This window comes from Mustela erminea, chromosome 11 (assembly GCF_009829155.1).
Source record: "Mustela erminea isolate mMusErm1 chromosome 11, mMusErm1.Pri, whole genome shotgun sequence".
Classification (NCBI taxonomy): domain Eukaryota; kingdom Metazoa; phylum Chordata; class Mammalia; order Carnivora; family Mustelidae; genus Mustela; species Mustela erminea.
The window spans coordinates 6,988,239-7,054,044 of record NC_045624.1 but is presented as its reverse complement, the minus strand read 5'-3'; the positions used below and the strand labels follow the sequence as shown (position 1 = coordinate 7,054,044).

General features: G+C 44.4%; 1 long non-coding RNA gene across 1 annotated transcript; it reads left to right on the top strand.

The window, feature by feature from the left end:
- The first annotated feature begins 38,006 nt into the window (after positions 1-38,006).
- Positions 38,007-63,434, top strand: LOC116569205. Its single transcript, XR_004276908.1, has 3 exons — positions 38,007-38,019; positions 43,571-43,580; positions 62,781-63,434. It is a non-coding gene; the product is annotated as an uncharacterized LOC116569205 (long non-coding RNA).
- Positions 63,435-65,806: the final 2,372 nt, after the last annotated feature.

Sequence of the window (65,806 nt, the reverse complement as noted above, 5' to 3'; positions counted from 1 at the left end):
GTCCTGTCAGTGGGAGATTACAAAGGGATCCAAGGTGAGGGCTAATCCCTCCACAAGAGAGCAAGAAGCCAACTGAAACCATTTTTCATCTTCCTTTCATTTTTCTTTCTTTCTTGGGCAGCCAGTAGCAAAACACTGGAAACCCGCACCGGCTCGCACCGACCATATATTTAAGATTGAAATCTTTCTATTCTTCAGCTGGGTTTAACACCCATCCGCAAAACTTGATATACTCATCTATAAGCACGTCAACCAACAAAAACATGCATTTTAAAGGCCCCGCAGTTAGATTTCTTTCCTGGGTAGCCCTCCCAGGTTTCCCCATGATCGGCCAATCTTCGTCTCTCAGAGGTGAGAGCAGTAGGACAGTTTGCACACACGGAGTCAGGCCTGATGTCCCGCTGTTGAACGGCAGGACGCCAAGGGTGGACCCCTCTGACCAAGACGGAAAAAGACGGAAACCAGACCACCCCCACGACTGAGTCTAAACCCCGACAAGAATATGACTGTCATCCAGACCCCCAAAACCACCAAGCACCCCCACCCTGGTCTGAGACAGGCAATGGCTTCTCTTCATCCATTACAGAATCAGCCTCCATTCACACCTCCGGCCTTACAGACGCTGTCCACTAAAACACCCGATCCCAACGTGGCCCCTGCTTCCTGGCGGCACCCAGATCAGATCAGAACCTCCCTTCCTTGCGCCAGCCCCTGGAGCGCCTCACACAAGCCCAAATTCTATAACAAATCCTTCCCAGCACCGCCGTGCTCAGCCTCTGGTTCCCTCTGGTGTATGCTTCCCCTCTTCGCAACAAATACTAAGCCCACGTGTCCAAGTGTGGGTGTGCTGCTGGAGTTCCTGCCCCTATCTGGGTCTAAAGGGGGTTCGGGATCCTTCCACATTGAATGCAGTTATGCAACTCGCGTGGAAGAGCCTCAGATCCAGGCTGACGTATTTCATGTAAATTACAGTCTTGATTTCTCCCCAGCTGCCGGTTCACTCATTCCTCGGACAAGTACTTGTTTATGCCTGTGGTCCGGGCCTTCTCTCTTTGGTTTCTCTGGCAATACGTTCTGGAGACCCCAAGACCACCCCCAGTTTCCGACGCTGCTGTCTGTGCAGATTTCGGGCTATAGAACTATGAGGGACCTTTCTTTTACAGATCTCTAAACTGCTAGCCAGACAGGTCCATTTACCAGCTTGCCTGGAGCCATTCATTTTCTCACGGAGCTGGAAGCCATCCATGACCCCCCACTCCACACCCAGCCCTCTGTTGTCCCCAAGCTGCATTATATTGTGTATACGTCTCAGCAAAGAATTATTTTTTTTTTTCATGAGTTTGCACCCTGGTTCCTCCAGTAATATTGTGAAGGTCTGCTTGGGGTTGGAGCCCTGCCTTCTACTACATGTGTGTGTCCTGTAGAGACTAAGGAGGAGTCAGGCTCTGGAGAACACCATGTGTTCCACCTCGACTAGTCGCATGAAACTAGTCATGTTATGGAGCCTATCTGTGCCTCAATTTTCTCAGCCGTTAAATGGGGAGAAAGCACCACTTAGTGCAGTTTAAATGAATGAATACATGTAAGCTGGTGGAACAATGGCACCGACTAAGACTTCAGTAAAAGTTAATAATCACTCACTCACCCATTCATTTCTGTTTGCAACAAATATGCGTCTGGGGTTGGTCCCCGGAAGCAGACCTTGAGAGGAGGATCTGCCTGCATTCAACTTACTAAGGACACACTCCCAGGAGAGACCTTTAAAGAGGAGGGGGTGGGGATGCCTGGGTGGCTCAGTCAGTCCGCCTTCAGCTCAGGTCATGATCCCAGGATCGAGCCCCGCATCAGGCTCCTGGCTCAGCCAGGACTCGCTTCTCCCTCTCCCTCTCCTGCTCCCCCCAGCTTGTGTTCTCTCTCTCGCCAACCAAAAAGACCAAAAAAAACAAATAAAAAAAATGGTGGGGGGGGGTAAGCAGGACAGGAAGGGGAATGAGCTAGTTTGGGGATGTGATTTTTAATATTTTTATTAAATATTTTTAATCCAGTGGTTCCCAGTGGGAGCAATTTTGCTCCCAGGGGACTCTTGGCAATGGCCAGAGACATTTTGTCATAATTGAGGCAGTGGGTGCTACTAACATCTGGTGGGTAGGGGCCGGGGGCTGCTGCTAACCACCCAAAAATGCACAGGACAGCCCTATAAGGAAGACTTACCCAGACTAATGTTAACGGTGCCACCTGTGTTGAGAAATTCTGGCCAACAAGGACGACAGAAGGGTTCAAAACTGGGGGACACAAGCCTGAGACCCAAGTCAACCAGACCACAGGGACACCACAGAACTTCCTGCAAGGAGGGACTGACAGACAGAGCCCCACATGGCACAGAATATTTGGAAGCAACAAGGCATTTGACTCCTTTGCAAATTCGGTCAACATTTTTGCTCCCTGAGAGATTGCATTCTTCTCAGGCAAATTCTTTCTAACTTCCAACTTTGATCTTTAAGTGAAGATAGCACGATGCGGTGGAAAGGCCCCAACCTTGGAGCGGACTTTGAACTCGCTTCATCATATCTGAACCATCCGTCTTCAAAAGGTTCCTTGAAGTTTCCATGTCTCGGTTTCCTCCGGGAGACGGAGATCATTGAACCTGCCTGTACAGGGTCGTTACGAGAGTCAAGAGGAAGCAGGAAGTGAGAAGAATCGGGAACACTCAGATTCCGGCAGACCCTGAATCAATGAGAGCTACTTCTAATGTTATTATTCTATTAGGGACTGGTCAAATAAAACTGTTGGTCTCCAGAGTTCTGCCAACCGTGTGGTCATGGGAGCAGCGTCCAGGCGAGGGGCCGTGAACTTGAGCTTACCAGAAATCTAGTATGGCACCCCACAGGTTTCTGGAAGAAAAGAAAACGGAGCACACAAGAGTGGAAACAGAGCACATGCGTGCACACACGCGTGCACACACACACAGACAGAGCCAGGCACACCCAGGCAGGTGAGTCACGTGACCCCGGAAGAGGGGCGCCCCCGGCCACAGTGGATGGAACAGCCCAGGACAGCTGTAGCAGAAAAGAGGATCTTGTTTTCACGAAAGCTGACTCAAACAGGACGGTTAAACTTGAAACGCTCCAGACAGGACAGCAAATTCAAAGTTTGGCCCCAAGAAGTTGGGAAACACTTTACACAAGAAGGCTCTGTTCCCAGCTCTCCTTGCAAAGCAGAACTGTGGGTTCGTGTGTAGAAAGCCAGACTGGTCTGGCTGACTCGGTTCCCAGAGCTGGTGCCTAAGGGAGGCAGAGCTGTGGGTCCCAGCTATGACCCCATGGACTTTCACCCATCCCCAGACGCCTATACTTACTCAACCTTGTCCCTACCGCTTCCCACCACCACCACCGCCACCAGCACCCGGCCTGCCAGGGGCTTCCTCCAATCTGCAGCCAACTGGGAGCCATCTGGAGAGGACAAGGACCTTCCCTTCTCTCTGCAGCTTTAAATTCTTTCAAAGGAAAACGGCCGCTGTCTACGAGCGCACAGCTTTGCAGACAGATCACATTTCTGGAGCTCACACACTCTGAAGGGATTTGGGATGACAGATGTGACCCACATGATCTATGACAGATAGAGCCCCGGAAAATGTCAGTGTTAATATTTAATATTATTTGAATAACTGCTCTGTTTGTCTCACTTAGCGTGGCAGGCACCGGGGGGACGGGCGGCTAGCTTCTGTCCCCCTGGGGTCCTTGGTGGGAACGGAACTTGTCAAAAATGCTCAGTCAGCAAGGTGTTCAATAATTCAGTCGGGAGCTTCAGATTTGCTTTGAGAAATTACATTAAACTTGTTCGACACGACTTCAGGAGACCCCACAGCCCTGGATACACAGAATGCACTTTGTCCAGAGGTAGTTGCAGATGCTCTAGAAACACACCCAGGGGATCTAGGGGCTCCGCAGATGACAGCCGTGAGAACGCATAGCATTTAGGGAAACAGTAAATACAGACCTTTATTGCAACACGACAGTCAGTTCTCAGTCCACACCTCAAGGGCAAAGAAACTCTTCATCTTTATCTTTCTCTGTCCCCCGCCTTTCCCGTCCCCCCGCCATCCCTAGGGCCTGTCCTACAGTCTCAACAACTATCCCAAATGCTGCTCAACACGCCTGATCCTTTTGAACGCCTTTTTGAGATTCCCGTTCCTGAAGGATGCAGTCACCTTCCAGGGGCCTCAAATTCAGAAAGTTCCTTAGAGACGTCGGCCCAGGGAATAGCTTCAAGAAAAGTGTTTGGTTCCAGGTGGACAGACCAAAGGGAAATTGAGCCAAATCCCCAGCATGGGGCACCTGTCCCGCTCACCCCCCAGAGACACAAGGCAGGGGGAGGTTAAGGGCAGAGCCTTGTCGAAAACCGTGGAAGTGATTCTCAGCCACAGGAAGGGCGTCGGCACTTGGCCATACTATGCCCTGTTTTCCCCACGCATGTCACTCTAGGCAGCCAGGGATGGGACAGGGTGAGGCCAGGGCAGGGCAGTGCCTGGGGGCCAGGGCGCCCTCCGGGTCTGCACCCTGGGGGCCTTGCTCACTTCTTCCCCATCGTGGCACATTTTCTTCAGCCCCTCCCCTTCGCTCTGACGCTGTCATTGCAGAGTCCGAGGAAAGGAAGCACGGATCTGGGGTCTACGTTTCCCCCAAGAGACCATTCATCAGCCGTCTGGCTGGATCTTGCCTGCACGAGATTGCAAAGGGAGCGCTGCTTCAACCCCAGCCCAAGAGTCATTTTCTCAAAGTGAAGTTGAAGGCATTGTTCTAGCCCGCTAGAGGATCCCAAAGTAAATGAGCAGGGCCTCCTCTCCTCCACCCAGCGTCCGCGTTTGGGAGTGAAGGCTGATGGAGGGAAGGCTTGGCTCGATGCAGGATGACGGCTGGGCTCCGAGCCAGCCCGGCCAGCCCCAGCAGCTCTCCGGCTTCTGCTTATGCCTCATGAGTCTTTGGCCACGCAGGCTGGGATCCCTTGAGGAAGGGACACCCCCTCGTCTGGGACAGAGTTATAAGGACACTCTGGTGGAAATGAGATTCCTGTCACTCCGTCTGAAATAATCCGTGTGCAATAAATAATAAATAAATGGTCAAATCATCTGTCTGATGGATACTTTCCTTAAATGATACGGAGGAGGTAGACAAGAAGACGGAAACCAGACTACAGTGGGCTTGTTTATGTTCTTTTCTGACCACTTGATCCATTTCTACTTGGGTTTATCATAGAAAGCACCTCGAGCTCGTTAGGAAGGGGCTTTTTAAAAATCTTTAAAAAACAAAACCATCAGCTGATCTTGAGTTTCCTTTCTCTGCGTGTGTTCTTACCAACGTTAGCTCTCCACGCTGCTCATTTCTTTCTTTTTTTTAAGATTTTATTTATTTATTTGACAAAGAGAAAGAGAGCACCCAAGCAGGGGGAGTGGCAGAGAGAGAAGCAGGCTTCCTGCCAATCTGGGAGCCTGACATGGGGACTCTGGGATCATGACCTGAGCCGAAGGCGGCTGCTTAACACCTGAGCCACCCAGGCGCCCCTCCGTGCTGCGCATTTCTGTTCGTGCAGGGACGTCGTTAGACGTTTGCACTGAAGCGAATCTGGGCATCCGTACCACGGAGCATGCATTTCTCCGGGCGAGGGAAGTGTCTGCGTGCACAGAAGTAAAATCGCAGTGCCACCTGCAGGAGCCTGGAAGTCTCTCACGAGGCACCGCACACATGGCTCCAAGGAACCCAGAGACGGACTCGGCTGGAAGAGAAATCTCTCCTCCACGTTATGAGAAGACCAGTTGAGGCGAAGGATGGACACGGGGCAGCTCTTTGCCGTGAAAAGGAATGAAATCCTGCAGATAACCACGGAGACTGTAAGGATTTCGTGCTCGTGGAAGCAGACAGGGCGTGACTCCCCTGGGTTTTAGCGGTCTGTCTTCTCACAGAGAGCTAGAGGAGAAGAAAAACTTAAAAGGAGGAACCAAAGTGGCTTGTGTTCCCAGGGAGATGTCTCCGTTTTCCTCAACCTCGTGCAGACTGGGCAGGCTAGCGAGATCCTGCCTGGTTCAGGATGCTGCCTCCCCGCCCGGCGGGAATTTATTCCAGGAAGCCTTGCCGCCGAGCACCAGGGAGACACGGCTGGTCTGGGTAGGAGCAGGGCAGAGACCACCGTTACAGACCAGGGAAGCTGCAGAAATTGAGGCCACAAAGGGTTACTATCCAGAGCACGATTTCAGAGAACGTGGAAGGTTAGAGCTAAAAGGAGTTTAGCGTATCGGTGAGGAAACTGAGGCCCAGAGCAGGGGACTCCACCGAACAGGCATGGAAACCGGCCCAGTCTTTCAGGACAGCTCCGGGAAAATGACCGTATGCTTAGTGCCAGAACTTGCTCTTGCACAGACCTCAGTGCAGGAGAAGGCGGGCCCCTCCCCGGAGTCCGCACTGTGAGGACTCTGTCCCCTCCCTCTGCTGGGTGCTCTCCATTACTAGGCCCAGAGTCCAGCGAGTTTAGAGAATGGGCCCCAGGCCCGCCCCCACCTTCAGATCACGCTCCAGGTCCCTGGGACTCGGGAATTCTCTATCCTCCCGGCCCAGAGCCAGCTTTCTGGGCCTGAGCAGGCCTCCCAGGGCCAGGCGGGCAGGGCGTGAGCACTTGCTGGGAAGGAAGGTGGCACCTGAGCTTCCCTGTGCCTTCCGGGGTGCCCGCACACAAGCCCCCCTCACAGTGGAGGGAACGCTGGGTGCGGGAAAAGCAGAGAGTCAGGTCATGGGTGGACACCTGGGGGCCCCTCCTCTCATGGGAGAATGGTCCTTCACGGAGCCCCAAGGGATCTAAAAGTTCTCCAACCTGTCATTCCAGGTCAGAGTGAAGGTAGGTCTGTCTGATCCTGAGCCCTGAGGGGGTCCTACGTTTGGAGATCTGGTAGAGACGGGGGAAGTGTGGGGCGCCTGGGTGGCTCAGTCAGTCAAACGTTTGCCTTCAGCTCAGGTCATGATCCCAGGGTCCTGGAATCGAGCCCCGCACTGGGCTCCCTGCTCAGCGGGGGGCCTGCTTCTCCCTCTGCCTGCTGCTCCCCCTGCTTGTGCTCTCGCTCTGTCTGTCAAATAAATAAGTAAAATCTTTTAGGAAAGGAAGGAAGGGGGAGAGGAAGGGAGGGAGAGACAAGGCGAGGAGATGGAACAATGAATGAGTGAGTGTTTTGGACTGTCTCCAGACTTTTACCCAGAGGCCTGTGAGATCGTGCAAATACGCACACTGTTCTCTGCCCACAGTTCCTGACACAGAGGCCAGGCTTGGAATTTCCCGGGTGACAGGAGTGCCTTTTGTTCTGATGCGGTGACTCTGGGTGGGCTCCTGGGTGGGGGCTGGTCACCAGAAGACCAAACATGGCGAGAAGCTTGGAACCTTCAGCACCGCCCCCCAACCCACCACCTGGCACCTTCCGGAAGGGGAGAGGGGCTGGAGACTGAGTCAACAATCAGTCATGCTTCTCACATCATGAAGACCCCAAAGTGCGGGGTTCGTGGAGCTGCTGGCTCATGAATGCCTCCACGTGCTGCGACAGTGCACCCCAACTACACTGCGATAGAAGGTTCCTGCATTTCTACCCTCCCAGATCTCACCCTCTTTATTGTCTTTTTTTTTTTTTTAAAGATTTTATTTACTTGACAGACCGAGATCACACGTAGGCAGAGAGGCAGGCAGAGAGCGGAAGGAAGCAGGCTTCCTGCTGAGCAGAGAGCCCGATGCGGGGCTCGATCCCAGGACCCTGGGATCATGACCTGAGCTGAAGGCAGAGCCACCCAGGCGCCCCTTGTTTTTTGTTGTTGTTGTTGTTGTTTAAGATTTATTTATTTTAGAGAGAGGGAGAGCGGGAAAGAGAGCACCAGCAGGAGGGGCAGGAGGAGAGGGAGACCAGATCTGAAACAGACGGCACGCTCAGCGTTAAGCCCAATGCTGGGCTCGATCTCACGATCCTGAGACCACAACCTGAGCAGAAACCAAGAGTCAGGGGCTTAACTGACTGCACCACCCAGGTGCCCTGTTGTCTTTTTTTTTTTTTTTAAAGTTATCGTGGACATTTTATTATTTTTATTAAAGCATAGTTGACATACAATATCGTATTAGTTTCAGGTGTACAACATGGTGCACCAACAATTCTCTACATTAGTCAGTGCTCACCATAATAAGTAGAGTTAGCATCTGTTACCATATAACATTTTTACATTATTAACTACATTCCCCAGTCTGTGTTCTCCATCTCTGTGACTTATTTTGTAACTGGAATTTTATACCTCTTCATCTCCGCCCATTTCACCCACGCCCACACCCCTCTTCCCCTGTGGCAACCACCAGTTTGTTCTCTGTATTTGCGGGTCTGTTTCTGCTCTCCTTTGTTTGGGTTGGGTTTGGTTTTTTAGATTCCGCATATAAGTAAAATGATATGGTATTTGTTTTTTCTAACTTATTTCTTGTACTGTATTACCCTTCTGAGCCATCCATGTTGTAACGAGCGGCAAGATTTCGTTCTTTTTTACAGCCGAATAATACTCCATTTTATATGTAGGCCACATTTTCTTTATCCCTTCCTCTATCAACGGGCACTTAGATTGCTTCCGTATCTTGGCAATTGTAGATAATGCTGCTATAAACATAAGGGTGTGTGTATCTTTTCAACTTAAGCGTTTTCATTTTCTTTGGCTAAATGCCTGGCAGTGGAATTATTGGATCATACGGTATTTCTATTTTTAGTTTTTGGAGGACCCTCCATACTGTTTTCCACAGTGGCTGCACCAATTTTCGTCATGTTATTCATGTTATTTCTTGTCTTTTTGATGCTAGCCATTCTGACAGGTGTGAGGTCAGACCTCGTTGTGGTTTTGATCAGCATTCCCCTGATCATGAGTGATGTTGAGCATCTTTTCATGTGTCTGCTGGCCACCTGGATGTCTTCTATGAAAAAATGTGTCTTAAAAATGTAGCCATTTTTAATCAGATTATTTATGGTTTGGGTGTTAAGTTCTTTCTATATTTCATTAACTCCTTATCAATTACATCATTTGTAAATATCTTTTTCCATTCAGTGGGTTGCCTTTTCATGTTGTTGATGGTTTCCCTTGCTGTGAAAAAGCTTTTTAGTTTGATGTCATCCCAGTAGTCTATTTTGGCTTTTGTTTCCCTAACCTGAAGGGATGTATCTGGAAAAATGTCGCTGAGGCCAATGTCCAAGGGATTAATACTTCTCTTGTTTTAGGAGTTTTATGGTTTTTGGGTCTTACATTTGGGTCTTTAATCCATTTCGGATTTACTTTTGTGTATACTATAGGAAAGTGTCCCAGTTTCCTTCTTTTGCATGTGGCTGTCCAGTTTCCCCAGCACCATTTATGGAAGAATCTGTCTTTTTTCCATTGGATATTCTCACCTCCTTGGCCATAGATTAAATGACCATATAAGCACGGGTTTATTTCTGGACTCTCTGTCCTGTCCCACTGACAGACCTCACCCTGTTATCTCTTCATCTGGCCCCTTATCTGTATCTTTTATCAGATCCTTTATCATATAATAAATGAGAGAACGTAAGCTTCCCTGAGTTCTGTGAGCTGTTCTAGCAGATGATTCCAAAGAGGAGGTCGTGCGAACCTCAGATGTATGGCCCAGTCTGACAGAAGATATGGGCAATCTGAGGGCCACTTAGAACTGGCCACTGAGGTGGGGCCATCGTGTGAGACTGAGCCCTTGGCCTGCGGAGTCTCCCCAACTCCGGGCAGCTGGTGTCTGATTACACCATGAGGAAAACCCCACACAATCTGCTCTCAAAGTGTTGTGAGAGGAAGGAAGACACAGGGCCCTTACCCACAGAGGCCTCGGTTTCCCTCAGCATGTCCTGGTTCCGGAGGTCTGAAAGCAACAGAGGGAAGACCATTTATTTACCTCTGGTGTCAACGGTAGAGAGGAATTGAGGGAAAGTGGAGGGCTCTCCCTTAGAAAAAATTTTGATTTATTCTCTAGCATTAAATCAAGATTTGAAGCATATTATTAATAGCCCCCCCTCTTCTACCTTACCCTTGAATTAGTATGTTCTGACAGTCCTGATGAAGAAGAAACCTTTTCTTTGGAAAAAGAAAAAATTACTTTTCCCTGATGAAAGCATCCAAAATTATTTCCTCAATTCAGGTGAAATAAGAGGCTAGAAATAAGTAGATCAACCCGATTGACTAAAGAAACAATAGAAAACAACTGCCGCTAAAACAAATCTATCCTTTTTTAATCTGATCCTTGAAGAATCAGGACAGACTGGGAAGAAAAAAGACGTATTTCAGATTGTAGAGCCCTCATTGTTCCTGGAAACATTTTTCTTCACATCCCCTCGTCTTTCATCTGGGTTCTGACGGCCTTTGCCGCATGTCCCATTTGTCTAGAAAGTGGCCACGGCACACAGGCACGCAGAAGGCGCCAGTGACACTTCTCGTCCAGAAGCAGTCACACTGCCTGGACTCACAGTGTTCCCGGCAAAAGCTCCCCCTCTCCAGGTGACATCCCCAAGGGGTTGGACTCAATGGCACATGTCCGACACCACCCCTTCCAAAGCACCAAAGCCAGGGCATGGCAAACGCAGACCACCCCCCAGCCTGATGAGTTGGTGATTCGGCAGGAGCCGCACCAGCAGAGCACCTGTCCGCTTCAGCATTTCTCTGGGGCTCAGAGGGGATGGCGGCCTGGGAGGGGAGAGCGTGGGGAGAAGCCACCAGACCTCTCCTTCTGAGCACCTGCTTCCTTCTGACCACATCCCGCCTGTGTCCATTAAGGCACCTTAGGCTCCCTCACTTTTCCCGTAGACCATAGACCATAGAGGACTGTTTTCTGCCTATTGATCCATTACAGCCCTCCATGTGAGCTTTGGAAAAGAGCCAGGAATAGATTAACCCTTTCTGCAGCAGAGCCCACGGCGCTCCCTTGAGGGAGCTCCACGCAAAGAGGAAATGGACCCTTTCCCCAGGCATCTCGCTGAGCTTCAGAAAGCCTCTTGGCGCTCCCACTCTGTAGTTTAAACCCTTTTATTTTTCCTCAGAGGAAGAATAAGTGCCAGTTTTCTCATGGACTCAGGATAACATGGGACGCAGGCCCCCAGTGCCCCCCTCTGCAGAATGTAAGTGCTCAGCAACACCAGTCAAGGGCAAATGTAAACATACACATCAGACCAAATCCTTCACGGTTCCGCTTCAAGAGGGAGTTCTAAAAGATAAACATGGAGTCCTGGAGTTTGTCTTCTGCTTGTTTGTTCCTTGAAAGATACTCGTCACTGTTCAGTAATGAACCGTGAGCCGATTTTTCCCTTCTCTCCTTTTTATAAAGAAAAAATCATGCGGAATTAGGATATTTCATTTTATTCTTTTTCATACATATGATTTGTAATTTCAATGTAATCAACAAATTTTGCATCCTTAAACATCATGAAAAGCAGAAAATCAAAGAACTGGGACAAAGTTCATCCTACATTCAAAGGTGGGAGTGCACACACAGTTGACTTCATTGTGTAAATGTGAGCCAGCGACCGGGGAGTCAAAGGGTTACAACCAGAAAGGCAGAAGATGAAGTGATAACATAAATCGAAAGATTGCCTGGCTGGAAAATGTGGACACCACTCGTAAAATAAGACAGTCAGTCTATAGATGCCATGATGCCTCTGTGTGTGTGTGTGTGTGTGTGTGTCCACCCATCCAGCCACCCACCCACCCCTCCAGTACCTTCCAATCCACTGGCTATTGGGAGTCAGAAGAGCCGCTTTAGGTAAACTATAGTCTGGTCAACTCTCCGCTTACAACATTCCCAGTTTGTACCTTCCAGAACGCTATTCCTTTGCACCAAGCCATCTTCCCCTCTGCCTTGGGCAGCCCAGTGTCTGTGACCAGTCCCCTGTTTCTAAAATCTCCTGCTCCATTGCCCACATTCCCACTGCCTGCACTACTCACCCTGCCTCGCCACCGCCAGTCTTGTTCCTGCCAATAGTTACCTCCGAAATTTCAAATGTCCCAGCAAACCCGCCATGGCTTCATCCGTGCAACCTCGCACATCAGTTTCCTCCTCTTTAAAATGGAATGAGTATTAGTACCTACTTCGGAGGTGTGTTGTTAATGAATTTGCTGTGAAGAAGGTACCACACGGAAAACACTCAGAACTTTGAGGTCACGGTAACTATTCAGCAACCGGTAGCTCCCATTTTGACTGAAGACAGTAATTCCTCATTTTATAACCTGCAGCCCTAGAACTTCCACCTTGCCCTGACCTCCCCCCTGTATCCTCTAAGCTCCCGATCTCTGTAAGCTGAACTTTTATTTTTATATTATCAATACTTACAGTCTTCATAGGAAACATTGAAGGACTTTCATGATTTCATGTCTATAAATTGATCCTAAAATTAAAAACCATGAAACATCATTTCTATCACAGCTATGTGAATATTACTACTGCAAAATCAAGTATGATCACACCTCCTTCTTTACATGGCCCCACGCTACACAAAGGAGAATGTGTATTCTAGCATCAGTTCCAAACCTTCCTTTGGCATATTTTGGAAGAAACATCTTCTGAGCAAAGGATACCACAGATTTGTTCAAAGATGTTTGTGTACCAGAAAGTCTTAGACTCTAAAAAATAGTGTCTGCTTTCAGGACAGGGGGTAGATATGTTTATAAAGACAGTGATTGGGCACCTGGGTGGCTCAGTCAACTGAATGTCTGCCTTCAACTCAGGTCATGATCCCAGGGTAGTGGGATCAAGCCCCACATCCTGTTCTTGGTGGGCAGGGAATCTGCTTCTCATCTCCCTCTGGGTGTTCTCCCTCTCTCTCTCAAACAAATAAACAAATAAATCTTTATAAATTAAAAAAAAGACAGTGATTTCCTTCCCTTGATATAGAAATACCTCTCGCCAAGGACATTTTAAAGTAATAGCACTGGACACTTCTCCCTCCGACCCCTGAGATATCCCGGGGTAACAAAGTGGATATCTCTCCCTGGAGAAGGGGCAGGTTTAGGGGCAATCATTATGGAAGATCAAAGTCTCCCGGTCTCCATGTTGCTCAGCTGGGTGCAAACCCATGGAGTACACGAGTCCACCTGAGCCCACGCCACATTGTCCCTGTGAGACTTGGGGCTGGGGGACAAAGGGAACCAATGCAGCCATGAAACCACGTGGCCTGCTGTGCAGTGGGTCATGAACTGTCTCAATCACTTTGGTCTTCTCATTGCCTTCCTGCTGAGTCTCTACAAACTTGGCACACCCGCATTGCACTGTGCCACTGAAAGATTGCTTGACTGCTCCCTAGTCCTCTCCAGTCACTCCGAATCATGCAAGGTTTGGTTTTCTTCATACCTGATTTGTGCTTCTCTTGTACAATTTATTGTTGTTTCCTGGAATTACTTTTCCTGCATTCTCTGGCTTGATCATCTTCTCAAGGCTTTTCCAAATGATGGTTCATACATTTATTCTATCAAACTCCCCCTCTATTTCTCAGGAAGACCACCCTTTGGTGGTCTCTGCATTCCTCCTCTAACATGGGCTTGTTGTTCTCTAGATCTTCAGGGATGTGGTCTTGGAGCTTTTCTTCACTGCTCTTCTAGATGCAAGATACCCTTTCCTGAGACCCACGCTATGCTTTCTGGCTCTACTCCCTAGTTTCGCTGGACCCCACGCACAAGTACATTGAAAGTCGATATTCTGAGGGTTTGATTTTATGGAAGGATTTTTATTCTTCTCTTGCCTTTGATGATTTAGACTGGGATAGAACTGAAATTATTTCCTGTCAGAAATTTGCTGGCATTGTCCTGTTGTCCCACAGCGTCAGTGGCTGTTAATGCGATATCAAATGCTGGTGCAATTCCTACTCCTTTAAAGGCAACTTTTTCATTCTTTCCCCAAGAACTGTGGCGTCTTTACTTGATACTTAATGCCCTGAATAGCTAGATGAACCATGTACTTTGTTGAGTCTTTCACTTTGAAGATACATGTTTTCCTTTAATTCTGTAAAACGACCTTGGAACAGCAGTAATTTCTGGTACACTATTTGCTCTCCTTTCTTGCCTGGCCCTCCTACCAGAGCTGATTCTAGACAAGCTTTTTCTTTCTCTCATTTAAAAAAAAAAAAAAATCTCATTCTTTTTTGTTCTATATATGAGAGAATCCCTTGAGTGTATTTTTCTTCCCAACTGGGTCTTCAGGATCCTGGCAGGAAACAAATGCCGTACTCAGAAGGGCACCTAAGAAAATTTAATGGAGGAACTAAATATTTACAGAGGTGTGGTCGGTGCAAAAGAACCAATGAAGGATGGTAAAACCCCCAGGGACCAGCAACAGGGCAAAGCCACTGCCGTCTCCAAGCTTGGGAGGGTGGGAGGGGGGAGTGTGGTTGCTGAACTCCGGTGAGCTGTGGCCCTGAAGGAGGGACCGCGTGACAAGAGCTGTGGCCGGGGGAGTGGGGTGGGGAGCACTGATGAAACTTCATCTCAGCGGAGAAGGGATGAAGAGGGGTGTGGACAGTTGATTCTCATTGTTTGCCTTCTTCGTGTTCTGTGAAATTGCCGTAAATGCTGAATTAATGAACACTGAACCATTGTTCCTGGGAGAAATACAGAGTTAGGTTACTGTGAGCCTCCGGTCCCATTTTATATCACATATTACATAATGTTATATAACATACTATTACGTATCCTTGCTTTCTGTGTGTTTCTGTTCAAAGACATCTTACCTAGTGCATGTTGGTGACTCGGTAGCGCTCATACCCGCATGGGCTGTCCCCATTTTCCCCAGAACAGTTCATTCAGTTTCTTTACAGAAGAATCCTTTACATTTTTTGTTCGTGTCCTTGCTTGGTGGGAGACGGGTCGTCAACCTCGGTATATACACCGATGTTTCTGAATCTTTTTTTTTTTTTTTAATCCCCTAAGGAGCATTTCTAGATGTTATTTTTACTAACATCTCCCCAACCCCATGAAATTTTGATGGTACAGATGTGTTGTTTATGTGGGGGGGGGGATGGTGTGTGCATCTGTGCTTTACATGCTAAAGAGGAGTAAGGTTTTCTCATCCTGAGAACGCAGTGCGTGCACTGGACTTCTTATGGTCAGCCTGACTTCTTCCTCCTACCCTTTCCATCAGTCTTCAAGTCAGGAGCCTCCAGTAACCCCCCCCCACCCCAGGCAGACTGACCCGTCTGTGGCTCCCCTATGTGAGGCCCCCCTCCTCCATCTCACCCATCAATATCCTGTTGTCCTACAGCGTCAGTGGCTGTTGATGCAATGTCAAATGCTGATATAATTCCTACTCCTTAAAAGGCAACCTTTTCATTCTTTCTCCAATAACTTTGGCGTCTTTACTTGGTACTTAATGCCCTGAATAGCTAGATGAACCATGTACTTTGTTGAGTCTTTCACTTTGAAGATATATGTTTTCCTTTAATTCTATAAAACGACCTTGGAACAGCGGTAATTTCTGGTACACTATTTGCTCTCCTTTCTCTGTCTGGCCCTCCTACCAGAGCTGATTCTAGACAAGCTTTTTCTTTCTCTCATTTAAAGAAAAAAAATCTCATTCTTTTTTGTTCTATATATGAGAGAATCCCAGGCGCCCCTGTTTTACCATTCTTAACCCTTGAGTGTCACTTATTAAGTCATAAGCAGGCAAAACAGCATCATGATGAAGAGCTCGGCTCCTGGGATCAGACTGCCTGGGTTTCCATTCTGGGTCTGCCCCTTCCTCCTGTGTGAGAGCATGGGCGAGTCACTGCACATTCCTCTGCCTCAGTTTACTCATCTGTAAAATTGGGATAATGGCAGTTACCCCACAATGTAATTGGGAAGATTAGTGAGCTCATACATGAAAAAGAGCTGTTAAATACGAAGACTAAAACACATGTGTCTACCTCTACTCTCTGCCCCCACCCATCTGAATGGGGTTTTTAAAAGAGAAACAGAAAAACATCAAATGAATTGGGATAGGGGGCGCCTGGCTGGCTCAGTTGAGGGAGCATATGATTCTTGATCTCCGTGTTGTGAGTTCTAGCCCCACATTGGGTCTAGAGACTACTTAAAATCTTTAAAAAGAAAAGAAAAAAGAATTGGGATAGAGATCACTCTGGGCGGGGTGGGGGGGCTCGCTGGGGAAGATCGGAGAAATGACCCACACTGAGCTGCAGAATCTACAGATTCAGGAACAGGAGCCCATGCAGCCTGTTTGGGGCAGGAGGGCAGATTCTGATCTCTGACGGAACCTGTCCTTCGGAGGGACGTTCCCAGACTGGTAAAAATAGCGCACAGCCTCGAATTAAACTTCCTAACTTGGTCAAGGGGTTGGGAGGAGAAGAAAAGAGCGTGTGATCTCTCTGGTTCATTGCCTTTTTCTGTAAAATACGGACAATTACATCTGCTTTTCCAGGGCTCTTTGAAAATCAGAGATAAGTTACGTTAAGGGTTTAGGAGACTAGTTTGCTTACGTTGGAGAAAATTATAATTATTTTATTTTATTATCTAATTTTGTCAGTTTGTCAGTGCCCTTCTTAAAACACAGCAGCCGGGTGTGACCTGAGGCACCAAATTTGGGGTCTGAGCCCCCACACGATTAATGCTAAGTCTCTCTGTTGAATCTCACTTTCTTGGTTTCAGTTCGGCATTTTAGCGTATGGAAGTCATTTTGATTCTTCACACAGTTCGCTCTAGTATTAGCTCTTTCTCCCCATGTTTGTCTCACGGGCCCACATTTGTCATTTCTTCTACATCTTTACCCAAATCCTTAATCAGAATGTTATGACCCAAGGCAAGAGTTTTCTGCCTCCCACTAGACACGTCACTTACTGGCAGAAGACAGTTCCCTTTTGAGTTACAAATTTGCTTTATATCATCAGATTCAAAAAGAAAAAGAAAATCCATGGTGATCATGTAGAAAAAGTTAACCAAAAAGAGATCGTCTAATTTTTTTTTCCAGTCTTGATAAATAACTGTTTTCCAGTTTGGGAAACTTACAGAGCAACACCCCAAGCATCAAAATATTATGATGTCCCCACGTGAATTCAAGCTGAAAATAATTCTAAGCCATAAAAAATTTTGTTTTGTGAAATGGCATAAAGAATACAGAATGATGAAATGAAAAAGAGCTTTTCCCTAGATTGTTCCCATTTCTGTCATTAATGGATTTTTGGAGGGATAGTGGTTTTCTTGTTGTTGGGGCTGGTTGTTACCCTCTTAGTGCCCCGAGCGTGGGACTAGTGTGTGCATTGTTACTGAACAGGCCAGTGGAAATGGCTGTTTTTTGAAAAACCGTCAAGCTACAGAGTTGGAAGAACTATCAAATTTATCTAATCCAAATTCCCATCATTTAAAAAAAAAAAAAAACACTTACACTTTAAAATTCACTGGAAAAAAAAAATTGCCATCATCTCATCTGCTTCTCAGCCCCACACTGTCAGGCAACCCGCAGCTTGTCCATTTGATCTCTTGCCCCTGATTTTTGTCTGACGACACCGCTCATCAGTTGAGTGGGCACAGACCCCCATCCCCTCGTCCGGATGTGGAGCCTGGCTGGCCAGCTCATTCTCCTCACCGAGGAAGGGCTGCTAATCGCATGCGAGGCGATGCCTCTCTTACAGAAGATGCGATATTTCCTTGCTCACCAGGCTGAGTCCATCTTCTGTTTCCTGTAACCAGAATGATCCTAACCAGTGCAGGGTGGGCACTGGGGTTGGGTTAAACAGAGGAAGAGCCCAGGCTCAAAGATGCTAAGTTACTTCCCAAAATAGCACAGGAACAGAGCCAGCGCTTAACCTCCCTGCCTCGTACAAGTGTTCCCGTTCATTCAACTACACCCCAGGGTTGACACGTCCACACCTGGACAGGGTCTACTCCTTGTGTTCGGCTCGTATTTTATTTACTAAAACCTAAGAGATGCCTGGTGCAGGGAGAGGCATTGTGGGGGGCACGTAAAAAGGTACCATGCTTATTCACAGCAGAATGTTCGTCGGTGCGCTTACCTGGGCTGCCAGTTGGAGCCATCTCAAGATGGCAGTCCAGCGGCCATCTGTTAAATACTCAGTTAGTTCGCAAGTTGGTTGCCAGCCATTGTCTGGAGTCTGGACTCAGAGTGGAGGTGAAGGGCAGCTGAGATTGCCGTCGGCCTCAGCTTTGCATTCCTTGCCTGAAAGGCCTTCTTGTTCTTCAGTGGGAGCAAGAAGGTCTCAGAACGGGGAAAAGGCCTCGGAGTGCCAGTCCAGTGACATCATTTCGAAGGGGACAGGAGTAAGCCCCAATGGACTGAAGTCAAGCAAGAAGTCAGCCATGAAGCAACTCAGCTCCCCGACTCCGTCCCAGGCATTTTTTGGAGCAATCCGCTAGACACAACTCGGACTTCTTAATGATGTATTTTTTAACCATATGCATTGTGTTTACACCACTGAGATACTGGTTTGGGTCTGGACTATACTCACCTCTGGATTTCAGGCAGGTCTAGAGGACCGTAAGGCAAGATCTCTGTGACCTGATTGCTGATGGAAGCCAGGAGCCTTCTGGGGTTGAGCCAGATCCTGTGCATCAGGAGATCAGCCACCCTGGGAGCTCACACTATCATGTGAAGGTCTGGCAGCGAACACTGAGCTGTCACTAAGTGTGCAGAGAACAGTTATAAGGACCATTACATAGTGACTTCTTGAACCTGGGAACCTCTAGCATGAGTTCCTTGTAGCTGCTGTAACAAATCACCACGAATTTGGCTGCTTAAGGAAAACAGAAATGGTTTCTGTCACATTTCTGGAGGCCGGAAGTCTGAAATCAGGGTGTCAGCAGGGCCACACTCCTCGGTCCAAAGGCACTGGGGAGGGGCCTTCCTTCGCTTCTTCCAGCTTCCGGTGGCCCCGGCTGTTTCTGGACTTCGGCAGCATTACTTCCAGGAGGGTTTCATTGTGAGATTCTTAACAAATCCCATTTTAAGGACTCAGTTTCCAAACTAAGGCATATTCTGAGGTTCCAGGTGGACATGAATTTGGGGGCGACACTGTTCAGCCCACTGTACCTCGCTAAAAGGGGAATACTTCCTTTTTATCCCCATTTTACAGACAAGAGAACCGAGTAAGTTGCCTGCAGTCAGTTACAGGAAGGCAAATAGCAAGGTCGGAGCCCATGCAGTCTGCCTCCAAAGAAATAACCACCATCGTGAGGGCTCTTCGCCCTCTAAATGCTTTCGTGTAGAGCAGTTGTCAGTTACTCATGACTCTTAGGGGCAGGAAACTATAAGGTCATGAGGATGGTACTAAGACAGTAGGAACATGATAAGGCAGCACCGTTTAGGGTCCAGTGGGACAGAATGGGATACAAAAGTCTTTTCAGAGGGGCACCTGGGTGGCTCAGTTGGTTAAGTGTCTGACTTTTGGTTTTGGCTCAGGTCATGGTCTTGGGTTGTGAGATCGAGTCCCAGGTCAGGCTCTGTGCTCAGTAAGGAAACTGCTTCTCTCTCTCTTTCTCTCTCTCTCTAATAAATCAATCTTGAAAAAAAAAAAAAGTTTTATCATAGAAAAGTGCAACCACCCACCTAGGAAGCTCCAGCCATGAAAGGTATCAACACTTCCAGCTTCTCTGACCTCGGGAGGGTCTCCAGGGCCGCCGTGCACCAACGGCAGAATGGCCGTAGGTCTTGGAGGATCCAGCAGGTGGCACCCTGCGACGGTCGATCTCCTCGGGGCCTCCCAGCAGCCGAGGCCTCAGAGCCAACCAGCCCAACAGCACCACAGAGGCTGGCCCTAGAATCAGAGCCAGACACAAGAATGTGATGGGCACCACTGGGGACAGAGTCCTGTTCACCAACCCGATGCACATGGCACTTAAGTGTGCTGGGCACCGTGCTAAACACTTTGCACAATCAAGTCTGACAAATAAGGAAAATGAGTCATGGAGAATGTATTGACTCACCAAGGTCAAAACCAGCTGATGTGGCTCTGAAACCTACAGGACCATAGAAAGGGCTGTGTCAGAAGCACAGAGAAGACGACCTCCTGAGAACTCTGAGTCACAGGTGGGGAAGGGGTTAAGCAGGGATGGAAAGTCCCATAATAATGATGAGGAGATCAGCAGACACCATTTTTTTTTTTTTTTTTTTTTTTACTATTAATGAGACCCTGTTTTACCCCCGGACCTACATGACCCAAGAGCTAGTGTGTATACATTAACCAGAAGGAATTTAAAACTGAGAATTATGGATCTTTCCATGGTGGAAACCCACGAGACCCTCAGTCCCTCTCAATCGCGCAGTTATTTCAATGCTTTTAGAAAACCATGGGCAACTTAACCGTGAGAGCTCCAATAACAGCAGGAATCTTTTCTTTAACTGTTCTTCCTCCTACAAGCTAGTTTTCTGTGCAGATAGAACTCCTGTTCGAAATCGCATTTTTAACAAGAAATAATTTAATAAGAAACTTTTATAAGAAAATTCTTCTGATTTGTACAATTCTGATTGATCATTTTCTCCATTTCTAAATGAAGAGAGAAAAACATCTTGAAAATTCTCTACCGAACATTGAATGACGAGGGAAAGGTAATTTCATCATCAAGCCACTAGATGGCAAACTCCCACAGTGTGAGGCACAAACATGGAACCAAAAAATTCCCATCAACAAGATTTTTTAAAATATATTCAAAATTAAATACTTCCCATGTAATCAAGAAAGTGTTTGTGACAGTGACAGATTGCTTAGGGAAGAAAATGGTAAGATAAAAAATTTAACCCATACCTCCCCCACCCCACCCAGCAAATGATCAATAAAATTAGTGGGACCCAAGGGATTTATAGAGAAAAGGAAATAGATTGTCTATATTGCTTCCAGCTGAGCCTTAACTCTCAGTGTCTTTGGATGGGAGAGAGGGAGATTTATGATACTTCTACAGCTCCAGCTGACACCCTTTCTCTCTCCAAAACTGACAGCCTGGGTACCTTTGGTACTCAGGGACCCATTCTCGTGTCAGACTTATGCAACGAGGTGGCTGCCAGCCTGCGTTCATTTCCGGCAGTAGGAAGAGCACGTTCCTGAAGACCTCAACTTGGATGTCACTCTGCCGCTAATCACTGCTTGGGGGTCAGTTTTGCCTAAGACACAAAGTCCCCATCTATATTAAAAACCTATTTTATAAAATATGTATCAACACAATATAAAATATGTATAATATTAGTATACTACTTATTGGACAAAGTTATTGTAATGATGATAAATAATGACTTTAAAGCGGCTTCCTTGGATCCACACAGTGGTCCCATTATTACGAAGAATTGTGCAGTGGTGGGAGGGTCACTTCGCCTCCCTAAGCCTTGAAATCTTCTCATGCAAAATTGGGATAAGCCTGGATGCCTTCCCCAGAGAACCCAGCGCAGGCTTCTCCTTCTCAATGAGACTTTTCCTGACCAAACTACATAAAACTCTAACTCCCTGTGCTACCCACATCAACGCAGCACTGCCTCTCTCCTTTCTCGGATTTCTTTTTCTCCGCAGCTCTTCACCCCACGGGATAGACTCTTGGACCTCTTATGTGTTCACTGTCTGTCTCAGCACCCTGGAAGGCAAGCTCTAGGAGGGAGGGTCACCGATCACCTTGTTCTCAACCGTACCTCCAGCATCCAGGACTGTGCCTGGCATATAACAGGCATGCTATAAAAATGTCTTGCAAGAATGTCCACAATAGCCAAACTAGGGAAAGAGCTTAGATGTCCATCAACTGATGAATGGATAAAGAAGATGTGGTATATATATACAATGGAATATTACTCAGCCATCAAAAATGAAATCTTGCCATTTACAACAGTGTAGCTGGAACTAGAGGGTAATTATGCTCAATGAAAAAATTCAATCAAAGAAAGACAATTATCAAATGATCTCTCTGATATGAGGAATTTGAGAAACAAGACAGGATCATAGGGGAAGGGAGGGAAAAATGAAACAAGACGAAACCGGAGAGGAAGACAAACCATAAGAGACTCTTGATCTCAGGAAACAAAGTGAGGGTTGCTGGAAGGGAGGGGAAGGAGGAGGGAGGGGGTGGCTGGGGAGGGACACTGGGGAGGGCATGTGCTCTGGTGAGTGCTGTGACGTGTGTAAGACTGATGAATCACAGACCTGTACCCCTGAAACAAATAATACATTATATGTTAATAAAATAAAATGTGTTGGGGTGCCTGGGTGGCTCAGTTGGTTGGGCGACTGCCTTCAGCTCAGGTCATGATCCCAGTGTCCCGGGATCGAGTCCCTCATTGGGCTCCCAGCTCCACGGGGAGCCTGTTTCTCCCTCTGACCTTCTCACTCATGCTCTCTCTCACTCTCAAATAAATAAATAAATTAAATTAAATTAAATGTGTTGCAGGAATGAACAGTGATATCGACCACCACTGCTGGAGATTTAAGTGAGTTTTTGTTCGCAAGTTCAGTTCAATGTCTGGCTCAATGAATGGAAGTTAGTATTATTACTTGTGTGTCCTTGGCAAGCGACTTTACCTCTCAGACCACAGTAACCATATTTCTAAATGGACCTAATAACCAGAGGCCAGGTTTGCTGCAAGGATTGAATTAGAAGACACACATAGCTCAATGCCTGGCTCATATCCGTCTCCCGAGGCAGTCACCACAGAGTCAGGGCTATGGGAAGTGGCTGTCCTAGGTCTCACCATGAAAGGAGGAAGACGAGTAAACTGGCTGAGTAGATCATGAAGTACATCGCGTTCATCTTCTGGTCTGCCAAAGCAAATTACTCCTGACATGACGACTTAAGGCAATGGCAGCTCATTCTCCCCCAAGCTGGAAACCGGAAGTTCACAACTAAGTCAGCAGGGCCACATTGCCTTTAAAAGGTCTAGGGGAGACTCCTCCTTGCCTCTTCCAGTTTCTGATGGCTCCTGGCATATTCGGACTCATGGCTGCATCTCTCAATCTCTTGCCTTCAACTTCCTGCAGCTTTCACCTCTCCTCTCTGTGTGTCTCTACTCTTTGTGTCCCTTTTGACATTTGTTGCTGGATTTCAAGCCCACCCAGGTAATCCAGGATGATCTCATCTTGAGATCCATAACTGAGTTACATTTGCAAAGACCCTATTTCCAAGCAAGAGCTAGGAATCAGGCATATATTTGGGGGTCAGAGGGGTACTCTTAAACCTGCCATGTGTATCCTTTGATACCCATTACTCGAAGAAATTTCAGAAACAAAGCAACAAAGCATTGGCGAGCTTCCTACTCATAAGATCCAAGAGACAGAGTCACAGACGGTGGCATTGGTGAATTCGAGAAGCACAGAACCTCGACAGAACCTTGCCTCCACCAAGATCTCCAGCCTACCAGTGGGCTGCATTCCAAAGCACCGTTTGAAATTCACAATGTTTTCTCCCACAGAACCAATGCCACAAATGGAGATGAAGTTCTGAGGCAAATCTATCTACAAAAAGCTTGGAAGACTTGTAATCATCCAAGTTGAAAGTACATCCATGTGGATTTCACATCCTACTGAATATCATCACAATTCTAATAATTAAAGAATGAAAACAACAAAAGTAAATAGAGAATAATTTTGAAACTTAAACAGTAATCCATATTTACTAGAGGAGGACAGGACGGTGGCTGGAATTTTGATGGAGACCCTAAAGGACATTGAAGGATGAGGTCATGAACCTTTGTCTAATTTAATTTCCTGTTTTATGAGTTTCCTCCTCCTGATGTTACTATATAATGAGTGGCACCTTTGCACCTGCAAGCCGATTATGAATCAAGTTGGCAGAAGGAAGACACAAGGAGAAATTTTCCTGAAATAACTCATTAACTCCCTCATGCAAAACATTTCTCTGTAAATATTCTTAAATTTTATGCATACACAATAATATCACTTGATCATAATGACAGCTTTGTTTCTTCCTTTATGATTCTTAAAAGTTTTACCCCTTTCTCCTGTTTTACTGGTCTTGGGAGGTGCTTTAGTACAATGCTGAATGGAAATAGTGGTGGATATCCTTAGGTTGACTTTGATTTTAGAGGAGATACATTTAATATTATGAGTGGAACTATTACATTTACTGTAGAATTGTTTGTTTGTTTGTTTGCTTTGTCAATGCTCTTTGTCAGAATAAAGAAGTTTGTTTAAAAACCAAGAGGGCTCATGCACCAAGTCTACTGATCATAGATTGAAAAGAAAAAAAAAAAAGCCAAGAAGGCTAAGAATTTTACTATGTTTTGGTTTTTAATCATAAAACACTGAACATTTTTAAACTTTTTGAGCTCTTCATAAATTCATGCATAATTTCAAGTTACAACAGAAGTTCTATATATCCTTCATTGGTTTTCTCTCAATGGTGTATTCTTGCATAACTATAATATAACAACAAGGAAACTGACAATGGTACAATCTAATCTTATTCAACTCACCTGTTTGTTTGTTTGTTTAATGAAGGCAGTGTAACTCTGATACCAAAACTTGAGAGATTACAAGAAAAAAAAATTACGGACCAAAGAGAAATACAGACCAACATCTCTTATTAATATAGATGCAAAAATCCTCAACAAAATAATAGCAAACCAAATCCAACAATGCATTTAAAAAAACAATCAAATGGGACTTATTCCTGGGTTGCAAGGGCAGTTCATGGTTCACAAAACAATCAATATGATATGTCACATCAATAAGAGAAAGGATAAAAACCATACGATCACTTCAAGATGCAGAAAAAGCATTTGATGAAGTACAACATCCACTCATGATAAAAAAAAAAAAAAAAGAAAAGAAAAAAAACCCTCGGCAAAGTAGGTCTACAAGGAATACTCCTCAACACAATAAAGGCTTTCTATGAAAAACCCACAGCCAACATCATACTCAATGAGGAAAAACTGAAAGCTTTTCCCCAAGATCAGGAACAAGACAAGGATGTCCACCTCTCACCAGTCTTACCCAACATAGTCCTAGAAGTACTAGCCACAGAAGTCAGACCACACAAAGAAATAAAAGGCATCCAGATTGTGAAGAAGAAGTAAAACTCTGTTTGCAGATGGCATGATATTTTCTACAGAAAGCCCTGACGACTCCACCAAAAACCTATGAGAACTGAAAAGTGAATTTAGTAAAGTCATAGGCTATGAAATCAATCTACAGAAATCCATTGCATGTCTATAGACTAATAAGCAAGCAGCAGGAAGTGAAATTAAGAAAGCAATGCCATTACAAGTACCCCCCAAACAATAAGATACCTAGGAATACACTTAACCAAAGAGGTGAAAGACCTGTACTCTGTAAACTATCACTGATGAAAGAAAGTCAAGATGAGGCAAAGAAATGGCAAGACATTCCATGTTCATGGATTGGAAGACCAAGGATTGTTAAAATGTCTATAGCACCCAAAGCAATCTACAGATTTAATGCGATCCCATTAAAATGCTAACAGCATTTTTCACAGAACTAGAACAATCCTAAACTTTGTATGGAACCACAAAAGACTTCAAATAGCCAACGCAATCTTAAAAAAGAAAGAAAGAAAGAAAGAAAGAAAGGAAGAAAGAAAGAAAGAAAGAAATGAAGGAAGAAAGCAAAAGAAAACAGGAGGCATCACAATTCCAGACTTCACATTATGTAACAAAGTGGTAGTAATTTTAAAAGTGTGGTACTGGCATAAAAATAGACACATAGATCAATGGAATAGAACAGAAAACCCAGAAATAAACCCACAATTATACGGTCAATTAATCTTTGGCCAAGGAGGCAAGAATATGCACTGGGAAAAAGTCTCTTCAACAAATGGTGTTGGGAAAACTGGACAGCCACATGCAGAGGAGGAAACTGAGCCACTTTCTTTCTTTCTACACCACGCACATAAAGACACTCAAACTGGGCTAAGAAGCTAAATGTGTGACCTGAAACCATGAAAATCCCCAAAGAGAGCCCAGACAGTAATTTCTCTGACATCGGCCATAACAACACCTTTCTACATAGGTCTCCTGAGGCAAGGGAAACGAAAGCAAAAATACACTCTTGGGACTACACTAAAATTAAAACTTTCTGCACAGCAAAGGAAACATGCAACAAAACTAAAGCGCAGCCTACCGAATGGGAGAAGGTATTTGCTAATGACATACCCAATAAAGGGTTAGTATCCAAAATATATAAAGAACTGATACAATACAACACCAGAAAACCAAATAATCCAATTTAAAAATGAGCAGAAGACACAAACGACATTTCTCCAAAGAAGACATCCAGATGGTCAACAGACACAGAAAAAGATGCTCAACATCACTCATCATCAGGGAAATGAAAATCAAAACCACAATGAGCTATCACCTCACACCTGTCAGAATGGCTAAAATCAACAGCATAAAAAATAACAAGTGTTGGTGAGGAGGTGGAGAAAAAGGAACACCCATGCACTGTTGTTGGGAATGCAAGCTGGTGCGGCCACAGTGGAGAACAGTATGGAGGTTCCTCAAAAAAATTAGAACTACACCAGGGCACCTGCCTGGCTCAGTTGGTAGAGTATGGGACTCTTGGTCCCAGAGTCCTTAGTTTGAGCCCCAAGTTGGGTGGAGAGATTACTTAAAAAAAAAAAAAAAGAAGAAGAAGAAGCACCCTATGATCCAGTAATTGCACTATTTACCCCAAAAATACAAAAACACTAATTCAGAGTGATACATGTACCCCTATGTTTATTGCAGCATTATTTGCAACAGCCAAACTATGAAAGCAGCCCAAGTGTCCATCCACAAATGAATGGATACATAGATAACATTTTGTTACATAGACACACATAATGTGTTGCAGAACAAAATGTTATCTATGTACAATGGAATATTATTCAGCCACAAAAAAAGAATGAAATCTTGCCATTTGGGACAACATGGATGGAGCTACAGAGTATAATGCTAAGTGAAATAAGTCGGAGAACGTTAAATGCCATATGATCTCATTTGGATAAGGAATTTAAGAAGCAAACAACCAAGCAAAGGGAAAAAAGAGACAAACCAAGAAACAAACTATTAACTATAGAGAACAAACTGATGGTTATCAGAGGGGAGGTAGGAGAGGGGATGGGTGTAATAGGTGATGGGAATTAAAGATTACACTTACCATGATGAAAAAGAAAATCATAGGCCAGTATCCTTCACAGACACAGGTGAAACATTCTGATACCATTGGATCCAGCAATAATTCTTGGGATTTATCTGAAGGAAGCCCTCTTAGAACTGCCTGAGGATTTAGATCCAGACTGTCCATCACAGCCTTATTCTTTTTCCTTATTAGTTTCATTTTTAATTAAGCTTTTTAAAATCTGAGATAATTATCAATTCAAATACAGTTTTAACCAATAATGAGAGGTCCCAGGAACATTGTACCAAGTTTCCCCCCAAAAGTCACAGCTTCCAGAATTCTTGACCATCACAACCAGGATACTGACACTAATACAGTCAAAGTGGTTTGGGATATGCAGATTTAAAAGGGGCCCAGAAATCAGAGAATTTTTTTCATTCAACACTACTTTCAGGGTGACTGGGTGGTTCTGTCGGTCAAGCATCTAGTTCAAGATCTCAGCTCAGGTCTTAATATCAGGGTCATGAGCTCAAGCCCTGTATTGGGCTTCACACTGGGTGTGGAGCCTACTCTGGGAAAAACAAAAACAAAACCAAACAAACAAAAAATAACTCCTTTCTGTGCTGCTTGAATGCTAAATTAAGGAGCAGCCTCTCACCCCCGAAAGCCGGGAGGGAGCAGGGAATACAGTTTCATCCACTCTTTCATCGTATCTACTCTGAAAAGTACTTCTTTTTGTTTATTCGGCATTTGGACATACTATTTAAAAACCTTTATCACACATCATGGGTTTCCTTTTCGGACAAAGATTTAACCTTAATCATGCCGTCCGTTATACCTCTCCTGACTTTTCGCTGTCCGGATGGTGTCTTCGCTCATCACAAAGAACAACATCTCAGTTCCAGTGTGGGGGATACAGGCTTTGCAATCTCCTGAATCCATTCAGGTTCACCCCTGGAGCTGACAGCTTGAAGCAAGAGATACAGAATGTAACTGGTTTGAGTGTATTGTGCCTGAAGGAGAGTTTTTGTCTTAGCTCTCATTTTTTTTTAATATTTTATTTATTTATCGGTGGGGGGGGGGGGAGAGCGAGCACAGCAGACAGAATGGCAGGCAGAGGCAGAGGGAGAAGCAGGCTCCCTGCTGAGCAAGGAGCCCGATGCGGGATTCGATCCCAGGACGCTGGGATCATGACCTGAGCCAAAGGCAGCTGCCCAACCAACTGAGCCACCCAGGCATCCCTTAGCTCTCATTTTTTAAAACCCACGTAAGTGCCTTTCCCCCTCTTCAGAGACCATGAACTTGAACACAGGAGAGAAGCTTTTTGTCACTGCCGTCCTTTCTTCTCCCAGCTTCCTTTGTACGACATCCACGATGACACCGATTGTGTGGCCATATTTTAAAAATTCCTTTTCTTCAGTGCCAGGGACCAGAGGTGTCTCACTGACTGCCAGCTGCTGCCTGTGGGTCGTCACCTTGGCATGGTCCCTTTTGGGTCATATGTATGCGGCCTCCATCAGCACTGCCGCGATCACATTGTCTAGTCTCTCTCATACACAAATAGCCAAGAAGACAGTTTTTAACACTTCCTCTGTGCCACGAGTTTTCAGTGATCAGCAGAATGTTATCAAATGCTTTTGTTCCGCATCTTTTTCCGGCACTGACTCATACTTTATGCACAGCAAAGTGTCCGACTGTAAAGCAAAACTACCGATGGGCTCTTTCATATTTTATGCCACCTCAGTTCTGTGAGTCATCCGACCCAGGACTTTAGCCAATAGTTCGTTCTGCTGGCTCCCTGAGCATCATACTTGGTGGGATTCGTTTTTGTAGCTGGTCCAACGAGCTCTTCCACTGCTGCGTGAGTAATAATACTCTAGCACTGAACAACATTCAATGAAGTCAGTGGATTTTGTTCCCATCTCCTCTTTTAGTGATGGAATTCGTTTATTTCACGCAGGAAAGCATAATTTTGTCTTGTGGGGAGGGAAAATAAACAGCTGGCTTATCAGGGGGTCCCCATGTTTAAGGAGGAAAATGCCATGACCACCTTAACCACTTCATGTAACAGAGCATTTTGATACTTTGTCATGAACGTCCCACCTCCCATTCTTCCTCAGCGGATTCTGAGAAGTATCCCACGCACACAATCATTTTTCCCGTGTCACACAGATCTGCATTCCCTACTTGCACGTTCACCACTCACCTTTGTATTGTCGCTCCCAATAATGACATTTCCATTTCCATTTTAATCCCTTTTGAATCATTGAGCCATTTTGTGAATGGAGAATATGACAGAATCTAATAGTGGTTTTGAAAAATGCAGATGTAACAAATAATTAGGCATCATGTGGAAATACATTGGAGATAAACTACCCAGTACCTAAAGTCACGTAAAGCTGACTGGCAGGAGCTGACCAGCAGAGGCCTTTTAGTGTGCGCTGTGCCCATACAGTCACTCCTCTGTAAACAGACAAGGTCATTGCTAGAATTACAAACACCTCTCCGAAAGCGCCTGCCAGGCACGTAGTGAATTATCAGTAAACACGGCAGTGATTATAGGGAAAGTGACACTCACTAACTGAAAAGCTGCGATGTCCCTTATGAACTTCTCCTAGCACAAGGAGAGGTAAGAGAGAAGCAGAAATGGACAAAAGCCTCAAGAGCCTGATGAAGCCACTGCGGGGGAGAAGACAATCGATCAAGCAGAGAGCAGTGCTGTTGAGTCTGGCGGATGCAGGCTGGGTTCCCAGAGGCCTCTGAGCAGAACTTCTTGTGCTTTCTTCAAGTCACCACCATAAAACCAGAAATACTCACAAATTCATCTTAAAGAGACAGATAGGACCTGTAGGGGAATTCACCTCTAGTGAAGCAAACTCATGTCATGCAAGTAAATAACTACTGAAAAAAATTTCCAAGAAGGAAACATCAGAAATCCCAGAGTCTGGACAAGGTACTCACCTTGTACCCCAAATGTAAAGGCGGTTGGGACAGGCCAAAGGTTCAATAAGAGAAATAAGTAATGTTTTAATACAAAAAGAGTCTACATTGAACAAAATGTCAAAATTTTAAATAAAGACAGGACTACATCTATAAGAAAAAGGACAAAAATCATACAATCACTTCAAGAGATGCAGAAAAAGCATTTGACAAGTGCAACATCCACTCATGAAAAAAAAAATCCCTCAACAAAGTAGGTCTTAGAGGGAACATACCTCAACATAATAAAGGCCTTCCATGAAAAACCCATGGCCAACATCATACTCGATGGGGGGAAACTGAGAGCTTTCCCCCTAAGGTCAGGAACAAGACAAGGATGTCCACTCTCACCAGTCTTACTCAACATAGTCCTGGAAGTCCTAGCCACAGCAGTCAGACCACACAAAGAAATAAAGGGCATCCAGATTGGTGAAGAAGAAGTAAAACTCTCTCTGTTTGCAGATGACATGATATTATCTATAGAAAACCCTAAAGACTCCACCAAAAAAACTATGAGAACTGATAAATGAATTCAGTAAAGTCATAGACTATGAAATTAATCTACAGAAATCCATTGCATGTCTATAGACTAATAAGAAAGCAGCAGAAAGTGAAATTAAGAAAGCAATCCCATTACAAGTACACCATTCGATCACTTCAAGAGTGATCAATAAGATACCTAGGAATACACTTAACCAAAGGGGTGAAAACTATCACTGATGAAAGAAAGTCAAGATGAGGCAAAGAAATGGCAAGACATTCCATGTTCATGGATTGGAAGACCAAGGATTGTTAAAATGTCTATAGCACCCAAAGCAATCTCCAGATTTAATGCGATCCCATCAAAATACTAACGGCATTTTTCACAGAACTAGAACAATCCTAAACTTTGTATGGAACCACAAAAGACTTCAAATAGCCAAAGCAATCTTAAAAGAAAGAAAGAAAGAAAGAAAACAGGAGGCATCACAATTCCAGACTTCACATTATGTAACAAAGTGGTAGTAATTTTAAAAGTGTGGTACTGGCATAAAAATAGACACACAGATCAATGGAATAGGTCCAACTGTAAAGCGAAACTACCGATGGGCTCTTTCATATTTTTCCATAGATCAATGGAAAACCCAGAAATAAACCCACAATTATATGGTCAATTAATCTTTGGCCAAGGAGGCAAGAATATGCACTGGGAAAAGGTCTCTTCAACAAATGGTGTTGGGAAAACTGGACAGCCACATGCAGAGGAGGAAACTGAGCCACTTTCTTACACCACGCACATAAAGACACTCAAACTGGGCTAAGAAGCTAAATGTGTGACCTGAAACCATGAAAATCCCCAAAGAGAGCCCAGACAGTAATTTCTCTGACATCGGCCATAACAACACCTTTCTACATAGGTCTCCTGAGGCAAGGGAAATGAAAGCAAAAATACACTATTGGGACTACACTAAAATTAAAACCTTCCAGGGGTGCCTGGGTGGCTCAGTGGGTTAAACATCTGCCTTCAGCTCAGGTCATGATCCCAGGGTCCTGGGATCGAGTCCCACATTGAACTCCCTGCTCAGCAGAGGAGAGTCTGCTCCTCTCTGTCCCTCTCCTGCCCTTTCCCCTTCCAGCTTGTGCTCTCTCTCTCTTGACCAAATAAATAAAATCTTTAAAAAAAAATTAAAACCTTCTGCACAGCAAAGGAAACATGCAACAAAACTAAAAGGCAGCCTACTGAATGGGAGAAGATATTTGCAAATGACATATCCAATGAATGGTTAGTATCCAAAATATATAAAGAACTGATAGAACACAACACCAAAAACCAAATAATCCAATTGAAATATGGGCAGAAGACCCGAACAGACATTTCTCCAAAGAGGACATCCAGATGGCCAACAGACACAGGAAAAGATGCTCAACATCCCTGATCATCACAGAAATGCAAATCATTCTGACACTTGTCAGAATGGCTAAAATCAACAACACAAAAAACAGTAAGTGTTAGCGAGGATGCAGAGAAAGAGGAACCCTCATGCACTGTTGTTGGGAATGCAATCTGGGGCAGCCAGAGTGGAAGCCAGTATGGAGGTGCCTCAAAAAATTACAAATAGTACTACCCTATGATCCAGAAATTGCATTACTGGGTACTTAGACCCAAAATTCAAAAACACGAATTCAAAGGGATTTATGCCTATGTTTATCGCAGCATCATTACAACAGCCAAACTATGGAAGCAGCCTCAGTGTCATTACACCAATGAATGGATAAAGAAGATGTGGTATATGTCAACAATGGAATATTACTCAGCCATCAAAAAGGAATGACATCTTGCCATTTGCAACAGCACGGATGGAGGTAGAGAGTAACCCCCTCACTTTGCCTCTTAAATTCCTCATATCAGGGAGATCATATGATAATTGTCTTTCTCCGATTGACTTATTTCACTCAGCATAACACCCTCTAGTTCCATCCACGTCATTGCAAATGGTAAGATTTCATTTCTTTTGATGGCCGCATAGTATTCCATTGTGTATGTGTGTGTGTGTGTGTGTGTGTGTGTGTGTATATGCCACATCTTCTTGATCCATTCATCTGTGGATGAACATCTAGCCACTGAGCTGGGAGCCCGGCTGGGGGTTCAATCCCAGGACCTGAGGTCATGACTTGACCAGAAGGCAGTTGCTTAACCATCTGAGCCTCCCAGGTGCCCCTCAAGTGCAGTTTAAACAACATGGACACTTTTTCGGGAGCACAACCAGAGGATGGGATGATGTGATGGTGATTCATGTGGGTGAAAGTAGAAGTGACAGAAGATGGATAGCAGCCTCCAAGGAACTCGATTTTTGATCCATTTGCCTGCCAGGGAATGTAAGATTAGCAAAGTCCAAAGTCATTTGTTTTGCATCAGCAAGGAGCTTGTGTTTCCTTTTAGTATATCTATTTATAATTGTAGAGGCAATATATGTTTATTGTAGGAAATTTGGAAATAGAAGTTTAATAATAATAATTTTTAAAAATTTTTAAATGATTTAAAAAATCATCCAGGTTGCCTGGCCCACATTGGGCTCAGCAGGGCATCTGCGTCTCCATCTCCCTCTGCCTCTCCTCCCTGCTTGTCCCTCTCTCAAATAAACAAATAAAATTTTTTTAAAAAATCATCCCGCCATTATCTATCACCCTAACACCTGGAGGTAATCATTAATATTTCCTTCAGTCTGTATTTCTACATGCATTTCTACACGCATACACACAAACGCACATATATGTATGCTTATTATATGTGTATGTATTGCAAAACTGGGATCCTATGGTACACCTAGACAGTTGCCCCGCTTTATTCACTTAAACCATATATACTAATATTTTTATATCTTTATTATAAAATAGTATTTTAAGTGGCTGCAAAGCATGAATGTGCCCCTATTCTACTATTATTTTTAATGTCTTGTTATTATAAATAATTCTAGGATGAGTGTCTTTTTCAAGCATCACTAACAACGTCCTTAAGACAAATTACTAGGAATAGATACTGGGCAAAGGATTAAACGTTTTTAAGATCTGGGACACCTGCTGCCTCATTGCCTTATGGTAAGTTTATCAGCAAGAGTTTATATGCCTGCCACAGTGGGGAAGGGCCCCATGCAACCTCATCCTCACCAGCCCTGGATATTGCCTTTTTTGTTAAAGATTTTATTTATTTATTTATTTAAGAGAAAAGGTGCGAGAGTGAGCAAGAGAGAGATTGAGAGAATGAGTGGGGGGAGGGGCAGAGGGAGAAGCTGACTCTGCAAGGAGCAGGGAGTCCGATGTGGGACTCGATCCCAGGACCCTAGGATCATGACGAGAGCCGCAGACAGACGCTTAACAGACTAACCACTCAGGCGTCCTGGATGTTACTTTAAAACATATACATATATAAAAAACATATATATATAACATATTACATATAAATATATATAAATATTATGTAATTATATAATAATATATTATATATATACGTTTTTAGGAAAGAATGGCACCTCATTGTTTTACTTTGCATTTCTTTAGATTACTAATGAGGTTGGAGATGTTTTCATTAGATTGTTGATTGCGGTATGTTTTGCAACCATTTGTAATTTATTCAAGGTTTTTATTCGTCCTCTAAACCGGGATATTCACTTGTTATCAGTTTGCATGAGTGTATTACGTAATCAGGACTTAATTCCTGTGTCATTTATATTGAAAATGTTTTCCCTAGTTCTTCGTTTACCTTTAATCTGGCTTATGGTGCTTCTCAGTATACAGAAGTGTTTCATTTTACTGTAGTCAAATCCACTGGTCTTTCTTTGTATGGGGAAAGCACAAATACTTACAACAGTCTTCCTTTCATCCAGATTTGGCAAGGCCTGCTGAATATTTGCACACATTTCCTTCTGGGTCTTCTAGTTTTATCATTTACATTTACCTCTTTAGTGAACATGGAATTGGTTTGGGTAGAGGATATAAAGTAGAGTGCCAACTCAGTTAATTTGCGAATATGTAACCCACCATCCACCACCTTGCTCATTTGCTTCATATAAGTCCTTCGTGTTTAGAAACTTATTTCCAGATACTTCGTATTTTGCTGCTTTGGCAAGTAAGATTTTTTATTTCTATTTACTAATTGACTTTATTTTTTAGAATATAAAAAGCTATTTTTTTTTTCAGACACTAATTTTGCAACAAGAAACCCTACTAAACTTTTCTAATTTTGAACCGTGTAGACGTTCTTTGTCTTGGATTTTCTAGATATAAAATAATGTCAGTTATAAATAATGGCAACTTTTGTTTCTTCTTGTCTAATAATCGTGAAGTTCCTTTTTAATTATTATATACATTCATTAAAACATTATTAAAGGATTAAGTAATAGTTATAACAGGTCATCTCATTTCTGATTTTAATAAAAAATATGAGACTGCTTTTTCACTTAACAAATATTTATTGACTGCCTGTTATCTGCCAAGAACTGCTCTAGGTACTGGGAATACAGTAGTAGACAACAATAAGAAAAAAAAATGAGCTTTCATATGTTTACAAATCTAATAGTACTTATACTTATTTTAAGATAGGTCATTCTTTATAGAATTTTTGAGGATTCCTGGGTGGCTCAGTCAGTTAACCATTTGCCTTTGGCTCAAGTCATGATGTCAGGGTCTTGGGATCGAAATGTCAGACTGCTCTGTGGGGAGTCTCTACTCACTCTCTGTCTGTGCTCTCTCTCTCTCTCTCTCTCTCAGATAAATAAATAAATAAATAAAATCTTTTTTAAAAAATTAAAAAGAATTTTTGAACATCCAGAATTACCCATAGGTTAATGGACTGTCTCATGTGCTGGGGCTTTCTAGAAGTACTCATCCATAGAAAAGACACATAGGCAACAACGTCCTAGAAACCATTCCAGCACTGAATGGATGGTTGGGACAGATTGTTTAATTTAACAAGCATTTATTAAGCATCTATCATCGGCTAGTTACAAGAGAGGTAAATAGAACCTTCTCTGCCCTTCATGGTTTCAGAATCTAGCGGGAGACAGTCATATGGACAAATTATAGTAGTGTGAATTGTGGTGTGAGAGTGTTTTAAATAGTGTTATATACAGATGTGAAAAGAGACTTGAGTAGTTCACTCTGCTCATATAAAGGAATAAGGATGGTATTCCTAGGCATAAGACACCGCATATGCAAAGTCAGGATCATAATAGAACAAGTTCATGGTTAACTACAATGTTTCAGTGTGACTAAAGCACACAACCTTGGAGTTCCCTTGAAATGATTATATTATCTGCTGCTAATACAAATATTATTAATGTTAATATATATTATTCACTGTTATACAAATTCATAGGGTATTGTGTTCCCAATTTCTTACTAAGCTGCTTTTCTGAGTCTTCCTCTGCTAACATACATTGTAAATCTCTAATTATGGCATATTTACTTATAATTTATAAGCTACCTATCTTTGAGAGGAGTTGCAGGGTTTGAGGTAGCTAACAAAGCAGTAAAAATATAAAAAAATAATTAAAGTTAAAATTGTAAATCAAAACCACATTTAAAAAAGCCAACAAATATAAAGATCATTTGGATGTGTATGTCCCCAAAGTATATTCTACGGAAGTAAAATGGTGGTTGCCAGTAGCTGAGGGTGAGGGAACCGGTAGTCAGTATTTCTGGAAAGTTTGGGAAAATGAACAAAATGTTCTGGGGTTGCATGGTGGAGGTAGTTGAACAATGTTAATGTACTTAATGCCATTGAAAGGTACACTTAAAATGGCTACAATGGTAAATCTTATGTATATATTTTATCACAATAAAAATATATGTATTTTATGAAACACTAATACCAAGAAGTGTTAATACATGTTATATGGAAAAAAAAGGGGGTCCTCTCCTCAAATAAACTGGGAGGAAATTGGATGAAAGTAACATAATTTCTTTTTCCACAGGCTTCTCTGCACCTTTGGTATATTACTATGTATTATGAAATAAGGTACCCTGTAATTCCCAGTTGTATTTAAGCATAGAGTGTCTTATGGGGCTCTCTTTCATGGAGCCCACTCAAGGCAATGATGGCATCGGAAATAGGATATTTACCATGATTGATTGTTAAATTCACTGTCATTTTTTTCTTGATGGCTAAAACAAAAAAGAAAATACAACCGGTCAGAGTCAGAAAAGGAAACAAGCCTTTTTCTTTTTCCTGTGCTAAGTACTTAAAACAAGTGATTGCTGATCCTTCCATGAAAAGAAAAAAAAAAAAACACAGTATCTCCAAGAGTTTTACAAAAGGCCCAGAAATGTTCTTCATGTAATTCTTTCTAATACTGACTCTCAATAAATGTTAAAGCCAAAATATGACCATATAACTTAGTAAAGGGGTCAGGCTGCAGTGGTAGAATTTGAATGTATACTAGAGAACTTCACAGAAGTAAATTCATGCATCACAGAATGGTGGTTATAAAAACGAACTAAAATTCCTGGCAATAAAAGCATACGGACATAGTGCTAATAAACTGACCTTTCTCATGATATTTCCAGAAAACCAGAGTTTACATATTTTGGTATTTTATGTCAAGCTTGTACCCATCTGCATAATTTTCAGTTATTACTTTTTTGCAATAGGGAACATAGAGACAATATTATGTTGGATTTTGTTACAATGTTTTCCAGAAATAGAAGGATAACTGTCCAGTATTTATGCTGCTTTTAAATATTCTCCCATCAGAGCAACATCCAGAGGCAACTTTTAATTGCTGCCTCTGATAAACTTTTACCCATTGTGACTTCCCAAAATTCTCTGACACATTAGCTTGGAAACTCCCATTCTAAACAATCGTTCTTGTTTCTGAGCCTTTCTGACAGACCAGACTGGCTAATTGTGTCATAATGTATTGCTATAATTAAGCATCTTGACAGGAAGGAGACGTGTTTATGTTCCTAACCAACGTGCCCTGCTAGGTTTCATACCCTGAAGACTGAAATGGAACAGAGAAGCATAAGAGAAGGGAAATCTGTGGGACATGTAAACTATACATCTTTGCCAGATCCCAGAGCCCGATGCTTTCATTTTCACCTTGCCTGTACTTGCTCTGTGACATCAACTATATGGACCCAGAAACCAATGAATTAATATTGTTTTAGAAGGCAGCCATCTTGGAAGTTTTACTGCGTTTCCAGTCTTGGGTCACAGTATAACCATCCATCTGGTCAACCCAGCCAGATAACTCAGGGCAACCTTTGTCTCTGCCTCTCCTTCCCCATCTGTATTCAATCCATCCCATGTGCTCTGAATCCCATCTCAAAAATCTGACTCTATCTCCACAGTCCCTGTCAATACTTTGGGCTCCCTTTTTTACTGGGCTATTGGAATATTTTTATGTTTTTGGTTAGACTGTTTTGCCTAGCTTAACTTTAACTGAACTAACTCTCTTTAACTCAACTTTTAATCTGCTGCCTGAGTTATTTTTCTGAAATACCTATGTGGTGATCCTACTTTTCCTAAAATGCCTCCACTGACCCTAATCACCTGCAACAATATTCCTCTCAGTGAGGCCTGGGGAGCACGAGCACTGTGAGAATTTTAAAAAGGTAGTATCTGGAGTAAGGACAGTATATGGCCAACTCACTTTGGGAATGCCAAGTTAAAAGTTGCGTTTGCTATTCTTTATCATAAAACTACCCAGAGCCATTGTGTATCACGAGGCTCTAAGATGTAGGCCTACAGCTATGGGGCTTCGCAAGCAAATCAGTTCTAGAACTCTTTTTGGAGAACATCTCATAGAAGTATCGTCCCAGGGAGCACGCAGCAGGAGACACTGACCTAGAGGGGAAATCCTCACTCCTTGCTGTGATGTAGCAATTATCAAGACATGACCCACCTCCCTTTCCAACTATGATGACCCGAATGAGGCTATAAATGACCGGTGGTTGGTTCCTATCCTTGGTCCAGCCCCTTTCTCATAAGTTCTCGCCTTCTGGACAAAACGTGATTATCAAGCAACGGTCCCCAGTGAAATGAAAATGGTGTCAGCCTTGGACAAGGAAGCAGCTCGGTACTTGTGTCTGGGAATACTTAGAAAATGGAAAAGGTGAGCGTACCAAACTGATCTCTGAAATGAGAAGCCTGCCATGGGGCTGGTTGCTCATGGTGGTCCATGGTGACTGCACAGACACTGGATGCCCTGACTCAAACAGGCTACCAGGAACCAATGAAGGTTTTTCTATTGTCCCCAGTCCAGAAAACCTGCCACTAATGTCATTTATCTGAAACTCTTTCAGCTGTTCCTGTGGGGTATCTGCTCCTAGTGTGTCAAGGAAGAGGCCCCCCCTTCCCCGAGCTGGACGGTCGCCTTCTCCCCGCCGCACTGGACCACCCCCAGATATGCAGGACTGATGCCAAACGATCTGAAAGTTGTCTTTGATGCCCTGCTTGTGAAAACCTGAGTGAAAGACAGCTCAACAGCTTACGCCTCAGTGGAAGAGAACAAGGCTGGGGAGAACAGGGTATGCAACTGCGCTGATTCTGTCAGACTCCACTGAGAACCTACCATGGCTCCCCATTGTCTAACCAAGATGACTCAGCCTGACAACAAGGGTCTCCATGAGGGCCACATTCCCCCACCCCGACCTATGCCTCTAATTATTGGGCAGTGCAGTGATTAAGAGTGAACACTGGAGGCTGACTCTGATTCCAACCCTACCTCCATCACTTGTTACTAGGCAACCTTAATCTCTGAAGATTTCCATGGTTTCCGAGTCTGTAAGTGGGAAAGAATGGTGGTGGTAGTGCCCTACTCCTGCGATCATTTTGAGAATTGCGGTCATTCATATAGAGTGCTGAGCACAGAGTTCATTTATCACATAGTAACTAGTCAATAAATCAGGGTGGGCAAACTCTGGCCTGTGGGCCAAACCCAGCCCGCTGCCTATTTCGGTAAATAAGATGTTATTGGAACGCAGCCACACCCTCATGGCCTCGGACCTCTCTCCTACACAGCAGCAAAGTTGAGACCGTGTTGTCCACAAAGCCTAACACATTTGCTATCTGGCCCTTTACAGAGAAATCTTCCAACCTCTGCAACAAATACTAACTTACTACTTTCTTCTACTCAGGCCGTACCACTCACCGTTCCTTGGATGAATGCTGTGATTTCTTCCTCTGGCCTTTGCTCAGACACTCTCTTCACCGGGAATGCCCTTTCCACCCACCCGGACATGTAAAACACCTAACACAACGCCTGACTCAGGTAAGGCTCAGGAAATACTTCTTCCCTCTCTTCCCGGCTCTGAAGTATTACGATTCTAAGGCTCTATTAAGAATCTATTAGCCATCAAAAGAAATGAAATCTTGCCATTTGCGACAACATGGATGGAACTAGAGCGTATCATGCTTAGCGAAATAAGTCAAGCAGAGAAAGACAACTATCATATGATCTCCCTGATATGAGGAAGTGGTGATGCAACATGGGGGCTTAAGTGGGTAGGAGAAGAATAAATGAAACAAGATGGGATTGGGAGGGAGACAAACCATAAGTGACTTTTAATCTCACAAAACAAACTGAGGGTTGCTGGGGGGAGGGGGTTTGGGAGAAGGAGGTGGGATTATGGACATTGGGGAGGGTATGTGCTTTGGTGAGTGCTGTGAAGTGTGTAAACCTGGTGATTCACAGACCTGTACCCCTGGGGATAGAGTATTATGCCTCCATCAGAAAGGATGAATACCCAACTTTTGTAGCAACATGGACGGGACTGGAAGAGATTATGCTGAGTGAAATAAGTCAAGCAGAGAGAGTCAATTATCATATGGTTTCACTTATTTGTGGAGCATAACAAATAGCATGGAGGACATGGGGACTTAGAGTGGAGAAGGGAGTTGGGGGAAATTGGAAGGGGAGGTGAACCATGAGAGACTATGGACTCTGAAAAACAATCTGAGGGTTTTGAAGGGACGGGGGGTGGGAGGTTGGGGTACCAGGTGGTGGGTATTATAGAGGGCACGGATTGCATGGAGCACAGGGTGTGGTGCAAAAATAATGAATACTGTTATGCTGGAAATAAAAAAAAAAAAAAAAAAAAAAGAATCTATTATGGCTGAAACCAGTAATTTCTTTGCAAGTGTTGGTAAAATACTTCGTTCATGTAAACTTACAAGCCCTTTCAGATGCAACTTCATATGTCCCTGCTCCTTTATTTTTTCATAGAACCTCTATAAATACTCGTTGAGTAAGTGACAACCACACTACATCATAACAGAAGTTTCTGTGCTCTACCCTCCAGGGTCCAGCTCAAGCCTCATCTTCTGCAGGAAGCCATGCCCACCATTGGAGGGGTGAGAAGTCTCAGTCCAGCACCGCAAAGACCCATGATCAGGGTATACACTTGGAGTCTAGAACAGACATTGCAGAAATGATGCAGACATTTCTTTATTACCTCCTAAAGGTAGCCATTCACACTGTGCTAAATGCACCTCGTCTTGAGGCCCAAAACACCACTTGGTGTCTCCCCTCCTCCCTCTCCTCCCCTTCTCTTCTTTTTTTAAATTGTGAAATAATAACATCATAAAGTAATTACATATACATATATGCAAATAAAAAATTTAAATAACATCTGGTTTAACACATCATTTAAATAATAAAGCAAATGAGCTTGACACACTCCACATGCCCGTCCCTATCCTGCCCCCGCCCCCCACAACCTCCACTACGGATGGCCACTCCCCTGATTTTCGTGTCTCTCCGTTTCGAACCTTTCTTTCAGTTCCACCGCATGTGTGCAAATCTCTGAACAACGGATATCATCGACTGTTGCCTGTCGTTCAGCTTTAGAGAAATGAGACCATACCAGATGCATTCCTCTGTGTCTTGCTGTTGTGTTTGGTTTTGCTCTGTTTGTAAAAATTCCTGATATCGGGGTGCCTGGGTGGCTCAGCGGGTTGAGTGTCTGCCTTCAACTCAGGTCATGGTCCCAGGGTCTTGGGATTGAGTCCCACATCGGGCTCCTTGATCAGCAGGGAGCCTGCTTCTCCCTCTCTCCCTCTGCCCCTCCCCCAGCTCATGTTCTCTCTTTCTCTCTCTCTCAAATCTTTTTTAAAAACTCCTAATTTTGATCCATGGAATTGTACTTTATTGTCATTGGTACATAGTATTCCTTTGTAGGAGTAAATTAAGCTTTATCCAGTCTTCTGTTGTGGATACATCAGTGGTTTTGAATTTTTATGACTATAGATAATGATGCTAAACATACTTCTGCACAGTCCATCCCTGGCAGGGTCTTTGCTGAGTTGCAGGAGTGCTTACCTTTACCAATGGCTGCTAACTTGTTTTCTGCTCTCACTGGCCACGTTGAGATGCCCTGCGGAGCTGTATGAAGAAGAGGTCTTGCTCCCCAGCTTCGCCAATGCTTGGTATTGTTTTCCTTTTTTTCTGCCAGTGGAGGGGGTGTACCAGTGTGGGGACCACACAGTGGCTTTACGTTTTACATTTCCCTACTTGCTACTGAACGTGCATTTTTCATGAGTTTACTGCTATCTTTGCTCTTCTGTGAAGTGTTCCTTCTTGACCTCTTGCCCATTTTTCCTGGGACTTTCTCTTAGTGATTGATTTTTTTCATTGACTTCCTATGATCTCCTTACTACTAATTTGTAGGAGGTTTTGTGGGGTTTTTTTTAACCTATTTTCTTTTTAAGTCATCTCTATCCCAACATGGGGCTCAAATTCACAAGATCGTGAGGCCTGTGCTCCCCGACCTGAGCCAGCCAGGTGCCCCCCGGAGTTTCCCATGTCCTCCAGGTCTGAACCTGTCGTCTGCTTCATGTGAGGCGAAGAATCTCTAGAACTCTTGGAGGGTCCCTGTCTGGGGAACCTGCCTGCACAGGTTCATGCCCTGTGCAGTGACTTGAACCAGTGACTTGGCTTAGAGTATCAGAGTCCCATAAACCAGGAACGCACACTGAGCCCCTGTCTCGCTTTTCCTACTGGCCACGATGGGTCACAGGCTTGTGGCAATTCTGTCCATGACACTCAACCGCTCATGACAACAAGTGTTGGGCTCCCGATAGTGTTTGAGGTACGTTAGCTTAACTACAGCATGTTCGGAATCAAGTGCCCATGTCCAGATGTCCCTTCTTCAGCATCTTGGGTGTGAGTTCCTACAACCATCTCCCCACAAGTTTTTCTAGAGCCAGTTGGTCCAGGGGAGCTGAGAAGCTTGGTGACTACTCCTGTGCTGTTAGCCTCCAAGAGCTCTGGGCTCAGTGATGGCCTTTGGCTGACCAGCACTGCCCTCCCCAGCAAGGTCTCAACTGGGCCCTCCCACAGCCGGCCAGCCTCTTTCAAGACTGAGCAGGTCTAAGAAGCCACCAGAATCCCTCTGCTTCACCTGGAAAAAACAAGCCAGTGCCCTGCTCTGTGGCTCAGCTCACCAGCTCCCTGTAGGTGTTCTCCTAGGGCCCAGCAAAGGCCCTGTGGTATGCAGGTAACAGAAATGCCTCCTTTGTCAAACATTTCTCTCCTCAAATGAGAAAAAACATGAAAATAAAAGCTGAAGTTGTACTCTTCAGAAGTGTGTAAAATGTGTGAAGTTTACTAGTTTACTTCGCCCTCCTCACCCTAACTTTCAATATGTTTTCCAGGTCTGAGCAAAGTTCCCCCAATTCAAATGCAAATATTGAATTCTGTGGGCGGGTTCGAAACCCCGCTTCTTCTCCAATTCAGCTATTTACAAATTCTGAAGGTAAAGAATTTGTGCTCTTCATCCTCCAAAGGGGAAACTCCCTTCCTGGAGATGCATTCCTCACCTCTCCACCAGGACTCCCGTCTAGTAGCTACACAAACTTCCCCGAAGCTGCCTGTGAGTAAGTACATTTCAGAGCATCACAAAAATAGTGTTCAGTTATTGATTTAAGCTTCGCGGCATGGGACAAGTAGAAAAAGAGCGTCAGAGTTGACTTGGTTTTTAAAGTCACCTAAGTTGAGGTCCTCTTAGCCAATCAAATATACCCCAAGGCAGAAGGAGAGACCGAGTCCAGAAGCTGAGGGGGAACCCACCTTCCTACAGAGTTGATGAGGCAAGATCTTCTTGAGGAGATCTGATACTCTCCTGATAGCAATAAAGACTATGGAGCTTGGGAGCAAATAAATACGGAGGTAAATGTTTGAGAATTTAGTCCACGGCCTGGCTTCCCGTATCTCTGTGTTGTAGACAGTGCCACCTGGTTTCTGGAAAAGCCGTGGGAACCTGACCTGCCCAAGCAGCAAGTGCGACGCTGTCAAGAAGGCTGCAGGACCAAGTCTCATCTTTCCGCCGAGACCACGGGAACATGGAGTGGGTACAAACCAGTTCCAAACTGGAGCCTGAAAGAACCCTTGCCTGGCAGGTGAGCTTGAACGTGCCGTTTCAGAGATCCGTACCTGGGCAGAGAAGGGGGGAGCGTGGGAAGCGAGAGAGACGGGGGTGGGCAGGGGAAGCCGGAGAGAGTTTCCCAGTTTGGAAGTGGGAACCAGGAGCGAGCTAGCGGGACAGGAGCCGGATGTGAGGACGACGGATCACTAGACCCTGCTGTCCTCATCTCTTAAACCTTCTCTGATGGCTGCTTCTCCCTGACACTCCCAGCCACAACCCGGCCCCATCACCTTTCTCTTGGCAAACACGACCCCCTCCTAAATAAATCCCTGCCGCCGCCTCTCCCGCCCCAGTCAACCCTCCACACAGCTCATTTCCAAAATGAAGGTCAAATCCAAACAGCTCCCCGGAGCCTACAGCACAGAATCAGAATTGCTCGGCGGGGCACACACGGTCCCTTCGGACCTGATCCTGCCCCCCCCCCATCTCCAGCATTTCCGGACTGTGATCTGCAGGTGACCGAAGCTGAGGAACACGCGTGGGCACACCCACACACAATGGCTTCTCGGTTAAATAAAGGGAGGAAATGCTGGATTAGACAGAGTTAGCCCCAGGATTTCTCAGAGCCTTTTAAATGCCACTAAACATTGTAGATTTCCAAGAGGGTCTAGTAAATACTGTGGTATTCTGGCCAAATCCCCTCTTCAGGGTGGATGGCCCATCCCCCCGCTTCCGGGACTCTGGGCCACTGACCACACACAGCCGAGACTCCCAGCTCTGCCCCTCACGGGATGACCCTCAGCCTCAGAGAGCCTTGTCCAAGGATCTGCCTCTTCTGAGGGGCTGCCCGCAGCCAGGGGTTGCCTCAAGGAGAGCCTACCCTCTTGGGACCACATTGGAACACTCAGAAAGGCCGTCCCAGCCCCAAAAGTCTCCATAGGGTAGGATGACCCTCCGTGCCAGCTACATGGGGATCAGCATGGCAGCCAAGACAATATGCCTCGCAGAACTCTAGCCACTGGGACTGGGACTGGCCAAGGGCCCAGGTGCAACGCTTTGAAATCCATCCCGTGTTCGCACCGAGGCCATCCTGCCATGGGCTGTTGCTGTCGATGACCGAGTGTTAGGGGCGCTAAGACAGAAGACTTTCCTAACAATCTAGATGCTTCTACCCAACTTCCCCAGCTCCAAGGACGTTTGATGTAAACGTTCCCCAACCACGTGACTTTATTATAAATTGTGCTGGTCTGCACGATGTGTCAACACACAATCTCCAAATAATAAAATATGCAGTACTGTCCATTGTAAGCTCACCATAGCCATTCCCACCAATTGCTCTCTTTGATTCTTGCTAAATCCTGCATCTGTCATCAGCCTGGGGTCATAAGGGATGATCAAGTGTACAGCTCCAACGTGAGTGTCGGTGGAAGCCTCATTTAGGTCGATGAATGAGGCGAACGTGAAACAAGAAAAATGAGTATCAGAGTATCAGAAGTTTGTTAATTCTAATGAGAGTTTTCAGGCACTGGAAGAGTATGTTCTCAGGCCTCGTGCTCCTCTCCGCGTAACAGCTACAGACTGGATACACTTTGAGGTTTCATTAAGGTTTTAGCATTTTCTCCATTGTGGCCTTAAGCCCGACAATCAACAAAACAATGAACCTTGATTTGCAGCATTTGTCCATTTGTCCATTTGTCCATCTGTGGTGCAGAGAGCCACCATGGCTCATCTGAAGCTGCCGGAAGATGGTCACAGAACGCAGCATGGGGAGAGACGTGTACGAGCCCCTTATCAGCATTTCCATCATGTAGTTGCAATAGACATAAATGACCTCAAGGACGGAGAATAGGAAGTAAAATAATTAGGAGATGGTGACCTTTTGCTCACAACTAACAATTTCACGAAGCCCTGGGATCCACAGATTCTCTTAAGCCGATATGACCATCTTCCACGTCCTCTGGTTTCTAGACCGACCCTGTGAGTCCTATCTCAGACCCAAGCTCATTGATGACCTGGAAAATCACCCAAAGCTCAGCCCGTGCAGACAACGACATGTTCCATGATGGTGGAAACAAAACTAATGGGCTTTTAGGTGTGTACCCAGCAAGATGCTTTTAGAAAACTACTTAAATTTCCAATATAATGATGACTATTTTTTCTCCAGTTCTTTCTTTTAAAATAATCAAAACCAGCTAAAAGTACAGATGTAAAATATTTCTCTGAGTGCCTTGCCATTTTGATGGAAGCTGACAGATTAAAATTCTTAACAAATACACCCACTGTGGAATGCTAACGTATATTTCCGGGCAATTTTTCAGAGCCATGGATTCCATTTATTCTTGTCACCATAGCAACAAGAGGAATCACTCTATTATTTTCATTGTAACATTTCCAATTATTTTTTCTCACAGTGTAGGCCACAGACAAAACTAGAAAGGATGGTGTTGGCTACAAAACAAGACATAAAGTCATAATTTTCTCTCGGGGCTAAAGGTTGCTCCTGGGCAGCTGTACCTTGAGTCCATTATGCATCTCCCACTAAAGTGCCAGATCTTTGGGGGAAAAAGAAAAGATTTGCTTAAAAACTTGTCACATGACCCCTACTAAGTTGGGAGAAGCAGAAGAGGAGATATTTTACCAATGAGATGAACTAAGAAAATTTAAAACTAATTTTCAGTGGGCTTTCTTTGGAGGGAGTGAAAGTAAGTTACATCCCAATGATTAAAGACTCTCAGTGAAAAAGTAACATCCTGCTCTCAAGGATGAGAACTTGTCAACTTGTCTAACTTGTCAACTGTGGTATATTGGGGGGTAAGCTAACAGGGCAACAATCTATCCCCGAGGTGAGAACATCAGACCCGGCCCTCCACACAAGACACAGGGGAAGAGGAACAACACCAAGCAGCCCTGGGCTTTGCCAAAACACAGTACCCTTTGACCCCATTAGAAGAATGCAGGGGCTGCGTGGTCAAAGGTAAACAGATTCCTTCTATAAAAAACGAATGTGTACATGTGATTTTCCTACACATGCAACCAGCATACTCAGGCCCTAGAGCATCGGGTATAAAATAATGCCACAATGTCATTGCTACCCACCAGATTTCAGGAACCAGCCCCGCTTCGGTGTCTCCTCCTGGAGCTGCTACCCCATCTCAGATTATGGCAAGGTTTGGCCCGGAGTCATCCCAAAAGTCAGATCTCACCTTCCCCCTCTTTAGCCTCCTCATCGAGTCGCTGATCTGTTTGCCCTCCTGACAGTTCTGCCTTTTCCAGAATGTCATATAAATAGAATCGCGTGGCCCTTTGGGTCTGGCTGCTTTTCTTCAGCTAAATGCATTTATTTGCAATTCTTGCCTGTTATTGCACGAGTCAGTGATTCTGTTTGTTTTTACTAATAGGATCAGAAGGAGAAAAAATTGTAAAACAGAAGAAAACATTCCAAGCAGTAATGAGTAGAGAAACCTAGTGGAACCACCTCAAACCAAGCGATCAAAATGATCACCAATTAAAAGACAAGCCAATATCGCCTGGATAGTCTGAGCTCTACCTAAAGATCAGGTATTTGAGTTATAGTTAAGCAACTGGGCACTTCCTGATTAACTGCCTGGGCTTGAATTCTGGATCACAGATTATTATCACTCTGGTTTCCCCTACAATTTTAAAGATAAGCCTTTCTCCCTCTCTACTTCTTAATTACTAATGCGTCATGGCTTAAAAACCTGAGCCTTGAAAATACTTCCCAGAAGGATTTCTTCAATTACAAATTTTTAGAAGATTTTTTTAATCGTAAATATATAATCATTGTATAAATCTGGAAAAGAGGGGAAAATAGAAGGACGGTTTAAGTCCTGCTTTGCTGTTGACTTTGACAATCAGACATCCCCACACGGTATGTATCCTTAGTCCTTAACTACTTCCTAGTCTGCTGCATTTTTCTGCAAGAGAAAGAAACTGGATTCGAGCTCCACAATTATGGTTTTCTTCTCTGCGCAGCTTGACGTCTGCAGGAAAAGTCACAGTGTACATCCGTAGGCCTCCGGACTGCCCTTTCTTACACAAAAGCGTCAAAGCTAATTTTCAAAAAGCTAAAAACTTGATCCAGGCACAAACAGGATGAATGCTTGCCAAAGATTTATTCTGCTCTTCATGAAAGAACCAGCAGGATGGTAAAAGTTGGTTCAAGGAGCTTTTCGAGACCTGAGGATTTACGGGCACTTGACCAAAAATAAATAAATAAATAAATAAGTTCAAGTTCTAGGTTATGCAACACCGGTTAATGTCACAGAAAGCAATACAGCAATAACCTTTCCATTATCTTTTCTACCACTTGGAAATTATTTGCATCTTTTCCAGACAAATATCTCAAGATAACATGTAATTTCATAGACGCTGGCCCTTTAATCATTAATAGATAGCAAGACAAACAAGTACATTGCCCTAAATATTTCAGTAATCCTGGGGTAGACTTGTTAAATAATGCTTTAAGATGACATTGAAAGGACCTGCTCTCCTCCTTTTGCCTTATTTCCAAGTTTTGAATACAAAATTCACTTTTTAAAAAAAACTCTCAAAATTTCTTTTCTGAATATATTTAAATATTCTAAAATAGCAGACAAATAGCCTTTTTGACAGTAACCTACACAGTGAGTGTTTCTGCACAATGAGATGTGCTGACCCGTGGGAAAAGTCTTTGGGGAGGGGGTGTCAGGTTTAGCAAGTAAAAATACCAAACGCTCAGTTACATGTGAATTTTTGATGAACAGATAAGCAACAGATACTTCTTACAATAATTTTTGGTGTGTAAGTAGATCCCAAATATGGCAAGGCTGCACATTATTTCTTGGGGCCCTACCAATCCTAATATTCTATGAAAATATCCCCTTAACAACAAATCATGAATATGAGACACACGTTTTTTTTTTTCCTAGCTGCATTTGCAATCCCTTCATAATTCATATTTCCAGCTAATCATATTCTACAAATGCGCATGCGTTTGGATACTGTATTCCATTTGGTTCGCTCTAAAATGAGCAATTCAAAATGTCAGAGAATCCCAGGGCTAGATCGTACTGGGAGACAGTGAGACAGCTTTGTAGCCTGATAACACCTGGGGTTTGGCTCCTCGTGAGACAAACGTGACCACAAATACTCACTTTGTTCCTGACCTTCGAGAGGCAAGGACTTGAATAACCCCCTATTGTTTATACTGACCTAATTCAAAGTTCTTTGAGGCTTACCTCCCTGTCCTTACTGACAACTGGTCTCCAGCTGCAGTTGGCTTTTGCTGGGGAGTTTTCCCAGTTCTTCCTAATGAAGTCATTTTTACTTTGATTCTTTTTTTTTCAGGCTTAGCTGGGAACCTGGTGCCTCTTACTATGTCTGTCTTTAGTGAGAGGGACAAAAACTACAATACACAGTTTTTTCTATGTCAGAAATAGAAACCGAACACATGTCCCAATCTGCAAAATGAAATATCTCAGAAACTAACATCATGAAGACCAGTGAATCGGCACGCTTTCATCTCATCTCTAGAAACTTCTTGAGTCGAGCCAGCAAGAAAACAAGCTCTATAGTCAGTGATGGCTCCATCTCAGAGGAACAGAAATGCATTATGTGTCGTTCTCCTGAATGAATGACTGTAGCTACAACAAGAAGCCAGTCTGAGCTACCATCCTATTCCTCAGCTATCCCAGGGCAGTGCTGTCGGAGATTCTGAAAAAATAAAAACTGTAAAGAACATTATTCCAACCTTGGATGGACTAAGAAGTAGCACATCTAGAACTCAGGGCCCTTCTTCAGTTCCATATCTGGGGGTGTATCCTCACTAAATCAGTTATCAGGATTTACCTTTCTGAAGACTCACGAAGTAGATTGCTGAGAGATGTACCTCAGGCAGGGGTAAAGGGATTCAAGATGGTTGGTCTGAAATACAAGAAGATGGGAAGAATGAAGAAAGAGACAAGTCTGTAGACTAATGTATGTGAATTTGGACTAAATAACTCTATGTAAATTAGTAATGACAATGTCTAGTGAAGTTTTAAAAAGAACTGTAGTACATGACAATATGTAAGTCAAGAAGATTAATGAGTTTAAACTGTTCTAAATTCTCATAGTGTCCAAAATTGGAGCAAAACTACCCATTAATTTAGAATCTGGTAAAATAAGTATGCAAGTGAAAATTTCTCAGGTAAGCAGTAAAAGAATAGGAGCAGAATAATTTCAAAGCTGGGATTAAGGAATAAACCAATATGGAAAGAACACAATTTCATTCCAAAATAAAGTGAGAAAAAAGTAAGGAAGGAAGAAAGAAGAGAAAAAACAGGACAAATGGAAAGCCCAAAATAAAATGATATATTACAACTTAAATACATCAGTAATTATATTAAATGGAAATGGATTAAATTCTACAGATAAAAGAAAAATATCGTCAGACTGGATTTTAAGAATCAAATCCAACCCCATGCTGTTTATCAAAGACACATCCAATACATAATAATAGAGAGAAGTTCAAAGTGGAAAGATGAAAAAAGATATACCAAGCAAATATTATAGAAAAGTTAGGTGGTGTTACTATAAAAACCAAGTAAGGCAAAAAGCAACAAGATAGAAAAAAGAGCCACATCATCAAGGCAGAAGATTCAACTTACCAAAGGACTTTTTAAAATTTACCTTATGTGTATTTAAGAGACAGCCTCAAAACCTGAAGCAAACATGGCAGAACTATGAGGAGTAACAGAATGAGCTCCAGTGATTATGAAAGTTTGCATTATACCTTCTTAGTTTTTAATAGAGCAAGCAGAAAAAAATTAATAAGAATTTAAAAGATTTGAACAACATGATTCAAAAACAACCTAATGGTACATACAGAACATCGTAACCAATTATGCAGAATACACGCTCTTCTCAGGGCACCTGACTGATTCGGTCAGAGTATTTGGCTCTTGATTTTGAGGTTGTGAGTTCAAGCCCCATGCTAGGTAGAGAGATTATTTTAAAAAATAAAAGTCTTTAAGGAGTGCCTGAGTGGTTCAGTGGATTAAGCAACAGACTCTTGATCTTAGCTCAGGTGTCAATCCCAGGGTGGTGAGTTAAAGCCCCGCAGTGTGTCCCATGCCTAAACGGGCCATATATTTGGTTGCTAAACAAGTCTTGGCAAATTTTAAAGAATATAAATAAAATTTAGCATGTTCAATGACCATAATTTAATCTTACTAAAGATCAAAATCCAAAAGATAACCAGGAAAATACTCATGTGTCTCCAAATTAAAAAACCCACGTCTAAATGATCAAAAATGAAGGAATCATATTGAGAAGTTGAAAGTCATACAAATTATGCAAAAACGAAAATATCACATTTGAAAACTTGCATGAGAAAGCTGAAGCAATACTTAGAAATTTATATAGGCTGAAGTGCAAATATTCAAAATAAGAACAGCGAAAAACACATTCACCTCAGTACACTAGAAAAACAGCAGCAAAATAAACTCAAAGAAATAGAAGGAGGAGGGGAGCAGAAATTCATGTCCCCCAAACATCTTTTTTTAACAATAGAGGGTATCAGTAAAGCCAGAAGCTTGTTCTTTGTAAAGACTAATAAAAATGACCAACCGGGGGGTGAGGGGAGAGAAAAGTTACCAATAAGGCTGAAGATACACAAAATGGGAGATTAAGACAAAACAGAGAGAAGACACTGCTCTAAAAAATTTTATGCCAATAAACTTTTCCAGAAATGAATATTTCTAAAAAATATACAACTTATCAAAACCGATTCACAAGGGTACTTTTGGGGGCTCAGTCAGTCGAACGTCCGGGTCTTGGTTTTGGCTTAGGTCATGATCTCAGTGTCATGGGGTCGAGCCCCATGTTGGGTTCTGTGCTCAGCATGGGGTCTGCTGGAGAGTCTTTCTTCCTGCCCCTCCCCCACCTAAATAAATGCCCCCCTAAATAAATAATCTTTTAAAAAATATGGAGAAGAATGTCTCCATGACTACTGGCTGAGGTTAAGCTAAAAGAAAAGCAAGCACAAAACCAAATGACCTGGGGATAGGTCTTTGCTGCATCCATGTCTGAACCAGGAAAACAAGTCATAGTTTGAAGAACAGTGACCAGTTTAACTAGCATCCCAGGAACTGCAAAAGGGCATAGGAACATTTCTGAAAATGAATTCAGAGTATGTTCATATTATTATTTTTTTTATTTTAGCAAGGTCTGCTAAATACATTTGGAAACTTGCCTGGGACTCCTCTCATGCAGACTGTTTTCTGTGTCTCTTGGTAGAAGATCACTTTTCCATACTTGGCTTCTGGTTCTTTTTCATTCTAACCCACTCTAATATTTCCTTTTTTACTACTTGCTATAAGGAGTATATAAAATAAACTTCCTTAAAGTAACACTGAGGTTTATTCGATTTGTAAAGCATACTTTAGGCTCACAGAAATATTTTTTTGAACTAAAAGGGATTATTTGTTTCTGAAATCTTTTTTTTTTAAAGATTTTATTTATTTATTTGTCAGAGAGAGAGTGCGAGCACGCACAGGCAGGGAGCCAGATGTGGGGCTCCATTCCAGGACTCCAGGATCATGACCTGAGCTGAAGGCAGATGCTTAACCAACTGAGCCACCCAGGCGTCCCTGAAATCTTTCAAATACGTAGGCTTAATATGTAGGATTACACTGTAATTATGATTATATTCATTGTCTTACTTGGCCTATTTTTCCAATGTTTCTCGATGACTACATAAAAAAAAATTTAACAGATACAACACACATGGTTTTGTGTAAAAAAACTTGGCACACTTGGCTTAACAACTGAGGTACTGAGGAACAAGCTTGACTTTTTTTTTTTTTAGACATCTTTAAATCTTGAATAGTATAACTATCAAATAATTTAAATAAATTTGTACTTTCAGTGTTTTCAATGCTTCTCCCTGTAATTCATTCTCTTTTGCCTCCCCAGAGAAAGAAGAGCCAGTGAGAACATTCATATCCAGGCCCCACTTTGTGGTAACATCAAAAACCAGAGTAAATAGAGCGGAGTTCTGCTTCAAGCCGAGAGAACTCTCGTCACCATCAGAGGACAAAACAAATTTACCAACGATAAGCAGTTAAGCTCTAAATTCATGTCAACAGCCTTGTGTCTCTGGAAGCCATGTTTTATCCGTGTTTCCTACAGTTCGGAAAATGCAGATAGAATTTCCACTAGCTGTTATTGTGATAAAATCAATATTGCCCCCTTTTGTTTGCTGAATTCTGCCCTCATTGTCCTCAACGAGAATGAACACTGCACTTGGGAAAATAGACACACCTAAAAATATACGCAACCAGACTCTATTTATCCCACCTTCTAGTTTCAAGGTGAAATTTCAGATTTTAAAATTGTAGTTACCTCAAATGATTACCCAAAATGGGGGTGTAATGGTACCCTGCATTTATGATTATTGATGTACCTTTTTATAGATTCACTTTTATGTGGAACTACTTACTTTATATGCATTGATGAGCATAATTGTAATTAGTTGTCTAGCTTGGTAAATGAGTATCTGAGATAATTTATGAGTGTTTCTTGTTTTTAGTTCGGAGTTGACATTTTGATATTGACTTGAGTATTTTACATATCTCACTGGATACATTTGATAACTCACATTTACAGTGGAGGAAATCGCTATAGATATTTATAAACATAAAGGTAAACCTTGAGTTTATTCATTCAATGCTTAGTTTCTTTAAAGGGTAGTGAGTCTCTATTGCCCAAAAGACTTTCCAGCCTGGAAGGGAATTCCTAAGAATATTCTGGTTTTCTCAAGTTAAATTTATTAAATTTATAACATAGAAGCCTAGTATCATTTAAAGCTTCAAGCTCAGTTTCTACATCTTGTTATTTTATTTATAAATCTAACAAATTTTATGTGGAAAATAAGAACCAATTTGAATTGTTCCTTTATTAGCATTTTCAGTGAACTCCACTGACCAAATCATCCTGACACATTTATTTAATATTCCTTAGTAAATTAATCAAATTCCCTCAGACATTTCAAAGTCCAATAAATTTAATGTATCTGGTTATCTCAAGTACTTCAAGCACCTAAGAAAATGTCTTAGGTTGGGTTCACCAGTAGCACACTCACAAAAATTTACACAAAAGTGATTTATTAGGGAAAAAATTGGTAGGGGACTGAGGAATTAAAAACAAAGAGGAGGCCACACAACAGTGTGATATCAAGCAGACCACCAGGTAGGACGACCTTGACTCAGTTCCACACAGAAGTTCTACAGGTCACACTTTTAAATTGTCCAATTAACAGGAAAAAGAAAAGAAAAGAAAAGAAAAGAAAAAGCTGGAATACCATATCCAGGGCTGCACCAAATGAAATGGAAATTCTCAGACACTTCCAACTTTGAGAGCCTGAGGGCAGCCCTCTGACAGAGATTCGGTCTCACTGAGAGTGAAAGCCACCACGATGGAAAAGGGATCTGAGGGGACATGGGTGGAACACCACTTGGATTCCTCCATGCCTCTCCTGAGCTCACCCCACTACTCTTTCGGGGTGGTCACTGGTCGCCATTTCAAGAGAAGGGTTAGTGGAACACTCTGTGGCTGGTTGGTCCTCCAGCTGTAAATTATTTTCATCTCCCTTTTCTACTCTCTATTTGAGGTTCCCCTCATCCTAGGCCACCATTTGTCTGGTGAGGTGTCCCAGACCATCATCTCTGAGGAGCCCGCACCCCTGGTTATCACACCCTTGTCACACCATAGTTGCTTACTCGTAATTAAAAATCTAGAACAGTAAGAGTTATCCTAGTGGGTTCTGAACATACTTCTCTCTGCCCCCAGTATGTGGCATAAGCATACTTCCTCACCATAACCTGTCAGGATTTAACTTCCTCTTTGTCTGCTGGCCCACTGTCAGGAGGAGACCAAAAGGACCCGACCAGGTGGCCACTAATTCCGGGTTCATTTCTGAGTGAGGTCGTATCGCAGCCGGAGTCCATTTTTGGCTTACCCCAAAGATATGAAGACAACCTTCCATGAACAAGGCCCAGATTTTTTTCCTCCATCAGACGGTCCTAGAGACCCCTAATGAGGCTGTAGGGATTAGCTTGGGAGAAGAACAAATGCAAGAGTGGCAGGTAAGTGACAGGACCTGGGCCCCTTTTTGTGTAACTTGTGCCCGCTACACATGCTAGACGGTCTTATGGGGCTCACCAGAGCCAATGTCTTTATCTGATGCAAAGCCCTCTCTTGCTCTGGAACCCTCGCAAAACTGAGAGTTGGATGGTGGCCCGCCAGGATGCAGGTTCTGGCTGTTGGAGAGAAAAATCACTGGGTGCTGTCTGCGTGACAATGGTAGAGGGATCTGAGAGGAAATTCAGAAGGCACACCGACAGCACCTCCCAGAGCAGACAAGTGCTCCCTAAGTTCTCAAATCACTTTTGTAATTCTAATAAATCATAATAATCAATTTAGTAGACCAAATGTTCTTAAACACTTCAATCATGTTAAAATCAGAAAATCCTCAAAAAATTCAAAGATTGTTACCACACTTGTATCAACGTATCTTCAAAATGTGAATTATTTCTTTATCCTGTCTCTCTCTTAAAATACCTTCCTAGGGGAATGATGACTTTGAGCAGCTAGGTCTCATTGGAAACTCAGGACCAAAGGAGCTCTAAACCATCGGGGGCACAGATTGGAAGGAACCTAACAAAATTCACTCCTGACATGGAACCCACTGAAGCCACCATGTATTTGCCAGGACAACAGACTTTTGGAGACTCCTGTCCTTCAGCTGGGTTTTAAGCAATCATGTAAGTTTCAGTTTCTTGAAACTCAATTCCTTTCCCCAAATGACCAGTTGTTTTTAGAGAATGGGGACTTTCTATGGTCCCCAGGTTTCACTTCATCTTGCTGACAAAACCTTATTGTGTAACCTCCTGAATGAAGGCCTGGTGCGTGCTAATAAGGTTTGAACTTAATCAGTCTTTGTTCGACCCTCTTTCCCATTTATTATTTTTGTGACTTTCACTGACCACCATTCTTCACTGATTTTGCTGACACAAAGAAATAAAGAGTACAAACATAATTCCACTATTATTCCTCAAACTCCCTGCAGGAGTATATACATCACACAGGCTATCATTCGTGAAACGTAGCCAGTCAAAATATGATGTTAACAGTCCTGGTGAGGACTACTTTGAGAATATAAAATGGCGGCCTCCCTTGGATGGAGGCACCTGGAGGTTCTCACCCCCTCATCTCACTTCCTCTTTCTTTCTCTATCCCTCTGTTTCTCCCTAGAGTACCAGGTCCATCTGGCTGAAGGCCCTGGGGCTTTCAGGGTGCATGGAAAGCCTCTTCACCCTGGGCCCCGATTGTTGGTTGTAGGAAACCCCTTGAGGAAGCTTGGGACTTTCATTCACCTGCCTCTCTCCAGTTTGTCCCTCCCTGACAAAATGTCACCGTGGCTGTGTAATCCAAATGTTGCCCGGCCTCCCTGCTTGGGCTTTGACAATGGCAATGAGATAACATTAGCTTCCGACGCCCAAACTATTATAATACCTAGGGCTTTTTACTAGGTTTCCTTCCCCGGGTATTTTGAAAATGGGTAAAGAATGGTAACATGCCCCACAGATCTAGCCAGGCTGACGCTTGCTGCCTAGACCTGCTCTCGGGCCGCCAGTTCCTGCTGTCCCCTTCCTGCCCTGCAGATTCTCTCCTGTCCGATCTGGATCTGCTTCCTCAAGCCCTTGTGTTCTCCCACGGGGCCCCTGACTCCGAGGATGGGCCGAGACCCTTCCTGAGGATCCCCCAGTGACGGCGGACGCACGGCTTGAACCTTCAACAAGAGAGCTTCAGGAACAAGGACAGAAGCTCCAACTAAACGGACAGTCCGGAAGGGGGCTGGGGGCTCATTGCCTCCCGTAACGGAAGAACCGCAGGCACCATCTCAGTTTGGACGTGGCGGGATTCGGAGGCTCACGGAGGTCCTCAGGACTCAGCTGCCCTGCTTGACTGTGCTCTGTTCACCTGCTGGAGGCCCCCCGCAGCTCCAGACTCGCTCAGCCCAGGGTGTAGACGATGACGTCTTCACAGCAGTCCCGGCCCGTTCTGAGGCTGGCTCTGATTGGCCCAGCTGGAGTCACGTGCTCAGCCATGAGCCAATCAGTGTGGTCAGGGCTGCGCCGCGCGGTCCGGGGTCAGGCCCACCCTGAAGCCGCGGGAGGGGGCGGCCTGGCTGAAACCCGCGGAATACGTGGGGATCCGACCGCCTGAAGAGAATGGAAGGTGTCATTTCCGGAGAAGGGTAAAAACGAATTTCCAGAAGGCGACACAACAGATGTCCGCTCCCCCTGGGGGTCGTAGAAGGGACTGCAGGAGGGAAATCCTTTAAAACTTGGATCTACAAATGTGACTACAAATCTACAAATCTGACTTTCAGAAGTCACGGCCCAGATCCCTCCCCCGGCGTTGGGCTGAGCCCCGCGAGGCCCAGAGAGCCACGGTTCCTCCCGCCCTCTCCAGGCCAGGGCCCAGCGGCTCCCTGTCCCAGGGTTCCCTCCTCCCAGAACCGGGGCTGGTGGGACTACCCACCGCATTCAGGGGAAACTCCGCTGCTGCCCGCCGTGAGATCCGGCCTGCGGATTCCGACAGGACAGTCATGCACAAACACTAGCTGCCCCAGTATCTGACTTATTCGGCCTGAAGTAACACCCTGAATGGGACACGGCATTTCAGGCCACATCAGGCTTAGCCAAGGCAAGTCTAACTCCTTCTGTCCCGATGAAGATGAGGCTGAGATGTCTTTCCTTTCCTCCAGAGCGATGTGAACAGCTACTCCGCTAGTGAGCCCGGTCACCGGAGAGCAAGCAGTAAGTTACTGGCCTGGAATTGTCCGGATTAGGTGGCTGGGGGATGATTCACTGGAATCACTTAGCCTTAAAGAGCTCAAGAAATATTAGATATCAGATGCCTGGGTGGCTCAGTGGGCTCAGGTCATGATCCCAGGGTCCTGGGATCCAGCCCTGCATTGGGCTCTCCGCTCAGTGGGGAGCCTGCTTCCCCCAACCCCCTCTCTCTCTGCCTGCCTCTCTGCCTATTTGTGATCTCTCTCTCTGCCAAATAAATAAATAAAATCTTTAAAAAAAAAATCTTAGATACCGGTTTTTTAAATGACAATGAAAATGTTCTGGGCAGGGTTTCTGCTCTGGCCGAGGCCAACTTGTGCCAATTTTGAGGCTGGAAAAGGCCTCCAGTGGGGATAAGGGAAGAAAGAGAAGGAGGAAGAAGAGGCCCTCGAGGATGGCAAGAGAGAGAGCAGCTGCTCAGGCGCTCCTGGGAGACCCCTCCCACCAGAACCCCAGGCCGCGGGCCATCCCCCACCCCTAGCCCAGGCCCCCACGGCCAAAGCCCAGAATAGAAGCAGGGCTGTTTGGGGCAATCTAACCCACAGAGGGCTGTAACCCTATGGCAGAAGAACACATGGACCTGTCCACAGCACCACTGCCTTCCCATACAACCATCAGTCCCATAAGGAAAGGGATTGGCTGGTCTATGGCCATACCACCCTGAACGCGCCGATCTGGTCTGATCTTGGAAGCTAAGCAGGGTCGGGCCTGGTTAGTACTTGGATGGGAGGAAAGGGATTGGCTGTACCTTGCACCCTGGACTCCTAGTTGGGGGTTGTACCCTTGTACCTATATTGGGAGGTTTCCAAGCCAGGTGTCCCTATCCTAGAGACTGCTGTAACTTGTTTCTGAAATGGTGTCTTAGACTCTTTGAATTTATCAGAGCGGCACCTGATAACTGGTTGGCTCACTTGGTCCAGTGCATGATGCTTGATCTCAAGGTCATGAGTTCGAGCCCCACATTAGGGGTAGAGATTACTTAAAACTGAAATCTTTCAGGGTACCTGAGCAGCATAGTCGGTTAGGGATCTGCCTCTTGATTTCAGCTGGAATCCTGATCTCAGGGTCATGAGATCAAGTCCGAACCAGGCTCTGCGGTCGGCTTGGAATCTGCTTAAGAGTCTCTCTCCCTCTCCCTCCGACCCTCCTGCTCATGCTCTCTCTCTCTCTCTCTAATAAATAAATAAACCTTTTTTTTAAAAATTCATCAATATAAGCAAGTAACTATAAACATGTTTAGTCTTTAACACCAGGCAAAGTTCAAAGACATATGTAATCAATGAGAAAAGGAAGTGTTCCAAGGGATAAATACTAAGGGTTGTTCCTAAATATATTTTAGTTTTGATTTTATTTTTGATAGCTCAGCTGTGACACTGTGAGTTCATCTGTGTGAATACTGCCAACAGATCCAAGTCCTCGGAAGTGCCAGAGATGCTAGGTGGTAGAGGATCTTCCTGCCCAACCCCCAACGCCCCATCACCCCCATTTGTGTCCTGGCTGGCACTCATTCTCTCCATCCTTTTCAGAATTGTTGAGGCTTGCAGGAGTCCTTAGGGTCCTCAGCCCTGTGCTCATAATTTGGGTTTTGAACACCAGGTGAACTCTGACACCTGCTTAGGGATGCGTTAGAAATAGCCACCAATGGCTCCTTGTAGGATACAATACCAGACAGGGCTTTTCTGTGAAAATAAGCTCTTAATAAATGTATCAATAAGCTAATACAGCATTAATACCAACTAGTTACTAATTTAGGCAAAGAAAAACACATTTTGGAGTAAAAGTATGGCTCACACTATCACAGAGTCCTTTACTGTTGGTGACAACACTTAATAAAACCCTGGTTTTCCCCATTCTAGTTTTTTGTTTTTTTTTTAAGATTCTATTTATGTATTTGAGCACAAGAGAGAAAGAGCACAAGCAGGGGGAGTGGCGGGCAGAGGGAGAAGCAGGTTCCCCACTGAGCAAGGAGCCCGGTGCAGGACTCGATCCCAGGACCCTGGGATCCCAACCTGAGCTGAAGGCAGACGCTTCACTGTCTGAGCCACCCAGGCGTCCCCTCCCCCATTCTACTTTAAAGGGAAACCTCAAACTCTCCCTTTCATCAACAAAACTCTGGAATTGGAAAGAGTCCAGAATTTTCCAACGATTGTGTTCCTTAAAATTAAACTGCAGCTTTCACTTTTCTTAGAGTGAAAAGCTTTCGAAACTTTCTCAGGAAGAACAAGCATCGATTGTCCTGCTCAACTCCTCCAGCAAGCTCTCAGTCTCTCTGTTCCCTCAGTGCCTTCTGCTTTCGGTGAGTGCAGAGTATCTGGTTTTCTGCCAGAAGACTTAATTCCCACCCCGGCCCGGCCCACACCTCCAGGTCCACGCATGTTCAGAGCCCCACTACACCAGGAGCTCAAGCTTACACCATAAAGCAGGCCGTTGGCTTCCAGTTTCCACCAGGACGACAGATCTGCTCATGGCCGGGGAATGGAGGTGCACTTCCCCCCAGCCCATCAGGCATGGTTCAGATATTTAAATTTCACAATCAGAATCAATGGCCCGGTGAGGGCATTGTTGCCTGCACAGAGAGCTGGGGCCATCTGTCGCAACACTGACGTTTCCAGACATGTTAGACGACAGGCTGGCTGGATCTCTTTGTGGATTGCAGGATAAAGTCCTTTGATAGGACTCCGTGACCGGACCAGGTTTGAGTTCGTCATAATGTGCCCAGATGGGGCCCTGGCTGATGGGACCGCGTGTCACAGCAATGAGAAAATCATCGAGTATAAAAACTCTCAAGAGCGAGGATCAGGGTGTTCAGCGGTGGAAGAGAAATCCAGTTCTCGGTTCTAGGAGCAGAGATCTTTATTTTTCCCTAACGGGTCATCATCTTAGGCGTTCACCTGTCATTTATGACCTGAGGACACCTCAGTGTTGTACCAATCACAGAAACGCACAGATACCCCGCGAACCCAGCGTGGGCCACGAGAACAAGTTAGGCTTGTACTTTGGCTCTCCGCCCCACGAGGTGACCAGATGTCTCACTCCCCGGCCCAAATCCAGGAAGCTTTGGGAATAACTTCTTTCACCCTGGGAATGCTCTGACTCACTCTCACCTGGGTCCACTGGTCTTGAAGCTGTTAGGTGTTCCTAAGACAAGAGGTTAATCTTTCTAGAAACAGCTTAGGAAATAATGCTGTGAGGTCGCCCCATTTCTCTGGGGCCGGAGACAGAGCAGCCAATGCTGGAGTCAGTGTTGCTAGCTGCACGTTCAAGTTCTTGGAAGGCCAGCCCTACCAGCTCAACAAGCTGCAGGTGAGCCTGATCCCCGGCACCCACAGAAGCATTTGCAGAAAGAAATGTTCTCCCCTCACTTTCCCTCAGGGCAGTGTTGAGCCCTTTAAACTTTCCCCTGTAGTAGTACACCAAGGAAACTAAAGGATTCTGGTAAGGAAAAAAAAACCCAAATTTTTTTTCTTTATGTTTCCTTAGTGGCCCTAGGGCACAAATGCTAAGCAGACGCCGCCAGGCACAGCCTCAAGTATCCCACAATTCCCCAGGGTGCTTCCAGAAGGTGCTCATTTCAGGAGCGAACGCCGCCTTCTAAATGGGTCTGCACTTTCTGGGAACCCTTTGTAATGCTGACCCTTTTGGCATTGCCCAGAAATCCAAACACTTCTACCATTTTGACTAACCCTAAGGGATTAAATCACACTATATCATCTTCCTGCCAACAAACAGCGTTTCAACCGGTAACTTATGTAAAAAAAAAATTTCAGTCAATGGGCTAAGCCCATCCCTGGTGATTTATGAACCTGTCAGTCTGCGTGCAGACTTTCCCATTAATTCCTCATAATTACAAGAGCAACAATAGAGGGAAAACCATTTGCCTAAGTAACAATTCCAACCCGTAAATCTTAGATTAACATCTAAATCGACATTTACATTGCATCTGTGATATGATCCTACACGGCAAACGTAGCTCCCCTAATCTAAATGGGGTTTTTCAGGATGGCAGCCCCAATATTTTATTTTTGCTTCTTGGTGTAGTAAACGCTCAACCACTTTTTTTTTTCTTTCAAAAAAAAAGTTTCTCATTATGATCTGAAGCATTAATTCTGATTTTAGAGGTTTGGGATCATTTCCTCTAGGTGTTAATCAGTTCCAGCCATATGGTGAGGGTGAGGTAATTCATTACTACTTCACAATGAATGCTCTTAATTACATTTTCAATAGTAATATTAGTCCTTCTGTTTATTTGAGTTTCGAAGCGCTGCAGGCAACGTGATCTGAATTACGCGGCCGGGGAGCTCCAGCTGACTTTCTGTAAACTCACATTAGGATTCTAATCTGAGAAGACGGAGCAGGTGGGGATGTCGAGCGGGAGGAGGAGGCTGCCCGTCATCCTGCCCAACTGGCCTCTCTTTCACCTCCAGTTTGCTGCCGGCGCTTTACACTTGGCCGTGACCTCACTCGCAGTCGTGCCAATCTGGTGGGCAGGAGCGAGGCGCCCATCCTATTTCCGAACGCTCCAGCTGCCTCTGGGCATCAGCATGACTTGATTTCAGTTATTGGTGGTGAATTGTGGCCCTCCTTGACGGCATCTGGGAAAGGTCATGACTTTCCCAAAATGCAAGTGGGAGTTCACAAGCCTCAGCCTTGAAGAACGTCCCTGGGAATTTCCAGGGCCTTCGTGTGAGCGGGAAGAGCTCTTGCCCGGTGGGAAAAGGCACCGGAGGGATCTCCATCTGCGCGAGAGGGCAGTCTCGGTGTGGGTCCGGTCCAGGGGTGAGCGAGGTGCATCTCACACTGCCGCGGGGAGACAGAAGGTAGGCTTATGACTTTATGATTTTAAGATGGACCTGCTGCTGTTTTAGTGTCCTCTTGTGAACCCGTTCGTGTATTCGTCCAGCAGAGGTTTGTGGCTGTCAGTTGTGTTCGTTGTGTCGGGATTTCTGTGTCTGGCTTGGGCTATAGGACATTGAAGACAGGAATTTCTTTTCGTAAAATAGTCCTGACAAAGCCACCCACTGAGTTGTCTTTTGCTTAACCCCCAAGTCATGGTGACTTGACGTTTTTCAGCATAAAAACTATATTTCTACCCCCTAAGGTAGAAGGAATAGGAGTAGTCCTGCGGTGTGTTCTTCTCTGCCCAGGAATCAGGCCTTGGTGCCCAGATGAGGTCCTGCCTTGGGGAGAAGTCCATAGGAAGCTTCCATCTTGGTCACGCTTTGGGATCAGGCCCCGCACCTGTTCCCGATTTCCTTGCCTGGGTGCCTCAGGTCCTCCCCGTGAAGACCCAGACCTTTGGTTCCTCTTCATCTCTCAGGCATTGCCCTGCCTGACTCCCCACACGTCTCCCTGCAGCGAAGCATGCATTTTGGAGCAAGTATGAGCCCCCTCTTTGGATTTGTCTTGGTCTCAGGTTTCCAGTTCCACTGGGACCAGAGAGGCCTTCTCATCTAGTTTCCTGCCTCTAACTTGCTTTCTTCCCATTTTCCAGGTTCTGGCTCTTTCCAGTGTGCCCACACTCTGTGGCATAACACCCCAAACTGACACACACACCCCAGGCTGAGTCTTTTCTGGGCCAGTCGTTAGAGGGCAGAGAGAGCTCAAAGATCTTTCTTGAAAACAGCTGCGCAAACTAAAGGGTCAACAAGAGAGTGCTTTGAGGGCTCGGCTGCAGGTGGCTGTGATTGGTCCGCCCCCCATGTCGGGGAAGGCCTATTTAGCATCAAACCAAGGAAAGAAAAGAGAAAGGCCAGGGGCATTTTGATGCAAACCAATGAAATTACTCTTTGAACTATGACTATGAATGATAGTTAAATGGCATATGTGTGTTTAAAAAAGATAAGAAAAGGTTATCATTGCACAATCCCGTCTTTTGAAAGAGGCCAGCAAGTGGATGGGTGGAGTGGATGGGGTCGATCTGATTCGAATCTAATTAAATCACTGGAATATCACCACAGACTTAACGGTAGTTGTCTCTAGAAAGCACTATGGATTCTGTATGACTTTTCCAAAATTCAGGTCATTCTAAATTTCTTTTAAATATTTTATTTATTTATTAGACAGACAGAGATCACGAGTAGGCAGAGAGAGAGGAAGGGAAGCAGGCTCCCTGCTGAGCAGAGAGCCCGATGCGGGACTCGATTTCAGGACCCTGAGATCATGACCTGAGCCGAAGGCAGAGGCTTAACCCACTGAGCCACCCAGGCGCCTCCAGATCATTCTGAATTTTTAAGGTAAAAAAATATAAATATAGTTGACCTTTGCGCAACATGGATTTGAACTCCTTGGGTCTACTTATATGCCATTTTTTTTCTTCAATAAATGCAGTACAGTATTGTGAATGTATTTTTTGTTCCTTACGATTTTCTTAATAACAATTTTCTTTATCTTATTTTATTATAAGGATACTTATATAATACATTTACAAAATATGTTAATTGACTGTTTACACTATGGGTAAAGCTTCTGGTCAACAGTGGGCTAGTAACAGTCAAGTTTTGGGGTGTCAAAAGTTAATCGCAGATTTTTGATGGCACAGGGACATCAGTGCCCCTAACCGCCAGGTTGCTCAGGGTCAGCTGTGTCTGTGTGTGTGTGTGTGTGTGTGTGTGTGTGTGTGTGCCATGCAAAATAAGATTTTTACAATGATCTTTTGTTTAGACTGTTAAAGTCCAGGGGCGCCTGGGTGGCTCAGTGGGTGAAACCCTCTGCCTTCGTTTCAGGCATCATCCCAGGGTCCTGGGATCGAGCCCAGCATCGGGCTCTCTGCTCAGTGGGAAGCCTGCTTCCCCCTCTCCCTCTCTGCATGCCTCTCTGCCTACTTGTGATCTCTCTCACTCTGTCAAATAAATAAATAAAATCTTTAAAAAAAAAAACTGTTAAAGTCCAGATAACTCAAAGTGCTTCTGCTCTGACTTGGTGTCTAACACCTTTGGTGAAGGCTGCGTGTGAAGCTAGTATCAGGAGGAAAAACCCATTTGGAAGGGAAAATAAAAAAGGAAAGTCCAGACTGGGACCAAATAGAGATGTCGGTTGAGAAATACATAAGAGGAAAGACTGTGCCCGCTGACTGGTGAGGGTGAATTGAGCGCAAAGCAGTATAGTTACCGCTCGATTCACTTGACAGAAGGTGGGGAAGACTTCGTAGGGAGACACACTTATAATCCATCCACGTGGTTTAGGGAAAATGTAATGAGATTTGGTATGTCCTTAGAGATTAAGATTTGGCGATCGGGCGTGATCGCAGTAGATCGTCTGTCTTTTGGTCAAGCGAAGGATGACATCAATGAGTGCTGTGGTTCAGGGAGCCTAAATGCAAGCACAGCCTCCACGCAAGGCCACTCCCGCCCGTGTGCCATGACCCGCAGGAGAAAGGGCACTTCCGGGTCCAAACGCCACCTGGCCCTGGGAGCTGGGACTCCAGCCGCTGAACAATGACCAGCCAGGTTTTCAGGCTTTCGTTTCTAAACATTCAACAGGTCACTTCTGTTTGTTTGGTTGGTTGCTCGGTTGCTTGGTTGCTATTTTTATCAATACTTCTGACTTCATTACCTTCCTTAGCCTTAAAGCTGGTTAGACATGTAGCCTTTTCAGATTGGCTTATTTCACTTAGTAATCCGCATTTACTTTTTTCCTCCATGTCTTCTCATGGCTTGGTAGCTCTTTTCTTTTTTCTTCTTTTTGGTAGTTCATTTCTTTTCTTTTCCATACTGAGTAATATTCCATTGGCTGAGATGCCAGAGGAATTTAGCCATTCACTTACTGAAAGTTACTTTGGTTGCTTCCAAGTTTTGGCAATTATGAAAATAGCTGCTATAAAGATCCATGTGCAGGGACGTCTGGGTGGCTCAGTTGGTTAAGCGGCTGCCTTCAGCTCAGCTCAAGATCCCAGGGTCCTGGAATCGAGCCTCACATCGGGGTCCCTGCTTAGCAGAGCGTCTACTTCTCCCTCTGCCTCTGCCATTCCCCCTGCTCGTGCTCTCTTTCTCCTCCCTCTCTGACAAAT